The following is a 72,089-nucleotide window of genomic DNA, read 5'->3' as shown; positions in this document are numbered from 1 at the left end:
TGATATCGTTTGATCGTTAATCTGTCCACTCCAAAATGTGCGTGGTTGGGAGTTGGTGGGACCAAAATTGTAGGAGGAGTTTACACAAATACATACCCAAAATTATGGGGTCAAAAACAGAAAAATCAAAATGGCCGACTTCCTGTTGGGATTTCACCACGACGTTAAGAGGCTTTTTTGTAGATCTTGGCATGACACCTTACCAAAAAAAAATTCATGCATGTATGTTGAACCGTCGTGAGGGGCTGGCCCCCCAAAATTTTCAAATTCAAGCGGGCGCCGTTTAGCCATTTTGGGGAATTTTTTTTCGGGACCACAAAAATGTCGAAATTTTCACCAGGCCTGGTGCATGTGCAGCGGTTGGGGACTTTTGCACCGCGTTAAGGCAAGCACATTTGGGTTTGAAAAGTCAGACGAAACAATCCTTAGGGTTACAAGAGGGCCTTCGCCGACATTGTCGGTGCTCGGGCCCTAATAATAAGAATAATCCCTCGGGTTACAAGAGGGCCTTCGCCGACATTGTCGGTGCTCGGGCCCTAATAATAATAATCACTCGGGTTACAAGAGGGCCTCGCCAACATTGTCGGTGCTCGGGCCCTAATTAAAGCCGCAAGCGGCGATGTGCGGGCCCTCGTTCAAGCACCGCCTGATGTGCGCGAGTCCCAGATGTGCACTACCGCCTGATTTAGGGCACCGCCTGATGTGCTGCAGGTGTTGCTGTGCTGCCTAGGCTGAAACTGTGAGCTTACCTGTGCAGTTATCAGCATAGTGTACATTGCAGTACCACCTGTCACCAGTAGGTGCTGCTGTGTCTTTAATTATGTTCTGAAGGATTGTTCATCACAGATCATTATAGAAAGAGTTGGGATCACAAGCATGTTAAAAACATGTTCTGAGAGTAAATACCCATTGTGTCCATTAGGTGGCGCTATTCAAATGACAAACATGTGTATATAGATGAGTTCAGGCTGGGTCCATGATGAAACATGTCAAATTTGGAAGAGATCGGAGATTGTATGTAAATGTCAGTACAACGCATTTCCTGTGGGTGGCGCTATGGCTGTAGTAGACAAACGAGTCCATAGGTATGTTGAGGGATGGACCCTGATCATGTGTATGTAAGTTCAAACAGATTGAGCACTGTATGAAGGAGCTATAAGTACTTCCTGTTTCATGGCGAGACATCAGAGTTTGAGGCGTGGCCACGCCCACATCCATTGACTTAGGAGGTACCCTTTGACAAATGTTCATCTGCAGTGTGACAACGACATTGGGTGCGACGCAGGAGTTGATTGGACAAAAACTGTAGGACATGTGATTTTGTGCTGCCAGTAGGGGGCGCTATATGATATTGGTGAATATTTGCCTATAGAGGCGTTCAGGCTGGGGCACTTATCATGCATGACCGGCCTGGGCCTGATCCATTATTGCATATGAGAGATAGAACTGTTTAGAGATTTTCAAAATGTCCTCCAGATGTAGCGAGGTGCCACGCCCACACCGATTGACTTAGAGAAATTCTGTCTGATGACTTTTGATCGTCAATGTGTCTACTTCAAAATGTGCGTGGTTGGGAGTTGAACGGAGCAAAATTGTAGGAGGAGCATACATAAATACATACTTTAGTGGTTGAAAAAATGTACTCCAAGTTTAGCGAGGTGCCACGCCCACAAAAATTGACTTAGAGAAATTCTGTCTGATAACTTTTGATCGTCAATCTGTCCACTCCAAAATGTACGTGGTTGGGAGTTGATCGGAGCAAAATTGTAGGAGGAGCATACATAAATACATACACAAAATAATGGGGTCAAAAACAGAAAAATCAAAATGGCCGACTTCCTGTTGGGATTTCACCACGACGTTAAGAGGATTTTTTGTAGATCTTGGCATGACACCTTACCAAAAAAAATTTCATGCATGTATGTTGAACCGTATTATGGGGCTAGCCTTTTCAAATTTCCAACTTCAAGGGGGCGCCGTTGAGCCATTTTGGGGAAATTTTTTTCGGGACCACAAAAATGTCGAAATTTTCGCCAGGCCTGGTGCATGTGCAACGGTTGGGGACTTTTGCACCGCGTTAAGGCAAGCACATTGGGGATTGAAACGGCGTAACAAAGAAAGAAAGAAACAAACAAATAATAATAATAATTAAAGCCGCAAGCGGCGATGTGCGGGCCCTCGTTCAAGCACCGCCTGATGTGCGCGACTCCCTGATGTGCACTACCGCCTGATGTAAGCCACCGCCTGATGTGCTGCAGGTGTTGCTGTGCTGCCGAGGCTGAAACTGTGAGCTTACCTGTGCAGTTATCAGCATAGTGTACATTGCAGTACCACCTGTCACCAGTAGGTGCTGCTGTGGCTTGAATTAGTTTCTAAAGGATTGTTCATCACAGATCATTATAGAAAGAGTTGTGATCACAAGCATGTTAAAAACATGTTCTGAGAGTAAATACTGCTTGTGTCCATTAGGTGGCGCTATTCATATGACAAACATGTGTATGTATATGAGTTCAGGCTGGGCCCATGATGAAACATGTCAAATTTGGAAGAGATCGGAGATTGTATGTAAATGTCAGTACCATGTATTTCCTGTGGGTGGCGCTATGGCTATAGTAGATGAATGAGTCCATAGATGTGTTGAGGGATGGACCCTGATCATGTGTATGTAAGTTCAAACAAATTGAACACTGTATGAAGGAGCTGTAAGTACTTCCTGTTTAATGGCGAGACATCAGAGTTTGAGGCGTGGCCACGCCCACACCGATTGACTTAGAGAAATTCTCTCTGATAGCTTTTGATCGTCAATGTGTCTGCTTCAAAATGTGCGTGGTTGGGAGTTGATCGGAGCAAAATTGTAGGAGCTATTTACATAAATACATAGTTTAGCGGTTGAAAAAATGTACTCCAAGTTTAGCGTGGTGCCACGCCCACAAAAATTGACTTAGAGAAATTCTGTCCGATAACTTTTGATCGTTAATCTGTCCACTCCAAAATGTGCGTGGTTGGGAGTTGGTGGGAGCAAAATTGTAGGAGGAGTTCGAACAAATACATACCCAAAATAAAGGGGTCAAAAACAGAAAAATCAAAATGGCCGACTTCCTGTTGGGATTTCACCACGACGTTAAGAGGATTTTTTGTAGGTCTTGGCATGACACCTTACCAAAACAAATTTGATGCATGTATGTTGAACCGTATTATGGGGCTAGCCTTTTCAAATTTCCAACTTCAAGGGGGCGCCGTTGAGCCATTTTGGGGAATTTTTTTTCGGGACCCCAAAAATGTCGAAATTTTCGCCAGACTTGGTGCATGTGCAACGGTTGGGGACTTTTGCACCGCGTTAAGGCAAGCACATTGGGGTTTGAAAAGTCGGGAGAAAGAAGAAATAATAATAATTAAAGCCGCAAGCGGCGATGTGCGGGCCCTCGTTCAAGCACAGCCTGATGTGCGCGAGTCCCAGACGTGCACGACCGCCTGATGTAAGCCACCGCCTGATGTGCTGCAGGTGTTGCTGTGCTGCCTAGGCTGAAACTGTGAGCTTACCTGTGCAGTTATCAGCATAGTGTACATTGCAGTACCGCCTGTCACCAGTAGGTGCTGCTGTGTCTTGAATTATGTTCTGAAGGATTGTTCATCACAGATCATTATAGAAAGAGTTGGGATCACAAGCATGTTAAAAACATGTTCTGAGAGTAAATACTGCTTGTGTCCATTAGGTGGCGCTATTCATATGAGAAACATGTGTATGTATATGAGTTCAGGCTGGGCCCGTGATGAAACACGTCAAATTTGGAAGAGATCGGAGATTGTATGTAAATGTCAGTACCATGTATTTCCTGAGGGTGGCGCTATGGCTGTAGTAGATAAATAAGTCCATAGGTGTGTTGAGGGATGGACCCTGATCATGTGTATGTAACTGCAAACAAATTGAACACTGTATGAAGGAGCTATAAGTACTTCCTGTTTCATGGCGAGACATCAGAGTTTGAGGCGTGGCCACGCCCACACCGATTGACTTAGAGAAATTCTGTCTGATGACTTTTGATCGTCAATGTGTCTGCTTCAAAATGTGCGTGGTTGGGAGTTGATCGGAGCAAAATTGTAGGAGCTATTTACATAAATACATACTTTAGCGGTTGAAAAAATGTACTCCAAGTTTAGCGAAGTGCCACGCCCACAAAAATTGACGTAGAGAAATTCTGTCTGATATCGTTTGATTGTTAATCTGTCCACTCCAAAATGTGCGTGGTTGGGAGTTGGTGGGAGCAAAATTGTAGGAGGAGTTCGAACAAATACATACCCAAAATAAAGGGGTCAAAAACAGAAAAATCAAAATGGCCGACTTCCTGTTGGGATTTCACCACGACGTTAAGAGGCTTTTTTGTAGGTCTTGGCATGACACCTATCCAAAAAAAATTTCATGCATGTATGTTGAACCGTATTATGGGGCTAGCCTTTTCAAATTTCCAACTTCAAGGGGGCGCCGTTGAGCCATTTTGGGGAATTTTTTTTCGGGACCACAAAAATGTCGAATTTTTCACCAGGCCTGGTGCATGTGCAGCGGTTGGGGACATTTGCACCGCGTTAAGGCAAGCACATTGGGGATTGAAAAGTCGGGAGAAAGAAGAAATAATAATAATTAAAGCCGCAAGCGGCGATGTGCGGGCCCTCGTTCAAGCACCGCCTGATGTGCGCGAGTCCCAGATGTGCACCACCGCCTGATTTAAGCCACCGCCTGATGTGCTGCAGGTGTTGCTGTGCTGCCTAGGCTGAAACTGTGAGCTTACCTGTGCAGTTATCAGCATAGTGTACATTGCAGTACCGCATGTCACCATTAGGTGCTGCTGTATCTTTAATTATGTTCTGAAGGATTGTTCATCACAGATCATTATAGAAAGAGTTGCGATCACAAGCATGTTAAAAACATGTTCTGAGAGTAAATACTGCTTGTGTCCATTAGGTGGCGCTATTCATATGACAAACATGTGTATGTATATGAGTTCAGGCTGGGCCCATGATGAAACATGTCAAATTTGGAAGAGATCGGAGATTGTATGTAAATGTCAGTACCATGTATTTCCTGAGGGTGGCGCTATGGCTGTAGTAGATAAATGAGTCCATAGGTGTGTTGAGGGATGGACCCTGATCATGTGTATGTAAGATCAAACAAATTAAACACTGTATGAAGGAGCTATAAGTATTTCCTGTTTCATGGCGAGACATCAGAGTTTGAGGCGTGGCCACGCCCACATCCATTGACTTAGAGAAATTCTGTCTGATGATTTTTGATCGTCAATGTGTCTATTTCAAAATGTGCGTGGTTGGGAGTTGATCGGAGCAAAATTGTAGGAGGAGCTTACATAAATACATACTTTAGATGTTGAAAAAATTTACTCCAAGTTTAGCGAAGTGCCACGCCCACAAAAATTGACTTAGAGAAATTCTGTCTGATAACTTTTGATCGTTAATCTGTCCACTCCAAAATGTGCGTGGTTGGGAGTTGATGGGACCAAAACTGTAGGAGATGTTTACACAAATACATACCCAAAATAAAGGGGTCAAAAACAGAAAAATCAAAATGGCCGACTTCCTGTTGGGATTTCAACATGACGTCAAGAGGCTTTTTTGTAGATCTTGGCATGACACCTTACCAAAAAAAATTTCATGCATGTATGTTGAACCGTCGTGAGGGTCTGGCCCTCCGAAATTTTCAACTTCAAGGGGGCGCCATTGAGCCATTTTGGGGAATTTTTTTTCGGGACCCCAAAAATATCGAATTTTTCACCAGGCCTGGTGCATGTGCAACGGTTGGAGACTTTTGCACCGCGTTAAGGCAAGCACATTTGACATACAAAATACGGAAGAAAGAAGAATAATAATAATAATTCCTCGGGTTTCAAGAGGGCCTTCGCCGACCTTGTCGGTGCTCGGGCCCTAATAATAATAATAATCCCTCGGGTTACAAGAGGGCCTTCGCCGACCTTGTCGGTGCTCGGGCCCTAATAATTAAAGCCGCAAGCGGCGATGTGCGGGCCCTCGTTCAAGCACCGCCTGATGTGCGCGAGTCCCAGATGTGCACTACCGCCTGATTTAGGGCACCGCCTGATGTGCTGCAGGTGTTGCTGTGCTGCTGAGGCTGAAACTGTGAGCATAGTGTGCAGTTATCAGCATAGTGTACATTGCAGTACCACCTGTCACCAGTAGGTGCTGCTGTGTCTTTAATTATGTTCTGAAGGATTGTTCATCACAGATCATTATAGAAAGAGTTGGGATCACAAGCATGTTAAAAACATGGTCTGAGAGTAAATACTGCCTGTGTCCATTAGGTGGCGCTATTCATATGACAAACATGTGTATGTATATGAGTTCAGGCTGGGCCCATGATGAAACATGTCAAATTTGGAAGAGATCGGAGATTGTATGTAAATGTCAGTACCATGTATTTCCTGAGGGTGGCGCTATGGCTGTAGTAGATAAATGAGTCCATAGGTGTGTTGAGGGATGGACCCTGATCATGTGTATGTAACTTCAAACAAATTGAACACTGTATGAAGGAGCTATAAGTATTTCCTGTTTCATGGCGAGACATCAGAGTTTGAGGCGTGGCCACGCCCACATCCATTGACTTAGAGAAATTCTGTCTGATAGCTTTTGATCGTCAATTTGTCTGCTTCAAAATGTGCGTGGTTGGGAGTTGATCGGAGCAAAATTGTAGGAGCTATTTACATAAATACATACTTTATCGGTTGAAAAAATGAACTCCAAGTTTAGTGAAGTGCCACGCCCACAAAAATTGACGTAGAGAAATTCTGTCTGATATCGTTTGATCGTTAATCTGTCCACTCCAAAATGTACGTGGTTGGGAGTTGGTGGGACCAAAACTGTAGGAGGAGTTCGAACAAATACATACCCAAAATAAAGGGGTCAAAAACAGAAAAATCAAAATGGCCGACTTCCTGTTGGGATTTCACCACGACGTTAAGAGGATTTTTTGTAGGTCTTGGCATGACACCTTCCCAAAAAAAATTTGATGCATGTATGTTGAACCGTATTATGGGGCTAGCCTTTTCAAATTTCCAACTTCAAGGGGGCGCCGTTGAGCCATTTTGGGGAATTTTTTTTCGGGACCACAAAAATGTCGAAATTTTCGCCAGGCCTGGTGCATGTGCAACGGTTGGGGACTTTTGCACCGCGTTATGGCAAGCACATTGGGGTTTGAAAAGTCAGACGAAACAAAGAATAATAATAATTAAAGCCGCAAGCGGCGATGTGCGGGCCCTCGTTCAAGCACCGCCTGATGTGCGCGAGTCCCAGACGTGCACGACCGCCTGATGTAAGCCACCGCCTGATGTGCTGCAGGTGTTGCTGTGCTGCCGAGGCTGAAACTGTGAGCTTACCTGTGCAGTTATCAGCATAGTGTACATTGCAGTACCGCCTGTCACCAGTAGGTGCTGCTGTGTCTTGAATTATGTTCTGAAGGATTGTTCATCACAGATCATTATAGAAAGAGTTGTGATCACAAGCATGTTAAAAACATGTTCTGAGAGTAAATACTGCTTGTGTCCATTAGGTGGCGCTATTCATATGACAAACATGTGTATGTATATGAGTTCAGGCTGGGCCCATGATGATACATGTCAAATTTGGAAGAGATCGGAGATTGTATGTAAATGTCAGTACCATGTATTTCCTGTGGGTGGCGCTATGGCTGTAGTAGATAAATGAGTCCATAGGTGTGTTGAGGGATGGACCCTGATCATGTGTATGTAAGTTCAAACAAATTGAACACTGTATGAAGGAGCTATCAGTACTTCCTGTTTCATGGCGAGACATCAGAGTTTGAGGCGTGGCCACGCCCACACCGATTGACTTAGAGAAATTCTGTCTGATGACTTTTGATCGTCAATGTGTCAGCTTCAAAATGTGCGTGGTTGGGAGTTGATCGGAGCAAAATTGTAGGAGCTATTTACATAAATACATACTTTAGCGGTTGAAAAAATGTACTCCAAGTTTAGTGAAGTGCCACGCCCACAAAAATTGACGTAGAGAAATTCTGTCTGATATCGTTTGATCGTTAATCTGTCCACTCCAAAATGTGCGTGGTTGGGAGTTGATCGGAGCAAAATTGTAGGAGGAGTTCGAACAAATACATACCCAAAATAAAGGGGTCAAAAACAGAAAAATCAAAATGGCCGACTTCCTGTTGGGATTTCACCACGACGTTAAGAGGATTTTTTGTAGGTCTTGGCATGACACCTTACCAAAACAAATTTGATGCATGTATGTTGAACCGTATTATGGGGCTAGCCTTTTCAAATTTCCAACTTCAAGGGGGCGCCGTTGAGCCATTTTGGGGAATTTTTTTTCGGGACCCCAAAAATGTCGAAATTTTCGCCAGACTTTGTGCATGTGCAACGGTTGGGGACTTTTGCACCGCGTTAAGGCAAGCACATTGGGGTTTGAAAAGTCGGGAGAAAGAAAAAATAATAATAATTAAAGCCGCAAGCGGCGATGTGCGGGCCCTCGTTCAAGCACCGCCTGATGTGCGCGACTCCCTGATGTGCACGACCGCCTGATGTAAGCCACCGCCTGATGTGCTGCAGGTGTTGCTGTGCTGCCTAGGCTGAAACTGTGAGCTTACCTGTGCAGTTATCAGCATAGTGTACATTGCAGTACCGCCTGTCACCAGTAGGTGATGCTGTGTCTTGAATTATGTTCTGAAGGATTGTTCATCACAGATCATTATAGAAAGAGTTGGGATCACAAGCATGTTAAAAACATGTTCTGAGAGTAAATACTGCTTGTGTCCATTAGGTGGCGCTATTCATATGACAAACATGTGTATGTATATGAGTTCAGGCTGGGCCCATGATGAATAATGTGAAATTTGGAAGAGATCGGAGATTGTATGTAAATGTCAGTACCATGTATTTCCTGTGGGTGGCGCTATGGCTGTAGTAGATAAATGAGTCCCTAGGTGTGTTGAGGGATGGACCCTGATCATGTGTATGTAAGATCAAACAAATTGAACACTGTATGAAGGAGCTATAAGTATTTCCTGTTTCATGGCGAGACATCAGAGTTTGAGGCGTGGCCACGCCCACACCGATTGACTTAGAGAAATTCTGTCTGATGATTTTTGATCGTCAATGTGTCTGCTTCAAAATGTGCGTGGTTGGGAGTTGATCGGAGCAAAATTGTAGGAGCTATTTACATAAATACATACTTTAGCGGTTGAAAAAATGTACTCCAAGTTTAGTGAAGTGCCACGCCCACAAAAATTGACGTAGAGAAATTCTGTCTGATATCGTTTGATCGTCAATCTGTCCACTCCAAAATGTGCGTGGTTGGGAGTTAGTGGGAGCAAAATTGTAGGAGGAGTTCGAACAAATACATACCCAAAATAAAGGGGTCAAAAACAGAAAAATCAAAATGGCCGACTTCCTGTTGGGATTTCACCACGACGTTAAGAGGATTTTTTGTAGGTCTTAGCATGATACCTACCCAAAAAAAATTTGATGCATGTATGTTGAACCGTATTATGGGGCTAGCCTTTTCAAATTTCCAACTTCAAGGGGGCGCCGTTGAGCCATTTTGGGGATTTTTTTTTCGGGGCCACAAACATATCGAATTTTTCGCCAGACCTGGTGCATGTGCAACGGTTGGGGACTTTTGCACCGCGTTAAGGCAACCAAATTGGGGATTCAAAATACGGAAGAAAGAAAGAAATAATAATAATAATAATTAAAGCCGCAAGCGGCGATGTGCGGGCCCTCGTTCAAGCACCGCCTGATGTGCGCGAGTCCCAGATGTGCACTACTGCCTGATTTAAGGCACCGCCTGATGTGCTGCAGGTGTTGCTGTGCTGCCTAGGCTGAAACTGTGAGTTTACCTGTGCAGTTATCAGCATAGTGTACATTGCAGTACCACCTGTCACCAGTAGGTGCTGCTGTGTCTTTAATTATGTTCTGAAGGATTGTTCATCACAGATCATTATAGAAAGAGTTAGGATCACAAGCATGTTAAAAACATGTTCTGAGAGTAAATACTCATTGTGTCCAATAGGTGGCGCTATTCAAATGACAAACATGTGTATGTATATGAGTTCAGGCTGGGCCCATGATGAAACATGTCAAATTTGGAAGAGATCGGAGATTGTATGTAAATGTCAGTACCATGTATTTCCTGAGGGTGGCGCTATGGCTGTAGTAGATAAATGAGTCCATAGGTGTGTTGAGGGATGGACCCTGATCATGTGTATGTAAGTTCAAACAAATTGAACACTGTATGAAGGAGCTATAAGTATTTCCTGTTTCATGGCGAGACATCAGAGTTTGAGGCGTGGCCACGCCCACACCGATTGACTTAGAGAAATTCTGTCTGATGACTTTTGATCGTCAATGTGTCTGCTTCAAAATGTGCGTGGTTGGGAGTTGATCGGAGCAAAATTGTAGGAGCTATTTACATAAATACATACTTTAGCGGTTGAAAAAATGTACTCCAAGTTTAGCGAAGTGCCACGCCCACAAAAATTGACTTAGAGAAATTCTGTCTGATATCGTTTGATCGTTAATCTGTCCACTCCAAAATGTGCGTGGTTGGGAGTTGATGGGACCAAGACTGTAGGAGGAGTTCGAAGAAATACATACCCAAAATAATGGGGTAAAAAACAGAAAATTCAAAATGGCCGACTTCCTGTTGGGATTTCACCACGACGTTAAGAGGATTTTTTGTAGGTCTTGGCATGACACCTTCCCAAAAAAAATTTCATGCATGCATGTTGAACCGTCGTGAGGGGCTGGCCCTCCGAAATTTTCAAATTCAAGGGGGCGCCGTTTAGCCATTTTGGGGATTTTTTTTTCGGGACCACCAAAATGTCGAAATTTTCGCCAGGCCTGGTGCATGTGCAGCGGTTGGGGACTTTTGCACCGCGTTATGGCAAGCACATTGGGGTTTGAAACGGCGGAAGAAAGAAAGAATAATAATAATAATAATCACTCGGGTTTCAATAGGGCCTCGCCGACATTGTCGGTGCTCGGGCCCTAATAATCCCTCGGGTTACAAGAGGGCCTTCGCCGACAATTGTCGGTGCTCGGGCCCTAATAATCACTCGGGTTTCAATAGGGCCTCGCCGACATTGTCGGTGCTCGGGCCCTAATAATCCCTCGGGTTACAAGAGGGCCTTCGCCGACCTTGTCGGTGCTCGGGCCCTAATAATAATAATCACTCGGGTTACAATAGGGCCTCGCCGACATTGTCGGTGCTCGGGCCCTAATAATAATAATAATAATAATCACTCGGGTTACAATAGGGCCTCGCCGACATTGTCGGTGCTCGGGCCCTAATAATAAGAATAATCATTCGGGTTTCAATAGGGCCTTCGCCGACCTTGTCGGTGCTCGGGCCCTAATGATCTATGTACAAAAGTGCTGGGAATGAAGGAGATGTATACAAGTATGTTACAGTGGCAGGGATATTGTACAGTGTATTGCACGTTATTGCACAGAGTACAGGTTAGTGTTCAGTGATCAGAGGGAGGAGTTGTACAGTCTGATGTCCACAGGCTGGAATGGCTTCTTGTGGCGTTCTGTGGTGCATTTAGGGGGGATGAGACTTGCGCTGAATGTGCTCCTGTGTTTCAGCAGCACGTTGTAGAGAGGGTGGTGGATGTTGTCCATGATGCTGTGGAGCTTTGACAGAGTCCTCCTCTCTGTCACCACCTTCAGAGAGTCAAGCTCCACCCTGACAACATCACTGGCCTTACGGATGAGAAGAACAAAACAAAAAGAAAAAGGAAAATCATCTAGGACTCAGATTTAGCATCAGAGGTCATTGCAGAAGAGGACTCTCCTCATGTTACAGGCAGTGAGACATCTGACTGCAGACACAAAGACATAGATAAAAGATGTGATGGAATTCAGCAACAAACTGGACACTGGACACAGAAGACTCAGGAGACTCGGATGGCTTACGTTGAAATAGTTTATGTAGAACTTGGCCAAGGTGAACTAACATAACAGTACACAGGCAGGAGAGTGCAGTGCAATGCCAAGTCAGTTCTGCCAGACAAATCCTCAGGCACGGTATTTATTCCCTCCGAAGATGACGCTAAAGTTAGATAACTTCTGGAGACAGTAAGTCGGCCATGAAACATAGATAAAGACGGGAGCAGGGGGAGAGACCTTGACTACTACCCTGACACTATCTCGCCCGTAACAGATGACATAGGAATCAAGTTATTCTACTTGACATTGAGACTGAAAGAATACAATAGTTAAACATTCTTACATACGCATATATAAGATTATGAAAATTCCACGACAAAAGAGAATGAAAAAATGAAAATGAATGAATGAAGAATAAAAGTGTGGGGTGTAAAAATAGAAAAATATTGTCCTGATAAAAAGTTTTCTTTGAGTCAGCCAGAGATCTGATGAAAAAAAAAGGAAAAGGATGTTTCACTGGCCAAGAAACGTACTGAATGAAGACATATGGGTGATGATGATGATGATGATGATGGCAGGATGTTTTCATTCTTTTAAAATACGTTTTTTTTGTTATTCTTTTAAACACTTTTTACCTCTGTCTTCATGAGTAATTCAAAAGTATGAACTTCAAATCTAAATGGAGCGAAAGATGCTGAAAAGAAAAAAAGAAAGAGTCAAGTTATGTGAAGCTATGAAATTAAATCATGTTGATGTTTTTACAAGAAACACAGTGACATGTAATGAGGTAGACTGGAGAGAGAGATGGGGGGGGGGGGGGGGGGGGGGTCAGATCATACTGAGTCACAGCAGTGGAGGGGGGGCCCAGAGGAAAATGTTACTGCTTAAGGCTTTCTCTTCTAAGTCTCTGGAGACAAAACTGAGATTCTCACTTCAGCCTCATTCAAGTTTCAAATTGTTCTCATTAGTTTCTCATTAGTTTCTCCTAAAATTCACTAGGAGAAATAATTGAGACCATGACATGAGTCTTATTTGAGATTTAAATGAGAGATCTCACTAATGGCTCATTTTTTTCTCTTTTTTAAAATGCATTTTTGGCCTTTTTGCCTTTATTTGACAGGACACCTGAAGAGAGACAGGAAATGTGGGGAGTAGTGAGAGGACATGCAGGAAATGGTCAACCAGCCGGGAATCAAACCGGCGACCCCTGCGACGAGGACTGTAGCCTCTGTATGTGGGGTGCTTAGACCGCTAGGCCACCAGCGCCCAAAAGAATCCACCCCTTTAATTGTAATAATCTGGATAAATCTGGTCAGCCCTTTTGCAGCCCATATTTTAAATAAATGGTCTGTCATACCTGGGATGAAATCTCTATCTTTTGCAATTTCTCTCAAATCCACTAAATCTTTGTGAAGTGGTTTTGTTCCACACAGACTTGTAAAGGAAGGACCATATTGTGAAGTCAAAGAAGAGATCATTTCACATCTAAATATCTGATCTTGCAAGTGGTTCAAATGTTTTAATGAGAATTGTAAGTTTGTGGACAATAACATTGAAATCTTAATTTTGCAGGGCACTAGAAATGTTGATGAAAAGATGAGCTCAGGCTCTTTCTTTGCTCCATCTGAGCTCAACTTGAGACCCAAAAACTGAGTCTGACGAAAACAAATGGATGAGGTTAGATTGAGACAATTGAGAGAGCTCCCTGATTTCTCCACCTGAGCTCAAAAGGAGTCACAACACTTGAGAAATCATTTCAGATTCTGACCAGAACTCCTTTTGAACTGAAAGGGAGACTAAGCTGAGACTTTCTACAACTTTTTTTCTGGAGGCCAGAATGAGAAACAGGAGACATAAGCTATAGTCTCATTTTGCTTTCAAACAGATCTCATTGTTGTCTAGGAGACAGAAATGAAACACCTTTTAGATCTCCTCTCTAAATTTATTTTCCTATGGGGGGGGCTGTACTGTGTTCTCAGAAATGCTCCCCTGTCTCACACACTGTGACCGAGGTGATACAAGGGAGGCTGCTGCTGGTTCAAGCAGAGTTTGAGTGATGTGAGCTCTTTTTGATTAATATTAACAGCCCAGTGACAGGAGCAGACAGACCTTAAAACAGTGTCACTCAATATGCTTTTATGTTTTCAGGGGGGATTTTAACCCCACTGAAGATGACTCTGTAGATAGAAATCATACAGAACCTCAACCTGCTTCTAAATGTCTGTGGGAACAAATAAGACTCATGAGCTGGTGGATGTTTAGAGGACATTTCAGACAGGCAGTATATGTGGTCTCATACCTCAGATGGTTTTATTTCTTTAGCCAGACTGGATTGCTTTTATTGTTTTAAACAAGTGTTTCAGACTGCAGACTTCATTTATAAAGCACTTTTCATACAATAATATTTTAACACAAAGTGCTGCACATAAAATCATAATGGTAGTAATAAAATAGAATGAATTGAAAATACAAAAAAAGACCTCCCTGTCCCTCTGCTCTGATCCCAGCCCCAGCCCCAGCCCCAGCCCCAGCCCCAGCCCCAGCCCCAGCCCCAGCCCCAGCCGCAGCCCCAGCCCCAGCCCCACAATCCATATGCAAGGTCTCAGCAGATGGCTGTCTAACATGAGTCTGGTTCTACTCGAGGTTTCTGCCTGTTAAAGGAAGTTTGTCCTCTCCACTGTAACTAGCTAAATACTGCGAGGTGCAATGCTCATGGTGGATTAAGGTGGGGTCAGACTGAGTCTTATCCTGTTTTGGTGTTGGGTCTCTGTTTATAATTTGACATAGAGTGGTCCAGACCTGCTCTGTTTGTAAAAGAGTCTTGAGATAAAGTTTGTTGTGATTTGGCGCTATACAAATAAAGATTGATTGATTGATTGATATGAAATAAAGAAAGAAGTTGCTGAACGAACTGAGGAAATGCTGTCATAGCATCTTAATTAGGAAACACTGGAAGTAGAATAAGATGATAAAACTCAAAATAGGAAATTAAACTCACCAATTTACAATGAATTAATAAAATAATAAAAAACTAAAAGATTAAACCAGTAAAATGAACTGATGTTACACTAAAAGTACAGTCATGGCCAAAAGTTTTGAGAATGACACAAATATTACATTTTCACAAAGTCTGCTGCTTCAGGGTTTTTAGGTGTTTTTGTCAGATGTTTCTATGGTATAATGAAATACAATTAGAAGCATTTCATAAGTATCAAAAGCTTTTATTGAGAATTGCACAGAATTCATGCAATAAGTCAATATTTGCAGTGTTGACCCTTCTTTTTCAAGACCTCTGCAATTCTCTCTGGCATGCTGTCAATCAACTTCTGGACCAAATCCTGACTGATGGCAGTCCATTCTTGCAGAATCAATGCTTGGAGTTTGTCAGAATTTGTGGGTTTTTGATTGTCCACCCGCCTCTTGAGGATTGACCACAAGTTCTCAATGGGATTAAGATCTGGGGAGTTTCCTGGCCAAGGGCCCAAAATCTTAATGTTTTGTTCCCCGAGCCATTTTGTTCTGACTTTTGCTTTATGGCAAGGTGCTCCATCATGCTGGAAAAGGCATTCTTCATCACCAAACTGCCCTTGGATGGTTGGGAGAAGTTGCTCTCGGAGGACGTTCTGGTACCATTCTTTATTCATGGCTGTGTTTTTAGGCAAGATTGTGAGAGAGCCCACTCCCTTGACCGAAAAGCAACCCCACACATGAATGGTCTCAGGATGCTTCACTGTTGGCAAGAGACAGGACTGATGGTAGCGCTCACCTCGTCTTCTCCGCACAAGCCTTCCTCCAGATGCCCCAAACAATGGGAAAGGGGATTCATCAGAGAAAATGACTTTACCCCAGTCCTCAGCAGTCCAGTCCCTGTACCTTCTGCAGAATATCAGTCTGTCCCTGATGTTTTTACTGGAGAGAAGTGGCTTCTTTGCTGCCCTCCTTGACACCAGGCCTTCCTCCAAAAGTCTTCACCTCACTGTGCGTGCAGATGCACTCACACCTGCCTGCTGCCATTCCTGAGCAAGCTCTGCACTGGTGGTGGCCCGATCCCGCAGCTGTAACACCTTCAGGAGACGGTCCTGTCGCTTGCTGGACTTTCTTGGGCGCCCTGGAGCCTGTTTGGCAACAATTGAACCTCTCTCCTTGAAGTTCTTGATAATTCCATAGACGGTTGACTGAGGTGCAATCTTACTCGCTGCTATAAACTTCCCTGTTAGGCCCTTTTTGTGCAATGCAATGATGGCTGCACGTGTTTCCTTGCAGGTAACCATGGCTAACAGATGAGGAACAATGGTGTCATGCACCATCTTCCTTTTAAAGTGTCCAGTCACTCAATCATGACAGATTGATCGCCAGCCTTGTCCTCATCAACACCCACACCTGTGTTAATGTGTGTGACACCTGTGTGTCATTGAAATGATGTTAGCTGGTCCTTTTGTGGCAGGGCTGAAATGCAGTGGAAATGTGTTTTTGGTGATAAAGTTCATTTTCAAGGCAAAGAGGGACTTTGCAATTAATTGTAGTTGAGCTGATCACTCCTCATAACATTCTGGAGTATATGCAAATTGCCATTATAAAAACTGAAACAGCAGACTTTGTGAAAATTAATAGTTGTGTCATTCTCAAAACTTTTGACCATGACTGTACATGCAAAATTTGTGTCTTCAGACAATAACCGCATCCTCTTGCGTTTAACATACAGATTTATCACACAGTGTGATTATTTTTCATGAAAACAGCCAAAAAAGGGTGTTTCTAGAGCGAGATGTCAATCATCTGATCTGATACCTACCCCCTCAGAACAGTTTCAGGCATTAAAAATGACAACAGAGAAGGTGTCAGTGTTGTTGTGGATGGTCTTGTTTGCTTTTGAGGGTCATAAAGAAGCATCAGTGTCAGTTTCAGTCTGTTTCTCAGCCAGTTAAAAACTCCTCATAGTGCCTTTAATCTATTAAACCAAGCAGAAGAAGTTTCATACCCAACAAATATTTAAACAATTTCTTTTAAATGTTTGAACTTGAAAAAGGGGCAATTTGACCCGCAACATAACAGCAGGGTTCATAAAATAAAGAAATAATCCACAATAAATAAAAACAACAAATATCCAAATTAATAATAATAATAATAATAATAAATAATATATATGTATCTATGATAATTCAAAATAAAAAATAATATAACTTTTAAAATTGATTTAAATTTGAACAAGAGAATATGTAAATAAAGTGAGATAGATAAGAGGACTTTACAGTAATACATTCTGCAGGTGATAAAAGCATGAACTAGTGTCTCTGCATTGGCTTCAGAGAGAAACTCTCAAACTTTGGTAATGTTCTTTAGGTGATGATAAAATGCCTGTTTTGTTACCTCCTTACCGTCTTGGTTTCATTGTGCCTCCTGGTTTTGCAGATCATTCTTTAGTACTCTCTGGCCGCACACAGTTCACTCAGCTCAAGTCCTTTAAATCCACTCCTTCCTCCGTCACTACAGGGGTGCCCCAGGGCTCTGTCCTGGGGCCCCTCCTCTTCATCATCTACCTCCTTCCCCTCGGTAATATCTTCCGCAAATTCAACATTCACTTCCACTGTTACGCTGATGACACCCAGCTCTACCTCACCACTAACCCCTCGTCCACTCTCCCACCCACCTCCCTCACTGATTGCATCTCTGAAATAAAAACCTGGTTCACCTTAAATTTCCTTACATTAAACAGTAATAAAACCGAGGTTCTCCTCATTGGCACCAAATCCACTCTATCCAAATCCAACAGCTTCTCCCTCACCACTGATAACTCCTCCGTCTCCCCCTCCCCCCAGGTTAAGAGTCTGGGTGTCATCCTTGACAGCACATTATCCTTTCAATCACACATCAATAACATCACCCGGACTGCCTACTTCCATCTTCGTAACATCAATCGTCTCCGCCCCTCCCTCACCCCTCACACTGCCGCCATCCTTGTCCACAGCCTTGTCACTTCCCGTCTGGACTACTGCAACTCTCTCCTCTTCGGCCTCCCTCACAAATCCCTCCATAAACTCCAACTGGTCCAGAATTCAGCTGCCCGTATCATTGCCCGAACCCCCTCCATCCACCACATCACTCCTGTCCTCCAACAGCTCCACTGGCTCCCTGTTCAGTTCCACATTCAGTTCAAAGTCCTTCTGTTGACATTCAAGACCATCCACAACCTCGCCCCCCCATATCTGTCCGACCTCCTCCATGTTCCCACTCCCTCCCGCTCCCTCAGATCCTCTTCCTCCATACACCTGTCTGTCCCCTCCGCCCGTCTCACCACTATGGGGAGCCGAGCATTCAGCCGCTCTGCTCCCCGTCTCTGGAACTCATGACCACCTCAACTCAGAAACACAGATTCTTTCCCCCATTTCAAATCACAACTCAAAACATATCTGTTCAAAACCGCTTACTCCGTCTGACTCCTATTGCTCTGTCATTTTGTTATTGTTTCTATTTTTTTCTTAGCCCTTGTTAGTTTATATTGTTTTTATTTCTGACTCTGATTTTGTTTCCTTTAATGTGAATTCGTGTATATATATATTTCTATCTGTGCGGTGTCCTTGAGTGCTGAGAAAGGCGCCTTTAAATAAAATGTATTATTATTATTATTATTATTACTTTGTCAAATTTCTATCAACATTGAAGCACTTTTTGGCATTTGAACAATTACTTGCTCCTTGATCCATTTTTTGTAGAAGGTCTGAGGTTTTTATGGAACCATTTAAAAGCTTTATACCCTGATTGTAAGTCTTTACGACAGTGATGGGATTGTGTGAATCAGGAGTTTCTGTCAGCAATACACTCTGAATGTTATATGGGACATTACCAGATCTGGGAAGGCTCTAGAGACTGATACTGTAGAACTTCAGTCTGTATTGGATTCCACAGGAAAACAAGAACAAAGTGAAGTCCTCAAAGCTAAAAAGAAAGCTCTGACAGACCTGCTGGGCACTAGAGTGTGACCCAGATGGATGCCCCCTCTAAGTTCTTCTTTGGCATGGAGAAAAAGAATGGACATTGCAGGTGGATTGAACTCTGCCTGTCCCATTAAAGTTACTAACCATAGACCTTTCTGGAGTCCCTGAGCTCCATTGTCTCGTAGATTCCTCTGAGCTGCCGTAGACGTCCTCCTGCTGTGGACGATCTGGACTCCAGCTGATACGGACATGCTGGACTCCAGCGGCAACAGCTTCTACGACTCGCCTCATCACTATCACCTCTCTCTCTTACTATCCTCTATCTGTCTTTCCAGACCCAACTCAGTCGAGGCATGATGGCTGTCTAACATGAGTCTGGTTCTGCTCGAGGTTTCTGCCTGTTAAAGGAAGTTTTTCCTCACCACTGTAACTAGCTAAATACTGCGATGTGCAATGCTCATGGTGGATTAAGGTGGGGTCAGACTGAGTCTTACCCTGTCTTGAAGTTGGGTCTCTGTTCATAATTTGACATAGTGTGGTCTAGACCTCCTATGTTTGTAAAAGAGTCTTGAGATAACGTTTGTTGTGATTTGGCGCTATACAAATAAAGATTGATTGATGATTGATTGATTGATTGATTGATGGCCTTCGATCAGCTACAGGACAGGAGCTGAAGGAGGCAGGAGACGTGCTGTGGAGTGTGCTCAGAACTGTATTGTAGTGGGTACAAAGATGACAATGAAATGTTAGACTATGTTACTGTGACAGCTAACTTCATGTCTCTGAAGAGTCTAACTAGCTACTGGGGAAGCCTCTTCTTCAGGAGCTGTCTGCAGTCCTGCAGAGCAAGAGCTCCTGGTATCGATGGACTTCCTGTTGAGTTTTATTTTTGCTTTCAGGGATGAGTTTGCTGGAGACCTGCTAGCTGTTTTAAATGAAAGGCTGATAGAAAGTCACTACCTCTCAGCTGCAGGTGGGCAGTTTTTGCCTTGTTACCAAATGGGTGATCTTCAGGAGATTAAGACCTGGCATCCTGTTTGACTAACAGTTACATTATCTCCAAAGCTCTAGCCAACAGATTGAGGGATGTCATGGACAATAACTTTGGTCTCATTTCATTAGCTCAAGAAAAAGATTTTAACCAGGGTAAGCTCTGATATAGGTTTTGTACCAGGACATTCATTGAGAGTACTCAAAAGCAATAGAGGACTGAGCGCACCTTTCAAAATCAAGAGAGGAAAAAGGCAAAGCTGTGCTTTCTCAGGTGTGTTATAATCAATCAATCAATCAATCTTTATTTGTATAGCGCCAAATCACAACAAACGTTATCTCAAGACGCTTTTACAAACATAGGAGGTCTAGACCACACTATGTCAAATTATGAACAGAGACCCAACTTCAAGACAGGGTAAGACTCAGTCTGACCCCACCTTAATCCATCATGAGCATTGCACCTCACAGTATTTAGCTAGTTACAGTGGAGAGGAAAAACTTCCTTTTAACAGGCAGAAACCTCAGGCAGAACCAGACTCATGTTAGACCGACATCATGCCTCGACTGAGTTGGGTCTGGAAAGACAGATAGAGGGGAGTAAGAGAGAGAGGTGATAGTGATGAGACGAGTCGTAGAAGCTGTTGCCGCTGGAGTCCAGCACGTCCGTATCAGCTGGAGTCCAGATCGTCCGCAGCAGGAGGACGTCTACGGCAGCTCAGAGGAATCTACGAGACAATGGAGCTCAGGGACTCCAGAAAGGTCTATGGTTAGTAACTTTAATGGGACAGGCAGAGTTAAAGTAAGTGATGAAGTAAGATAATGCCAATTAGTTGCTCTAATCTCTGTAACAGGATTTGATGGTCAATCGTATCGAATGCAGCGCTAAGATCTAATAAAACAAGTACGGAAAGAAGACCACTGTCTGAGGCCATTAGTAGATCATTGGTTACTTTTAACAGTGCAGTCTCTGTGCTATGGTGGGCTCTAAACCCTGACTGAAAGTCCTCAAACAAACTGTTGCTCTTAAGAAAGTCCCAGAGCTGAACTGACACCACTTTCTCCAGGATTTTAGAGATAAAGGGGAGGTTAGATATCGGCCTATAGTTAGATAAGGAGCCTGAATCAAGAGTGGGCTTTTTAAGGAGAGGTTTAATTACAGCTACTTTAAATGATTGAGGTACATAGCCTGTCAGTAAAGACATATTAATCATACTTAGTAAAGAACTGCTAACTAGTGGAATTACTTCTTTTAGCAGCTTAGTTGGGATTGGGTCTAAAAGACAGGTCGATGGTTTAGCTGAAGAAACTGTTATAAGCCATCTCTACAGAGCCCATGGTATGTACAATATGCTCTTCCAGTGAAGGGTTGATTTACCTCACTGTCCTAGGCATTTTATCTCAGCCTAGGCAGATGATGTTAGTGTAATGATCAAAAATGAAACAGAAATTGTTTCACTGGCAATAAAAAATTCAGGTTTTTGGTGTGATATTATCTGCAAAGAGTGATGGTTTGGCAGTTGGTGTTTAATACAAACGTATGCCCATCCTGCCTGCTTGACTTGTGTGGAAAAGACATGGTTTTAAATATCTTGGAGTGTTTTTAAGGGATGGACTTACCGAGCAGAAAAAACTGGGGCTGGAGAATGTAAGATAAGATAAGATAAGACAAGATATTACTTTATTGATCCCCCGGGGGGAAATTCAGTTTTTACAGCAACCCAGACATAAGTACACTACAATCAAGAAAGAAGTTTCAATAAGAAAAAATAAAAATAAATAAAAATAAATAAAATAAAATAAAATAAGAATAGATAAATAAAGCTAGAATACAATGTGGATATATTCAATGTTACAAATGGAATTTAAATTAAATAGAAGTAATTACAGGCAGTACTAAAAAAAAAAAAATCAGTAGTGACAGGTTAACATGGTGTGATTATGTGTTATGGTCCTGATTTGTTGTGTGATTTGCCCTAACCCTCTCTCTCTCTGCCTGCAGGTTGCATGGGTAGGGGCGGGGCCGGTCTCCTCAGCAGTGAGGCTCATCAGGCACACCTGTCCCTGATCTGCTCATCAGCACTGGCTTCTTAAGCCACCACCAAACACTCCTCCAGTGCCAGATTACTCCTCTAGCCGCATGCTCCATGTCCCATTGTAGCCTTGCTCCTGAGGAGATTCAAGCCACGCTTTTCTGTTTACTTATCTCGAGTTGTTTCCAGAGGATTGATTCCTAGTTTTTGTTTGTGAGTTTTTGATAGAACCTTTTTCCCCTTTTGGGTGATTTTGTGTTACTCCTAGTTTTGTACTTTTTCTCAGTTGTTTTTACCCGCAAGGCGCTTTTTGTTGAACCTTGGTTTTCGCTTAATAAATACTTTTTCCCTGTACTCTGCATTTGGGTCCTAGTCCTTTGCTCAAGCCATAACAATTATGGTTGGTAATGACAAATTAAGCAATAAATTAAAATGATATGGGTATGCAGTATGACCATGAGTTGTAGTTAGAATAATAATGTAATATAACATAATATAATATGTCAAGATAATTCTAATACAGTGTATTATGCATTCTAATGCCAGCAGCAGTCAAGAGAGAGAGTTCGGGATGAGATGATGGAGTGTGACAGACAGCAGGGATGGTATGGATCTGTTCATGGGGGGGGGGGGGTCAGTGATCAACATGGTTCAGTCTTGCACCGTGTTGGAATGATGCGCTGACTGAACGAGCTCCCCATCAGCCACAGCTCATCATGGAGAGGGTGAGAGGGGTTGTCCAGGATGCCTCGCAGTTTGTCCATCAACCTCCTCCTCATGTGAAGGGAAGGCTGGAGAAATTAAGGTGGCTGTTGTCACAGATATCTTACAAAGGAAGAGTCCTGACCATAAACAACATGATCTCCTGTGGTCTGTGACACAATATGGACTGCGTGGAGCCCCCTGCTGGTCTGCTCAAACAGTTGCGATCTATAATGGTTGACTTTTTCTTGGACACTCTCCATTGTGTTCCCCAGAGTGTGCTGTTTCTGCCAAAAGAAGGAGGAGGACAGGGATTGGTCCACTAGGACTGGACTCGAAACTCTTATTTTTAATGGACATGTACCATCTGAATCTGTCTAACCTGTCTGCCTTTTATCAGAGCCTTTTTAAAACCTGGAAAACAAACTAATGGAAGAAGCCCAAACTGTCTGCACTGCATGACAGCTGGAAGAGCCTCTGATCTACGGTGTCTAGGACAGATGCTTATTAGGCCTTACACAGACACTGATCTCTACCTCTAACACCACACTGAGACAGCTCATGAATGTAGCCGGACCTGAACTAGACAACAGAGGGGCAGTGACCTCAGCTCTCGGTCTCCGGTCGGCTCATCTTGTTGACAGAATCCACTGACTACGGTGTGTCAGACTGACACTGGAGGGGAAGAGATGCTGCAAGACTACTGCAGCAGGCAGGAAACTCCAGGGGACAGTGATTTGTTTCCTGAACTAGGACTCTCTATAGATCAGTTGGACTCCTTTTTGAATGTGACTGATGATAAATGTGTAAACTTTTATAATGTTAAAGGAAAACAGTTTTACCATTTGTGTGTAAATGTGTTAAATAAAAGCCAGAGTGGACACAGTGTGGAGACTGTGGTTAAAAGTGTCCGATAACATAACCATTGTGGTGGGTTACCCAGGACTTCCTCCAGATCCGGTCCATCTCCGATCCGCTGCGGTCCAGCACTGTGCTCTTTCATCCTTCAACACCCACTGGTGGAATTTTCAGAACGCGGCACAGAGCAGGACTGCCAGACATCTGGAGTCATGTGACCGAGGTTTTCCTGCAGTAATTACTGCATTAATGAATATCTGACTGCTCCTCTCTTTCATGTTGTCTTTCTGGTCCTCTGAAAACCTCTGACCTGTTGACTCCAGGCCTGGCTCCGCTCATTATGACAGTTTGTTGTTGCAGTTAAATGAAAAACTATCTGGTGATAACACTGAGTGTTTTATTCTGAAAATGAAGAATAGAAGTTGGAGCGTATCTGATCCGGAGGGCTCCGGCGTGTTGGATTGGATCCAGTGGAAGTTAACCATAGACTGTATATAAAATGGACAGCGTTGCTCTGCCTTTTCCTGTTGTACGGTTCTGAAGCCAAAAAAAACATCTCCAGGGCGCAGCCATTGTGCAGCCAGAGTCTCTGAAGCCACAAAATTTCTGTGGTTGCCAGGGTTATTTCTGTGTCTGCAAGGTGACGAGCTCCGCCCTACAGCGTAGCGTCACAAGATCCTATTGAGTTTCCCTCTACAGCAGCTGTCAATCAAAGCAAACCTGGAAGAAAAACCCCATTTTTTAACCTCTAATAACTAACCAAAAAGAAAGTTTTCAGAAAAGGCCTTGAACACAACACAGTGAAATACTAATTACATTTCATCACAGGATACAGATGAGAGAAACGTTCGTACCATGTGTATTTATTTTTTAAAGTTTGACTGCTCCCCCATTCAAATGAATGAGGGAGACGGAGTTTTTGACCTATTCTGCAGCCAGCCACCAGGGGGCAGATGCTTTGTGGAAGCTTCACTTCCAGCCGAGCAAGCTGCACCCCTGGAGTTAACATGTTGATTAGAATCAGATCCAGTGTTATTTGGCCATTAGAGATAAGGAGAACTACAGTGGATAATCTTGCATGGAGGTTTGGCTGTGGACCCTCACATGAATTCATCTGTGTGTAAGGAGTGTTTTTATTGTGGGTCAGAAGAAACTATTTTCCACTGTTTCACAGAGTATGTCAGACTGAGAGTTGAATTTGAAGTGTTAGAAACTGTTTTTATCATTTGAGTGGGTTACAGTAAACAAATGTGGTGAAATGGAAACTTTGAAACATTCTGACAAGACAGGCAAAACTTAAAATTTATGTAAGCAGGAAAAGCAACTGCAGAAAGGCAAGATAGGGGGGTGACCATAGACTGTATAAGTAATGGATGTAGTATCTGTGATGTCACCCATCTGTTCCTGAGCGCTGTTTCGAAGCCAATCGGCGGCCATATTGGTTATGCCGAACTCAACCAACCTTAGAGGTAAAGAGGCGGGGTTTGAGCCTCTTAGCCAACAGCTAGGGGAGTTTCGTGGCTGAATCATCCCAGAGCAGTCAGGTGTGTGTCTGGCTGATTGGTCCTGATTGAGACCAGGTGTGGGTAGTTAATATTTACATCTACTACTCTGTGCTGACTCATTGTCACACTCATTGGTGGTTTAGTTTGCCTTGCCCCATTTTTGTTTTGGTTGTTTCTTTCTTATTAATTTTGTCTGTTTCACCTTTCCTTTTTCCCCGCTTCAATATTTGTGGTTATTCTTTTGGGATAACTTTCAGAACCCCCCCTCTCCTCCAAGTCTGCAATTGTGTCCCACTCCCCTGCATCCTGACACCAAGGTGAAATTTTAAGTGTCGGTAGACTTTAAATTCAATAAAGCTATGGCTAATCTTAAAGAGTTTGTTGCATTTTGGTGCTATGGAGACATAATCTGGTTCATGGTGGAAGAGAAACTCATTTTCCATCTTTTCTTTTGCCTCTTATAAGTGTGTCCTGACATCCACTGTTAATGGTTTCAGTATTATGTTGCAGGTATGTGTGCTGTAAATAATTGTAAATAGCAATGAGTATTTGTTGAGCTGGCAAACACAATAATTGGTTACCGCAAATTCCTTGTAACACCACAATATTTTTTGAAGACTAATCAACGCTTGCATGTTCTGTGATTATGACCCTCAGCCTGCCCTGTGGTAAATAAGTAAGTGGTGCAGCAGTAATGTTGTAAAGGGCAAACAGAAACAAACCCTCTTAAGCAGAAATGGATGAAGAAATTGTCCTTTTCAATGGAAAGCTTAGGTTCAAAGATCCTTCAGATGGCTCTCTTCGTGAGACCATAGTTATTTGTATTTACTGTTGATGTGAACTGAGCTACCACTGGAGTCTGTTGAGTCTCAGATACCACTTAAAGGCAAGCACACAGCTGATTCCGAGAGCAGTCTTCCTCCTTGTCAAATTTGTCCAAGTGTCTCAGTTGTAAATTATCCAGTGTGACCTTATGTTCCCCCATGTGAGGTTAGACACATTAACATTGTGTTTGATTATTTGCTTGTAGTGTGAAGGATCAAGGGAACACACTTAACCAACCAACAAACCAATGTAGTTGTACCATGTTTGTGTTGCTGTGATGCACAAGGTCCATCATTTTGTATTGAGCTGCTTAAAACACATGATGTTCAGTCAACCTTAAAGGTGACATATCATGCAAAATTGAATTTTTAATGGTTCTCTACCTGAAATATGTTTCCCTGGCATGTCTACAAACCCCCCGAGAATTAAAAAAATCCATTCTGCCCCTGTTCTGATTTCTCCACCTTTCTGTAAATGTGTGACTTCAGTGTTTTTGTTACGTAACAACAATATCCGGTCTGTCACGGAGTCAGAGCTCGGAGCTTGTTCAGCTCATAGACTGTATAAAATAATACTGAATCCCTCCTCCGTTTTTCATTCCCTGCACACATGTGTGCTAACAAGGAGCTTAGGAGGGAGGCATGCTAGTTGTAGGCTGTCTTAATAAACACAAAGGTCGGTTTTACTCCCCACGTCTGCAGATTTGAAGATCTAGTGGATGATTTTTATTTTCCATGGAAAAGTGCTAGCGCTAGTTAGCATAGCTACATAGCTACATGTCGTAGCTGTAGCTGTAGCTGTAGCTGTAGCTGTAGCTGTAGCTGTAGCTGTAGCTGTAGCTGTAGCTGTAGCTGTGTACCAAGACACACGTCGACATACTGACAAATAAAACAACATGTAACACAGAATCTGTGACCAATCCTTCAGAAAGGTCCTGCTGCCTTTCTGGCAGAGGTCGGTTTTACTCCCCACGTCTGCAGATTTGAAGATCTAGTGGATGATTTTTAGTTTTCATGGAAAAGTGCTAGCGCTAGTTAGCATAGCCACATAGCTACATGTCGTAGCTGTAGCTGTGTACCAAGACACACGTCTACATACTGATAAATAAAACAACAAGAAACACTAAATCTGTGACCAATCCTTCAGAAAGGTCCTGCTACAGGCGCCTCTCCGTCAGGATCAGATTCTGGATCAGATTCAGAGGGTTGAAGTAACGCTATCTGTGAGCAGCCGTGTATATTCAGCCAACATGTAAACATCAACATGCTGGAGAGCCGAGGCCACACCCACTTCCTGAGGGGGCGTGGTCAGAGAGAAAACAGAGTGTTCTGAGGAGGACTGAAGAAGAGGGTTTTTCAGACATGCCAAAATCTGATTTCAAAGTGTTTTTTTGAGCATAAACTTTAAAGACATGTTTTGGGGACCTCTTAGACCAATATATATTGATGAAAAAAGCGTGATATGTCACACTCTGAATCTCTGTAGAAAAGTAAACAGAGATCGTAGCGGGGCCGGAAGGAGGCGACCGGACTATCAGAGAGACCACACTGCCCTCAAGAGCTAAGGAGGAGAATTCCTGCGCGACACGGACACATCAGCGCACAAGTATGTGGTGCTCATGTCTGCATTGACCACTGCTGCGTAGGGGAGACACAGAAGTATAAATCAGCCTTTAGACAGCCATCTGCCTCAGAACATTTACATTATGTTTCTCCTCATGAAGATGGGCAGATCCTCTGCTCTCGTTAGCTACTGTGAGTATCCAGTCAAAGAGATTGGCCACTTCAGCTAGCACAAATCATGTTATCATAAACTGGATTTGGTCAAAAAATGTGCTTGTACTGTGACTATGATACAACAATATGCTAGAGTAAAAACAAATAATGGATAAATACATTTAAGAGTGGTAAAAGTAATTAAAAATAGGTTTGCAGTGCTTAAACATGTGTTTAGTTTGGGGATAAATATTTGGAATAATAGTTTTCAATTTATTTGGCATTGTGGAAAGAAAGTATATAAATACAGGTGTCCCTGTGTTTTGTATAAAAGCATATGTGGGTGTGTGTGAGTGTGTGTTCGGTGTGAGTATGTGCGTATGGATCAAACGCAGGATAGTTCTTTGAATCCCATCTTGTGTGAATCTCCTGCTCTCTGGAGGAGTGCCAAATGAGATCAACTGCAGTGGAATTCTTTTGCTTCCTACGACACAAACACATCAATTACAGCCCACCCCGGCTCTCCCTCTGATCCCTCCTATCCGTCCCTCTTCCTCTTAACGCACAGCGCTCGCTCCCCTTCCCTGTCATTTTCCTCCGTCCTTCGTTTCCATAAGATGAACCACAGGGAATTAAGCAAACATATGCAAAACACTCAAACATATGCGTTCCACTCTCCGTTTCCCATTAAAGACAGCTTTAAATATGCAAATTAAACATGTACATACAATGGCTGGGGAAGGCATTCTAGCATGTGGAAACATAGCCCGTGGGAGTATCTGCATGCTTTGATCTTTACTTTAAACCTCTTACCATTTTGTGTGTATGTTTATGTGCACATACAGAATTATACCCTTAAAATGCTCTTTTTTTAAAGACTCAATAAACAGAATTCATTCAAGCATTATTATGTAATTAGAGATTGGTAGTCTCAAGCATATTATTTTGTGCATGGTCTGCATTGGATTTCAATAGAACTACGATCCCTGGTGGCTTCCACTTCTTGCAACAGAAATATTAACAAAGCAGGTGATTGACAGTTGAAAATGTTAGCATGCCCTTCATAACGTTCAGCCTGATATTACCATGGCGGCTGATTGAGAAACCACACTCTTATCCAATTACACAGGCGTATATTTCCACACATCGACTGCTAATAAATGCCCTGGATTCATGACTGCTTAATCTCAAGGGACGCGAGCACACACAGAGAATGAGATCTGGAATGCAGCAGAGCTGAGGAGCCTACTTTTCTCACTGGCCTCCCACACACTGTGAGAAGTGTGAGTGCAGTCAAGAGATGGAGAGCTAATGGGCTGAGGGAGCAAGGAGTTAGGAAAAAACAGCTATATATTCATCCAATTTAACAACCAAACACATAATGTCTACCCTGTACCTCCTACTGAATACTCAACCAGCTCACTGATAGAAAGGTGATCTGTGCCATGTGTGTAGATTTGGGAAGAGTAATCAACATGTTGTTACCAGTGTGAAGGAGAAGCCAAGAGGAACAAAGGTTGGTCTGATTCAACAAAATAACTACTGGGAATCAAACTGCTGAGAAGGTTCATGCTGGTTTTGATAGAAAGGTGTTATACCACACAGTGCATTGCACTTTTTCACATATAGGGCTGCCAATGCTTAGCCCTGTGCACCACTTAGAGTGCCTGAAATGGGCACATGAGCATCAGAATCGGACCACGGTGGAATGGAAGAAGGTGGCCTGTTGGTAACAGAATGGTAAGTTCAAGGTGTTCACTTGGTTTTCTAACTCCCCAGATCACATTCTGCAAATGTGGTGGAAAACCAAGTCTGGTCCATGGAGGCCCCACCTTAGTCTTTGTTAGCCATGGTTACCTGCAAGGAAACTCGTGCAGCCATCATTGCATTGCACAAAAAGGGCCTAACAGGGAAGTTTATAGCAGCGAGTAAGATTGCACCTCAGTCAACCATCTGTTGAATTATCAAGAACTTCAAGGAGAGAGGTTCAATTGTTGCCAAACAGGCTCCAGGGCGCCCAAGAAAGTCCAGCAAGGTGCAGGACCGTCTCCTGAAGGTGTTACAGCTGCGGGATCGGGCCACCACCAGTGCAGAGCTTGCTCAGGAATGGCAGCAGGCAGGTGTGAGTGCATCTGCACGCACAGTGAGGCGAAGACTTTTGGAGATAAGGCCTGGTGTCAAGGAGGGCAGCAAAGAAGCCACTTCTCTCCAGTAAAAACATCAGGGACAGACTGATATTCTGCAGAAGGTACAGGGACTGGACTGCTGAGGACTGGGGTAAAGTCATTTTCTCTGATGAATCCCCTTTCCGATTGTTTGGGGCATCTGGAGGAGGCTTGTTCGGAGAAGACGAGGTGAGCGCTACCATCAGTCCTGTCTCTTGCCAACAGTGAAGCATCCTGAGACCATTCATGTGTGGGGTTGCTTTTCGGTCAAGGGAGTAGGCTCTCTCACAATCTTGCCTAAAAACACAGCCATGAATAAAGAATGGTACCAGAACGTCCTCCAAGAGCAACTTCTCCCAACCATCCAAGGGCAGTTTGGTGATGAAGAATGCCTTTTCTAGCATGATGGAGCACCTTGCCATAAAGCAAAAGTCATAACAAAATGGCTCGGGGGACAAAACATTAAGATTTTGGGCCCTTGGCCAGGAAACTCCCCAGATCTTAATCCCATTGAGAACTTGTGGTCAATCCTCAAGAGGCGGGTGGACAATCAAAAACCCACAAATTCTGACAAACTCCAAGCATTGATTATGCAAGAATGGACTGCCATCAGTCAGGATTTGGTCCAGAAGTTGATTGACAGCATGCCAGGGAGAATTGCAGAGGTCTTGAAAAAGAAGGGTCAACACTGCAAATATTGACTTATTGCATGAATTCTGTGTAATTCTCAATAAAAGCTTTTGATACTTATGAAATGCTTCTAATTGTATTTCATTATACCATAGAAACATCTGACAAAAACACCTAAAAACCCTGAAGCAGCAGACTTTGTGAAAATGTAATATTTGTGTCATTCTCAAAACTTTTGGCCATGACTGTACACACTACCTCTGCCCACTCCCCAGTTTTATTGAAGGAAGAGAGGGCCGAGAAGAGAGGAAGAGAAAGCGGATGACAGTTTTTCCTTCACCTTTGTCTTGGCCTTACCATACCATTCCACACTACTAAGACACAGAAGAACTCAGAACCATTTCCTATTATACAAATTCACTAACCTATCAAGCATTTCTACCTTTAATATACAGTAGGAATCCCATTAACATACAGCGACCACATCAATCTGGGGAATAGACCAAACTGCAAATACCAGAGCTTCAACTTGCATGGGAATCATGGATTTCTTTCCTACCCCTGTACAGTTTGCCAAATCAGAACAGCCTGTTCTGCTGCCTTTTCCCTATCTGCTGCCTATTTTGAACCTCAAATAATTACTGCAGCCGCCATTGTGAATGATAGTGGGGGAATAGTACACCCTATTAGTGCCGTATAGCACACCCCACAGTACACCTTCCTTTTTCTAGTCTCTGCCAATCTTTTGTGATACCTACCACACTGACACACATTCTAACATCAAAGAAAATAGTATTCCATAGCAACAGATCATATCGAGGCATGAAAAGTGTTTTACATGCTGAATTTCAACACATGGAGCAGGATCATAAAAATAATCTCTGTGGACATATAGTGGAATAGAGCATGGCTCAAACTACTAGATGTGGAACTGCTTTAACAAGAGACCTGAAAAAATATTCAATTTAAAGTGTGTCCAGTTTTCTGGTTACTCTTTTTTTTTTTTTTTTTTAGGAGAAAATAAGCCAGTTCTCCAGATCCGGTGTTGGTCATGAAAGCAACCAGGTCACGATCAGTCCAACGGCAGAAATCCCACTCAGAAGGCCTTGATGTTGCTGGTATGCAGAGATATGAATGAGCCATTCCACCAGTCTGTTGGCTTTGTATCCAAAGATGGGGTAATGAGTTCTTAACTATTGTGTCCATGTTGTTAGCGGCAACCTCCGGTCTCAAAATATGAGTCCAATGTGGAAGTGATAAAAACTGCAGTTCATCCAGGATCCGCTTGAGGCTGGCTCTGGAAGTACCAGAAACCACATACACACCAATTCAAAGAAGACGATCTTTACAGCAGAAATAAACATGTTTACAGCCTGGTACAAAAAACAAGTGTAGTCTGATAGCTCATTTCTTGATCGGCTCACACTGTACGGGGGGTGACTTTTTTTCTAATGCAGTGATTTCAAAGATATTTAGATTACGTGTCTTCCAATGAGAGGCACAGCTGACTTGAGTGACAGGCGGGAACACTGTAGCTGTTGGCTAGGAGGCTCAAAGCCCGCCTCTTTACGTCACAATCACTGGACAGCAGTAATATGGCTGCCGAACAGCGCTTTGAAACATGCTTAAAACTTGTTACATCACACTGATAGCTGGATTTAATATGAGACCAAACGTTGTTTAATATACCTGATAGAAAATCACTCAATACTTTAACTGTTTATGGCCCTAATAATATATATAAACTGGCTTAAACCTAAAGACTCTTTCTCCTTCAGAATTAGGATTCCCCTCGCTACACCAAGTTTTTGGGGTGTCTTGTTTATCCCATACTTTTCTTAATAATCTCCACTAGGGGTGACCCCAAATAGTCGAATATTGGACGATTCGTTCTAACGAGCCTTAGTCGACTGCCAATCTCATAGTCGAATATTTGCATATGAAACGTGGATCATTCCATTCAAACCATGGGGGTGCTCAATGTCTAATTTTACATTATTTTCCTGTTTCCTGTAAAAATAGTGTCTCATATATCCTGTTTTTATATAAATATAGACTTATTTAATGTAATTCTGAGAACAGCTCTTGAAGTGTTAAATCTCCTTAAAGTGGTAATTAAATCTCCCCTGGTAATTAAAGGTGGACTCTCCCATTTAGCGGGACCTGTGGAGCAGACGTACCTCAGCTGGCCTTTAAATCTTTCTACGTTCATGGTAGCTCAAAATGTCAGGAAATAAAACTTCAGATGATCCTAAAAACTAGTGATGAAGATGAGGAGCAGCTTCATGAAGAGGACTGTGAGATCAAGGATTACCGGACCACACAAAAACTGTACGGGGCCAAAAGAACCAGGAGGGATACCCAAAGCTGTCTGAAGCCTCAAGAACAATCCACAGCATCCCATCCACCTCCACACCATCAGAGAGGATATTCTCAAAGACAGGATTTACAGTCAACAAAGACAGGAGCGCACTTCTGCCCGTACACACGATGGTTTTCCTCACGTACAGTTTGAAAAGACTCAAGCGGACAAAGACGAGATGAAAGACTGTTTTAAAAGGTTCTGTTAAGAGATTTAAAAACCCTTTAGCTGGTTCAGGTTTGATTTTGAACATTATACAAATGTTTAGTCTTAAGTTGGACAAACTACCCTCCACAGTGCTGCTCTCCTCTGTGTGAACACTGTTTAAATATCTCCTGATTCCTTATTCTATAGTGGAGCGTTGTTCCATGTTTAACAGATGGTGGTCTTATTTGAGTTTTCTCTCCTTCATCACCTCGTTGTTTTTGCAATATAGATTTAAAAAATCTAAGTTTTATACTTATAATATTCTGTTGTCCCTTTTATTTTAAGCTATGAGTCTCTTAATTGTAAAGGGTTATGTGTAATATTGTCATGCGGTCACCATCATGCAGACTTTGGGTCAATAAGGAAAAACAACAAACATTCCACTATTCGTCGACTATGTGCAAAATCTGATGAATCAGGTTCGACTAAGCAAATCCTTAGTCGAGCTCACCCCTAATCTCCACAAGAATCTAAGTTCTTCAGTTGTACAAACATGGTCCATTGGTCCTGGTGGTAAAGAAGCCTTTACTTGCCTTTCAACATCCTGATCTGCCATCCACCTTGTGGCCTAATACCCATGATAATCCCTTTTGCTCTTTGTTGTTGTATGACCCATAGGACATACTGAATCAGAGGCTTGACTGTGTGTGTGTGTGTGTGTGTGTGTGTGTGTGTGTGTGTGTGTGTGTGTGTGTGTGTGTGTGTTTGTGTGTGTGTGTGTAGGGTAGCCAAAGAATAACATTGAGCTGAAGGCAGGAAAATAGTAGCTGGTTGAAGTTGATTGCAGTGACAAAGAGAGAGATGTAGACATTGCCAGAAAGATATTTAGTACAGCTGAGGCTTTTTTTTTAAAAAACTAAGATGATTGGGAAAATTAATTGGGTTCGTGCCCACTCAGAAAACCAGCTTCTGCTGCTGTAATCGATTTGAAAAAGACCATGTTAGTAATGATAGCATGATATTATCCAAATCATTATGGATTATGTAAGTTACAGAATAGTGGTTTGAATATCATATTGATTGTTTGCCCACTAGAACATCATTTAGGCTAACTTTACCCAGGCAGTATGTGTAATTGTAATGCAGCAAAAAAAATTGTGCCTGTGGAAAAAGAAACAAAATTACATGTATTGTTGTTTGAAACACAAAAAACATGAACACAGTGGCACAAAAAGTCACACTGAAAAGACAAATGTCTTAGAAATGACGCTGTTCAGATTGGATTTAGTGTGGTATTTGGATGAACAAGTGAATGCTGTGTTATGTTTTTACATGCTACATTTCTACCTCAATGTGAGAATATGAGGTGAAGCAGCCAGCTATGGTCAAGTGGTTGATAGCAAAACAACATATTGGATTATTGGTCATTTGCTGTGACAGTGTTTCCACCAGTGTCTACCCCCAGGGCAGCCCAGCAGCCATCCAAAAGATCATTCCAGGCATATTTCCTATCACATTTTTACCCCAATTTCCCATTTGATAAATACCTCTGTATGAATAATTCTGGTTCATTCATTGACAGATTTTTCCATAGATGTTTAAGCATCATGTATGTAAATCATTCCAACTTAGCCTGGAAGAAAAGGACCAAACCTGTTATAGTAGTGCCTGTGTGTAGTACCTTGGTGTAGTCATAGACTCAGACCTTAATTTCAGCAGCCACATTAAGACAATTACAAAGTCAGCCTACTATCACTTTAAGAATATATCAAGGATTAAAGGACTTATGTCTCAGCAGGATGCAGAAAAACTCCTCCATGCATTTATCTTTAGCAGACTAGACTACTGTAACGGGGTCTTTACAGGACTCCCTAAAAAGTCCATCAGACGGCTGCAGCTCATACAGAATGCTGCTGCTCGAGTCCTAACAAGGACCAACATAGTAGACCACATCACTCCAGTTCTTAGATCTCTACACTGGCTTCCTGTCGGTCAGAGAATAGACTTTAAAATCCTGCTGATGGTTTATAAAGCACTGAATGGTTTAGGCCCAAAATACATTGCTGATCTGCTACTACTTTATGAACCACCTCGACCTCTGAGGTCATCAGGTACTGGTCTGCTTTCAGTCCCAAGAGTCAGAACGAAACATGGTGAAGCAGCGTTTAGTCATTATGCACCACATATCTGAACACACTCCCTGAAAGCTGTAGGTCTGCTCCAACTCTCACCTCTTTTAAATCAAAGACTAAGACTTTTTTTATTTGCCACTGCCTTCTTATCTTAGATTATTTTAACTCACTTTAAATTAAAATTTTAATGTAATTTTTAATATATTTCTAATTTTCCTTTTCTTTTCTGTTTTATGTGTTATTTTATGCCTGTCTGAATGTCTCCAATGCTTTTAATGTTTTAATGTAAAGCACATTGAGTTGCCCTCGTGTATGCAATGCGCTATACAAATAAAGCTGCCTTGCCTTGCCTGTGTAGCACACGGCTCCTAACACTACTGGGAGTAGAAGTAATGTAGTACTGTAGTTGTAGTTATAATTATACTGGACCAGAATCAGAGGATATCAGGCTCGAACAGGAGGTAGAAGAGACTGTTTGCAACATTCAATGACCACACGAGACAAGAGATTATAAACTGGTACTGTTACGGGTGTGAGGGTGAACCCAAAAGCAGCACACTGGAGCCCGGAGGAAACAGCAGGTAACAGTCTTTACTAACCCGGTCACACAATGTCTGTTGAGATGCTGGTTTCGCTGTGTGGAGGATCAGGCTGGAAACAGACGAGGAGCAGGCAAATCTCTTGGTCGGGGACAGAAGGCTGAGGTAGTTACCAGGGCAGAAACGAGGAAGGAAGGTCGGGGACAGGCAGGGTCGAAACCGGGAGATCAGTCCGAGGAAAAGTGCTGGAGAGTCTTGCATTTGCAGTGAGAACAATCTGGCACTGAGTGAGCTGAAACCGGGACTTAAATACTGGCAGCAGGTAATGAGAAACAGGTGATTTGTGTTGGCTTAATGAGGAGAGTGTGGTTCAGGTAAACGAAGGGGAGTGGAAATGTAGTGGGCTGAGAGGCTGAGCAGGTGTGACAGGTGATAACTGTGTGGAATCTTGATTAATACCCTCTATTATAATCATGCATTTTTCTTACAGATAATCCTGTGCTTCTTATTATGTTCATGTATTCCTTGCTCATGTATTCTTCTTTTTAACAATTGTATCAATATGTTTTTCATTATACTTGATTTATTGAAGTAGCCTGTAAATAGTAAGGCGTAAGGTCAGAGATCAGTGCAAATATCTGCACAAAGGTGAAATCGAGGACAGAACCCCCACTTCTGCAGTTCAAGGCAGGTTTAGCCCGGATGTGGTTTCACATCTTCAGCCCACTGCCTTGCAAAAGGCCAAAAGGCCCACCATAGTCTCAGGTTGCAGTTGAATGAGAGCTGAGGGGATTTTTTTGGTGACATGATGATGAACGGTTTGTACTATGATAAATGAGCGCCTTATGATTACATAAATATTCAATGGTAACGATGTACGCTTTCTTAAGATGTTTTTTTGATAACCGCAAGTGTTGTAAGTTGTAGACATATGCTTTTTGTAAACCGCTAGACTGAGGTAATGTCTCTGTTGTTTCCAGAGTACAATGTTCACCTGACATGACCCTTTGCTCACCCTTGATTGCAACTCATCCACACCTGTCACCCCCCCCTTTCTCCCCCTCCCTTTGTCTTTTCTTTATGAACAACTGTATTAAGATGACACGTACACATGTTTCCCCCCTCCCTTTCTCCTCCCTTATGTTTGAAGAACTATAAAGTATTGAGCATCTCTGTCATTCGGCGGAGAACTTCAGATGCTCTTGAGTATGCTGTAACTTCTCTCTCATGCTGCATGAATAAACTTTGTGTGTAAACTTTGATACTGAGTTCGAAGCCTCATTTCTGGTCACTGCTCCGCTGGACGATCGCCTCACGGCTGGGTCACCCCACCACAACTGTGACAGGTACCTTGTATTTTTAGTAGAAAATTATCAAAATCAAATAAATAAACAAAAGTTCTCTATGCAGTTCAAATCATAAACAAAGTATTTCTTTTGTCACTCTTTTTCTTGGTTGTAAACCTCTGAGTTATTTTAACTGCTTTCTATCTGGGTGGGTGCACCCTTATAGTTCTGACTCTAACTCTCAATATTCTTATCCAACAGTATGGTAAGTAACAACATTCAACAGAATACCTTCTTAAATATTATCACTCCACAGATCGTTCCAACCTTTCAACAGTTCACTATTTCAGTAATAACAAAATCACCATAAACACAATAATACACCATGTGAATAATATCACTATTCAGTCCATTCACTAAAATCAGTGACAGTAACAACTCAGTCCTTCCAAAGGCACAGGGAATGTGTTCGAAGACGAAAGAAGGAGGTAAAGTGTCTTTTCCAAGTCAAGTCAAAAAGGTAAAGTCAAAGTCTGGGGTTTGGGCTGTGCAAATGGGCAGAGGCTGAGTGCAAGAGTGGTGCTGGTTATGATGTTTACCCTACCGCTGTGGCAGGAGAGGGGAAAGGCTCACAGTTTTTTTTGCTCCTCGACTCAGGGATCTTCAATCCAGGGATCTAGAGGTCTCTTCTGGGTTGGCTCGCCATCAATTTTTAAACCGTCTCAGAAAACCTGACCAGTTCGGGAATTTCTCTGTCACTCGGCAGGTTCGAGTGAGCAGGGTCTCTCACACAGAAATCTAAAAGCTTACTACAAAGTACAGGCTGTTACCGTTCTGATAGGGTAACACTTTACAATAAGGGTCCCTTAATTAGCGTTAGTAAATGCATTATTAAAAATTAATTAACAGTTAAATAATAGTTTAATAACCGTTATAATGTATTACCTAACATTAACTAACACATTAGCTAATGCATTAATAAGCAGTTAATTAATGTCCACTGCTCAGAGTTAATTAATACATTATAAAGCATTAATAAAAGTTACAAAACTTAATTAGTTAACCATTAGTGAATGCTTTCTGGACCCTTATTGTAAAGTGTAACACATGCATCACTTAGAAAACGTGATGCAAAGACAACAGCACTACACATTAAAAAAAGCGCTGCAAATAGACAGCAACACAACAGAAGTGTTTCCAGAGGACACTTAAAAGGGATGCACACGCTTATGCTTATGAGGCAGTTTAGTATTTATAATGTGTTACTTAAGTGATGCATGTGTTACACTTTACAATAAGGGTCCAGAAAGCATTCACTAATGGTTAACTAATTAAGTTTTGTAACTTTTATTAATGCTTAATAATGTATCAATTAGCTCTGAGCAGTGGACATTAATTAACTGCTTATTAATGCATTAACTAATGTGTTAGTTACTGTTAGGTAATACATTATAACGGTTATTAAACTATTATTAAACTGTTAATTAATGTTTAATAATGCATTAACTAATGCTAATTAAGGGACCCTTATTGTAAAGTGTTACCGATGTTTTCTTAATTTTCTTGTGTTTTGTCTTTTTGCATGAGTTTTCTTAAGTTGCAGTGCTGTGAGCTCTCAGGGCCACCGTACTTCTCTGTGCCAGTTGAGATGTTATCTGTGATTATCTGTTTTATTCTAAATAAAATGTGTTAAATTCTTTATATGTGTTGCTTCAACTACATTTCAACTCATTTTGCTTCAGCGTATGTGTTACCTAAGGGATACATGTGTTACACTTTAAAATAAGGGTCCAAAAAGCATTCACTAATGCTTAATTATGGTTAAGTAATGCTTATGAGGCAGTTTAGCATTTATAATGTGTTACTTAAGAGATGCATGTGTTACACTTTACAATAAGGGTCCAGAAAGCATTCACTAATGGTTAACTAATTAAGTTTTGTAACTTTTATTAATGCTTTATAATGTATTAATTAACTCTGAGCAGTGGACATTAATTAACTGCTTATTAATGCATTAGCTAATGTGTTAGTTAATGTTAGGTAATACATTATAACGATTATTAAACTATTATTAAACTGTTAATTAATGCTTAATAATGCATTAACTAACGCTAATTAAGGGACCCTTATTGTAAAGTGTTACCCATTATGGTGCTTTTACACTTTTTATCAGTGCTAACTTTTTACCATTCAGCAGCAGCTCCTCTCTCTCTGCAGTGTCACCCAGCATGTGTGTCTAGCTCGAATGCAGCGGTGCAGACCTGCGCTCTGATTGGCTGAGATTGTTAACTCTTTGTGACCCGGGTTACACCTGCTTGATGTTGTCTGTCTAACCCAGGGGTGTCCAAACTTTTTTCAAAGAGGGCCACATATGATGTTGTCAGAATACCTCAGGGCCAGTGGCTCCTACTGAGACTTAGGAATCCTAAAAGTTATATATGAAATATTTATTTAATAACAATCATTTTAAATTTTGTCTCAATAAATCAGTAACTAGGTAGTCCTCAGTTCTCCACAAGCCATGTACACATGAGCAAATGTTATCTTCTTCTGGAGGAAAATGTTTTTCATTAGGGTCGGGCAATGTGGGAAAAGTATTGTATCATTATTTTCCTATGGCAGGATCAAGATCTGGATTTCATCACACTTCTTTTTTATGTTGTTTTTTAAGACCTTTCTGACAAGCAGGTAACATTTTAAGAACTAAATAATTACTTTCCTGAGTTCTGAACATTTTGATGCACCAAATTTTGCCTTTTCTGCACAATTTCATATTTTGATCTTGTCTTGTGTCCTCTTTTGTGTCTTCTGAAGTTTTAGTGTTCATCAAGAACATTTTCACATCATGATAAAAACCTTAATTTGAAAACCTGTTAGCTTTAAGAGTTCTTGTGTTTCTTCTTTATTGCCGCCTTGCAGAATTCCCAGGGCTTTGGCTTTAGACAGGTAGTCCATATGAAGCTTTTGGAGACGTTTCTGGATTGACTTTAGTTTTTTTTGTAGAAAGAAACTGTGATTAATTTCTTTGCTATAAATAACACAATTTAAGATGGAAACTTGGGGCCATAAATAAATGGACCTGGGGCCGCAATTGGCCCCCGGGCCGTACTTTGGACACCCCTGGTCTAACCAGTTAAAGGTGCCTTCAGGTACACACTGGCCAAGTACAGTGCTGCCGGTGCTGATGCTATTTTAACTGCCATACAGAATAAATAAATCAAACCATTTAATTTCAATGTATTGTCCAATTCTGAACGTGTCTTTTTGATGCTATAACAATGTGTCAAACCCTTATATGTACTTACAGATCACAGTTTGTCATATGCTTGTCAACGAGCATTTGCATAAGATTACAGAATACAAAGTCAATACATTCAATCTGAATGCTTTATGCCTCACATCAAATATTGTAATTTTTTTCTTGTATTTTAGATTATTTTTTGTAGTTTTTGTGTCAAATTCTGAATATCAATACATTTTCTCAATGTAAAGCATTATTAACTCTATGCAATTGTTATGTGTTGTTTAGATCTACCAAAGTGGGGTTGAAATGTACTGTATGTATGTGTGTGTGTAGGTGTGTGTTCTTTTATGTATGGTCTGTCTTCACTGTAACCCACTAACTGTCCACCCAGTAGCAACAGGATGTCATAACTTCTACTTTAATTCGCACACTATGAGAAAAGGTTACATTTCATGTCATAAAAAACAGATCTCATTAAAATCCTGCTTCTCTTCCTCCTCTCTCTTTATTCTATAGAAATAATAGCATTTTCCTCTACATAATAACATTCCTTCTACACTGTACATAACCAATATATCACCAGCACCTTGTTTTATAAATAACTCCTTCATTAAAAGGCTCACACTGTCACCGTTCTCACTTAGCCTCTCCCTGCAGGGTGCTTATAAAGGTATCAACAGCACTGTTTATTTATCCACACTGTAATACAGTATTTATGGCTCAGAAAAGCTGTTATGAATATATATTGCTTAATCAAAACTGGGGTATTAATGTTGTATGGAGAGTAACCAATCACCAATAACCAACCCTGTGTCAGTGTGTCATATTTTTTCAGGGCTGTTTGCTGGAGGTAAACCAAGTGGCTTGATCTTGATTAACCAATATGATTTGTTCCTTTGCAATCTTAGATATAAATATGTTTTCAGAAATTCCAACTGGGTAAACAGGTAGGCAAAGTTATACTTGGTAAAAACTCTATCTTTATGATAAAAGGTATTAAAACATACTTTAACTGTGTTTTATCAGCAAGATAATGCACTTACATGCTCTTAAAGGTGACATATCACGCTTTTTTCATCAATATATATTGGTCTAAGAGGTCCCCAAAACATGTCTTTAAAGTTTATGCTCAAAAAAACCCTTTGAAATCAGATTTTGGTCTGCCTGAAAAACCCTCTTCTTCAGTCCTCCTCAGAACACTCTGTTTTCTCTCTGACCACGCCCCCTCAGGAAGTGGATGTGGCCTCGGCTGTCCAGCACGTTGATCTAATGTTTACATGTTGGCTGAATATACACGGCTGCTCAGAGATCACGTTACTTCAACCCTCTGAATCTGATCCAGAATCTGATCCTGAAGGAGAGGCGCCTGTAGCAGGACCTTTCTGAAGGATTGGTCACAGATTTAGTGTTTCTTGTTGTTTTATTTATCAGTATGTAGACGTGTGTCTTGGTACACAGCTACGAACATGTAGCTATGTGGCTATGCTAACTAGCGCTAGCACTTATCCATGATAAATAAAAATCATCCACTAGATCTTCAAATCTGCAGACGTGGGGAGTAAAACCGACCTCTGCCAGAAAGGCAGCAGGACCTTTCTGAAGGATTGGTCACAGATTTAGTGTTTCTTGTTGTTTCATTTGGCAGTATGTAGACGTGTGTCTTGGTACACAGCTACAGCTACGACATGTAGCTATGTAGCTATGCTAACTAGCGCTAGCACTTTTCCATGATAAATAAAAATCATCCACTAGATCTTCAAATCTGCAGACGTGGGGAGTAAAACCGACCTTTGTGTTTATTAAGACAGCCTACAACTAGCACGCCTCCCTCCTAAGCTCCTTGTTAGCACACGTGTGCAGGCAATGAAAAACGGAGGAGGGGTTGAGTTGTATTTTACGTAACAAAAACACTGAAGTCTGAAACGGCTGGTTTCACACACATTTACAGAAAGGTGGAGAAATCAGAACAGGGGCAGAATGGATTTTTTTCCTTCTCGGGGGGTTTGTAGACATGCCAGGGAAACATATTTCAGGTAGAGAACCATTAAAAAGTCAATTTTGCATGATATGTCACCTTTTAAATGTGTTGACTCAGATGCTCAACAGACACTTCTGGCCTTTACACATTTTCATACATTCAGACAAATCTAACAAATAGATGTAATGGAACTTTTCTGTTATTTCTATTATTTTACATGATTAATTCACGGATGATAATGTTAGCATCTTTGGAGGATTTATTATAACATAAGGACAATTTAGTGTGGATAAATGAAATGTATCCAAAAAAACCTGTTTAAGGCTGTTATTGTAAGCAGAAAGACTTCCTGACACAAAACTGTTACCCAGGCAGCCACTGCCTGAGTCTTGTCTGAAACCACAAGTCAATATTGACCAATTGTAACCCAACACATGATCTTTTCCTGGACTCGGCCAAGAGGTGAAAGTTATGTTATATATTTTTTCTAGATGCCCTCAAACAAAAAGGGAGCTGCAAAGCTCTGATTAAAAAAAAACTCAGTGCAGAACTAGTATGGGCAATTTTAAGTATGGGCAGTCATAGGGTGCATCTCAAAGCTCTAAACGTCCATCCTTGCGTCTCTTCCTCGCGTCTCTTCCTCGCGTCTTAGTCCCGCCCACCAGAGATGCGAGGAAATTAAACCAGAGGAGAGAGGAGAGAGGAGATTTGTATTTAGAGAAATGAGACATCCTCTCCTCCGGAGCGTCACGTGAAGCGACGTCGGTTTGTGATGACAGCTTTAACAGCTGTTTGTGTCTGCACACATGTTCACTGTAATAACTCTGATCATTATAAACAGTAACAGAGCTCTGTCTCTGTGTTTACATGTTTAACACACACCTGTTTAACACACATGTTCACTGTGATAACTCTGATCAATATAAACAGTGACAGAGCTCTGTCTCTGTGTTTACCTGTTTAACACACACCTGTTTAACACACACCTGTTTAACACACACCTGTTTAACACACATCTGTTTAACACACACCTGTTTAACACACACCTGTTTAACACACACCTGTTTAACACACATGTTCACTGTAATAACTCTGATCAATATAAACAGTGACAGAGCTCTGTCTCTGTGTTTACATGTTTAACACACACTTGCACATGAAGAGAATCAGCTCTCTGTTTATTCTGTCCTAAAGCATCACAGATCGATTCACCGGTAAAATGCCTCATTATTAAATTATTTATTACTTTAAGGGAAAATAGAAACCATGCAACTCTTTTCAAACCCTGTGCTCATTAATGATCAGCCTCGTATGAAACTTTATTAACCTGACAGGAAATATAACAAGTGTTTTTACTAACAGACAAACTTTACTGTCAGACTTCTCTTCATGAAGAAAACCAGAACAAACAGGGAAACTAACAGGAGGAATAACTGATCATTGATATATATTCTATCAATGATGTTAGACTCTATTAATCTATTTCATTAGACAGTGAATCTGACAAAAACAATCAGATATAACATAATCCACCCTCTGTTATATTGAATTGATGATTTTGCGATCAGTATTTTGTTTTAAAATTCACATCAAACACTTTTTAATCTCAGCTCATCACACACAGACTGTTTAGAAACCAACGTATGTTTATGATCTGTTTCAGGGCACCCTTAATGACTGTTTTAAGGTCCATCTTTTCTCTGTTATTAAACTCAGCTGATGTTAAGTTTTGGTTAAGTCCGAGCCGCTGCAGCGTCCAATCAGTGAGTGATACTCGATAAGGGGGCGTGTCTGTCAGAGAAAAGACTTCCGCAAAGTCTGCTCTCGTGTTTCCTCGATTATCCCTCCTCGGATCAGTCTCCTCGCTCCTCGCTCCTCTCTCCTCCAGCAGCGTTTAGAGCTTTGGGACGCAAGTTAAAATGGCGCGTCAGTAAGTACTTCCGGTTCGGCCGAGGAGCGAGGAGCGAGGAGACTGCAGTTTAGAGCTTTAGCAAGTAGTGATGGGAATTCCGGCTCTTTATAGAGAGCCGGTTCTTTTGGATCGGCTCACTACAGAGAGTCGGCTCTTTCGGCTCCCAAGTGGCTCCTCAGATTTGTTCTTGTTTGAATGACTGTATTACCTAAAATAATGTTAAATTATATGTCAAATGAATTACCCATGTAAAAAACACAAACATTATATCAAATGTTTATCATTTAAATGGCTTTCTTTTTATTCTCAACATGGAGCAGAGTTCTACAGAAATTAAATTATAAAGTACAAAAACAAGACTCATCTCAATTAGACAAAAAGGTCCAATCTCTGATTGTCTGTATATTACTAATAAACTTAAAACACCTTCATTAACAGCAGGTTCCCTTCACTGTCTTTATTCTTCCAACTGCACTGATGGATAAACAGTTGTAATGTCCATGACCTGGATGACTGAGATCCTTCATAGACAGTTTTAATGTGCCTTTTCAGGTTTTTTGTGGAGCCTGATTGATGACACTTTCATCTTACACAGTCTACACTCTGCCTTTGAACTATCTCTGCGAATTGAAATGCGTCCACAGTTTACTGTGTTTCCTGCAGTCACTCGTTTTCTCACCTTTCCAGTGCGTACTCTCTGTCGCGCACGTTCTCCCTCTCGTCTCCCTCCTGTTGGTGTGCTGTGTTGTGTGTGTCTGTAACCCCTCCCCTCCACGTTCTGCTCAATGTAGACACGTGATTGGTCAAGACGCCACCATGTCTTGTCCAATCATGTGAGGCTTAAACAGAAAAAGACGAGAAAAAAAAAAAAACGGCTCCCAGTCAGGAGCCGGCTCTAGTCGTTCACTTCAAAGGGCCGGCTCTACCGACACATCACTAATAGCAAGGGAACAAGAAGGATACAGAGGACTCCTATGTAAGGGATAATGAAGGGTTAGCAGGTGGTTATGGGAAATAGAACCCCGACAGGGTGAGACAAGACCCTAACTTGTCCTTCCTGAGTTAGTGGCCTTATTACCTGGCTATTAACTGAAGATACAGACACGTTGGCAAAAAACATTCATTCAAAAAAACATTTATTGATTTAAAATGACTCGTGTATATGTTTTTTTAGAAAATAGTCCCAGTGATTCCACAGCAGTTAACATTACATTGTGGTGGATTCTTCTCTGCCTGTTGCGGTGGATTGAACATGAAACTGTCCTCATTCAGCTCTCCTTCTCTGAGCTCTGCAGTTCACACACCTTTAAAAATCAAGGATGCAAATGTCAACATTTTTAACCCTGCTGCTATCATCACCATCGCTCATGGTTTAGTTTCATTTCATTTCAAAGTTGCTCTTACCTGCTCTGCTGCCGTTGTTAGGATTGCTGGACAGGATGCTATATCCTCGCTGTCGGGCAGAAACCTTGTTTCTCCATATTTCATCATTTTGATTATTTTTTCGTTAGTCAATGCTTTTGATCTCCTTTTATGCATTTCAGTGGGCCTTCTAATATGTAACAGATATAGGGCCTGATCTACAAAGATCCCAAATAACGAGCGCTAGTTTGCGTGTAATAATAATTTTGCACGTGTTATTTCTGGGCGTGTTGCGAGTGATCTACTAAGACTGCGTGCGCAAATGATAACGAGTGCAAAAGTGGTGCGGACCGCCCTTTAATGAGTATTTTGCGTGTGCTATCGGCTGTCACCATGGAGAGTTTGAGAGAACAGAGTGGTTTTAAGCAATAAATGAAGTTTGAAGTCATGGAGTTAGAGGTCTTTGTGGAGGAGGGAAATAAACACATCGGTGAACTCCAGAAAAGGTGAATGCTGTGAGAAAAAAACAGAAGATGTGCCAATGAAATAAACGCATCTACTCTGCTCCAAAATGCAATCAGTGTTTTGATGGAGTTTAGAGAGCAATTTGATGAGGCCTGTCCCTGCTTTTATTTTTTACTCTTCCCGTCAACGTTGCACCTTCTGAGCGCTCATTCTCCAAGTTAAAACTAACTAAAAACCCCTTGAGGAGCACGGTGGGACAGGAGAGACTGAGTGGACATGTCATGTTATCTATTGAGAATGACAGAGCAAAGAAAATGGACATACAGTGCATCGTGGACAAGTCCGCGGAGCTTAAGGCTCCTTCAAACAGTGGTGAGTAGGCCGAGTACTTCATATTGATTTTGTGTTTGTATGTGAACATGTGGGCCGCTGTGCCAATTTGACTAAACTTTATATCTGTTGATACAGTGACCTGCTGTGCTCTCATTATATGAAAAAGTTAAAGTGGGTGTCAGAATGATGCGGTCGTTATCCGTGGTGCTGAACTGCTTTGAATTTGTGTTGTTTTATATATTTATTTGTGTTGTTCTCTTGATTTGTTAGACTTCATGTCTGTTTGATTGACTTCAAAATGACATAAACTCTGTGTGGAAAAACTGGAGTAATGCTTGTAAGCCCCGCTGTGGGCATGTTGTAAAAATATGATGAGCGTTACAGTGACTGCAGCCATGTGTGCGTAACGCTGTGCCAGTCTGAACCTGCCTTTCAAACGTGCTAAATATAGACGCAAAAACACCACCCGCTATCTGCTTCAGGTTTGATAAATCACATTGCGTGTGCTGAATAATTACATTTGCATCTCCTCCTCCAAGTATTTTGCGCGTTCTGATGATCTGCATGTATTCTGCATATTCATGAAGGCAAACACGCTAAAAGGATAGCGAGTGCTATTTTGCTCATTTGACAGACCCAATCCTCGGTGCTCCCGGTTAGTAAATCTGCTTTGCGCGCGCTGTCAAGTTTGCACGTGTTTTTATACACGCAAACCTTTAGTAGATCGGGTCCTAAAAGTATAAAGAGCTTGTGGTTGAATCTCTTGCAGTGTTTAGTTGTGTGAAAAACATGTATTTATTTTTTTGACTTGCTGGAAAGTAGTGGTTTTGGAGATACAAGGTTTCTGCCTGATAGTTACGATATATAAACATCTGTGTTGCCTAGCCTGCTGCATTAGCATGCTAACCGAAACTAACGTTTTAGCCACATTGTTTTGGTGCGAACTGAAACTAACGGTAAATAAGCTCTCTCTGTTTTCTGCTTCTTCCTGTACTGTATATTATATATCTATTAAGTTTAAATAATTGCACTTCCTTAAAAAATACTAATTTCTGCCAGGTGGGTACATCTTGCAATTAAAAAAATATTGGCAAAGATTTTAAAGTCGAATCAGACTTCTTGGTAAATGATTTCTGAATTGAGTCTTCAAATAGAGCTCAGCCAGACAACTCCTATATGAAGTGGTTATTGCAGCAGCAGAACATGGCAAGAGTCTGGAATGATGGCTTCAACCTCATCATGCTGCACAGATTTGTTTTGAATGCAGAAAATTAGGGGGAGATGAAATACTATTTGAAACTCTTGCTAGAGACTGGTGGATGTCATGGAGGTGGTGGAGGAAAATGAATAAGTGAAGTACTAGTGGAGAGCAGAGACAAGTCACATGTAGTGTTAATAGGATTGCAGCTCCAGTTGACTGCCTGAACTAGCTTGCAAGCATCACTCCACCCTTTTAATGTGTCATGTAATTATTGTTGTTACTGACATGCCTTGGAGGTATCTTTTTAATTTAACTGCTGTTGCAGTAAAAGTATAAAGTTTGTTTCTGACCTACTCTGTGTGTAAGGCAACATGAGATTACTTTTGTTTCAACATGCTGCTGTAAGAGTGTAACTTGCTAGATTAATTGTGTTATAATTAATTTCATTTTAGAAGGTGATGCCTTTAAATCATTGTAAAATGTGTGCAGATGCAATTACTCAAAAAGCAAACATTTGATCGTTAGCTGAAATGTATTGCTGAACGTGTTTTGTACGAAGGGACCAACACAGTCAACAATAACTGATTTGAATGCTCACCCTGGCCTACAGTGAGATTTGATAAAGTGGTGCTGACAGGAATCCAATTCTAGATTCAAACAGTGAAAGCTATTTTTGGGAGATGCTGGATGATTCAGCTGAGCTTAACCACCAAGAATGCATTGCAGCAAGCAACCACATGCCTGTAGGCAATTTTGAAAATTGCCAAAACACATCCAAACAGTATAAAATATTAACCAGAACTGGGATAAGGTGAATACTCCCTCCTCTGTCATGGCTGAGAGAAACGCTGCGAAACCTGTAGAAAAGGTGACACATGAAGGTCTAATTCATTCAGCAGCCGCCAGAGTCACTTCCTCTGGATTTCTCACCTTCGACTACAATCAATTCCTTCCTTTTTATCTATCAGATCTAATCACAACTCTCATCTTCCATTCCATGATTGGCAATACTTGCCTTCATGGGTTCAGGACAGGTATCCAAACCCTTCACACCCAGACTTGCCAATGGATGTGCTTTGTCAAAGCAGCAAAAGCTGATCCTGCATCACCTGTTTCTAGGCAAGTGACAGAGATTTCTAACTTTTCAGTAAGTTTAACACTGAGGTGAGCATAACTAGGGCAGGGACTGGCTATTTTGGCACCTGGGTTGGATAATAATAATAATAATACATTTTATTTAGAAGCGCCTTTCAAAACACTCAAGGTCGCTTTACAGACAGATTAAAACACAATAAATAAAACAACAGGATAAAATAAATAAAAACAACAAGCAGAGTAACACCAAGTTAAAATGAAGCAGTGGAAATGAAGCAGGGAATGCAGTTTGAAACAGATGGGTTTTGAGTTTTGATTTGAAGAGGGGTAGTGAGTCAGAGTTTCGGATGTCTGGTGGGAGTGAGTTCCAGAGTTGGGGAGCAGAGCGACTGAAAGCTCTGCTCCCCATGGTGCTGAGACGGGCAGGGGGCACAGAGAGGTGGAGAGAGGAGGAAGACCTGAGGGAGCGAGAGGGTGTGACGATGTGGAGGAGATCAGATAAGTACGGGGGGGAGAGGTGGTGGATGGCCTTGAATGTGTAGAGGAGTTGTAGAGGAGGAATGTGTTCTGAGTTTGACCTGGAGCCAGTGGAGCTGCTGGAGGACAGGGGTGATGTGGTGAAAGGAGGGGGTTCTAGTGATGATGCGGGCTGCAGAGTTTTGGACCAGTTGAAGTTTATGGAGGGATTTGTGAGGGACACAGAAGAGGAGTGAGTTACAATAATCGGTACGGGAAGTGACGAGACTGTGGACCAGGGTGGCAGTGGTGTGAGGGGTGAGAGAGGGGCGGAGACGGTTGATGTTGCGGATAAGAACTTGGTTCTCATCTTACTCCCAATCCTCCTTTTGTTACAGCCCTAATGCCAAAAAGGAAGTTACTAATAACAAATTGCAACATAGGTCCAAGTCAGAGCTTAATACTCTCACATACATGGTATATGTAGACCTACCTTTCCTGAGTTTTCCTCCAAACCAAAATTTTAGGGTTTATATTACCTTACCACTTAAAATGATATTCGTGATTCACCTAGTCTAAGTGGTACAGGAGTGTCATGCACTGGACTTTCCTCTCTCCTCTCTGGGACCCTTTAGGAAGCACTGCAGAATACAAGATGTCAAAAACTCACACACATTCATGATAAAATAGCTGTAATTCTGGACCCAGAGAAGCATTTTCATGATTTGAATTGTATTATAAAACAGAACAATCGAATAGAGACCTTGTCTATTGATTTGATACTTAAAGCTGGGGTTGGTAGTCAGATTTAGATCCACTTTTTGTTATACTGGTTAAAATTATCTTTATGTCCTGATGGTAATCAATACATGATGTGTTCCTAAAAATAGTGAAAAAAAGCTGCTATCTACAGCCGGAGTAAACCTTGGAAAACACCAACCAATCACCGTTTTTTGGGTGCCAAAATTTTAAACCATTCAAATCCCGTCCTGCCGTCCTGCCGGCCTCCTGCGCGTACTCTGAGTCCCCGTCTCCTGCCTCTGCTTCCCCTGACTCTACTGACTGCCCCTCTCGCTCGTCCTCGGGCCTGTCCCCTCTGACCCGATGAGGTGCTTTGCTCAGGACTGTAGTCCGGATCAGAGTCTAAAAAGCTCTCACCAACAAGCAAAAGAATTAATGACATGTAGTAAGTCCTACAGAAATGTAGGTGTACTGTAGCGTCCGTCCGGACGATGTAGGGAAGACGAGCCGATTGGTGAACACGTTGATCTTTAATAACCGGTCACTGTCGGCCGTTACCACGCCGACCAACAAAACAACAATCAATGTTTGAATGAATGAAGAACTTCTCCTCTTGTCTCTCCTCTCTCCCGCTCACACACTCTACACCTCTCCTGATGCCTTCACTGACCGTCAACACTGTAGGAATTAAGAACATCTACACTGAACACGTTTAACAAACAGTAGAGCTGTTACAGTATTATATATGTGTTATAACTTTTCTCCTGATATCGTGTCACCAGTACAACTGGATAATGCTAGAATGACAGTTGTGAGTACTAACAGCAGCCATGTTTGTTTGTGTTTTTAACTTTCACTATGAGAATGTTTTGGTGAGGACTGGTTTTGAATCAGTCACCATCATATGGCCGCAAGTCAGCGGCGCTCGTGCATGTGAGCGGGGGGGGGGGCGTCATTTCGGAGGAGCTCGGAGGAGCACCGAGGGGAGGAGGGGAGGGGTTAGACGGAGTCATGAGGAAAAGCTACATTCAAATTCATGCTAGTTTTCCGAGATTACCAACCCCAGCTTTAATAGCAGTAACCCGGAGTAAACCTGGGAAAACACCAACCAATCACCGTTTTTGGGTCCCAAAATTTTAAACCAATCAAATCCCGTCCTGCCATTCTGCCCGCCTCCTCCGCGTACATTTCCCTGGCGTGCACTCCGAGTCCCCGTCCCCTACCTCTGCTGCTTCCCCTGACTCTTTTTACTTCCCCTCTCGCTCAACCTTGGGCCTGTCCCAAGCGGCAACCTTCGTTCTCAAACGATGAAGCCCATGCGGAAGTGTTATAAACTGCAATACATCAAGAATCCGCTTGAGGCTGGCTGCAGAAACAGAGGAAACCACATACACATGAATGGGAGAAAGAGGATCTTTGCAGCATTAATAAACATGTTTACAGCCTGGTTCAAAAAATGGCTTGGCTCTACAAAGCTAATCTCTCTATCAGCACACACTGTACGGGGGGTGAATTTTTTCTAACGTGATGGTTCAGAAGATATTAAGATTCTGAGTTTTTGTCCAAATAAGGACATGACTGACGTGACTCCCGGTCGGGAACACATAGCTGTTGGCTAGGAGGCTCACACTACGTAACACTCTGCCTGGTTGAGTTCCGCATTTCCAATATGGCTGCCGCCGTCGATTGGCTTCAAAACAGCTCTCAGGAACAGATGGGTGACATCACGGATACTACGTCCATATTTGATACAGTCTATCTGTGTTTATGCAGAGGCTATAAAAAGTCAGTCGATGACTTCCAACGCCTGTTTACCTGTGTCAACCTTGATTTATAAAGTAGACAGGCAGACACAACACATGCTGGTTTCAACAAACAATGATTCTATTGTAAAAAAATATTGAAGCAAATTATGCAACATATTTTAATACCGACACATAACATGAAATTCCTTAGGTGTGAAACTGATCTCCTGTAATGTTTTGATGAAAAGCAGCAGACGAGTCTTAGAGGTTCCTGTCTGACAAATCACGCTTTCATACCACACCGTCCTCTAAGCATCAAGGGGCCAATAAGAACAAGTTGGACTTGTAGACATTATAATGCACCCCTCACTCAATTAAACTAATAGTATGCATCTCACTTGTATTATGAGCAGCTGTGGGTGATGTATGTGTATGAGGTACAGGCCTTGCTTCATTCTGATGTGACAGGTGGTGTTCTAGCACAAGCTGTGAAAGTTTGACTTTTGGAAACTAGGTTGACTGTTTTAATGAGGAAACTCCACAGGAAGACATCAAAACTGTGGCAAATGTATGCAGCTGAGGATCCACGGTGCAATTTCTTTTCAGACTGTAAAGTTTATATTTCCATTTCAATCGTTGGTCGTAATAAACTTGTATGTAGGTCATTAGTAGACATCAGCTGTGATGTTACATGTCATGTCCCTGATGGCACTTTGTTATTGCAATGCCTCTGAGACTGTTGTGTTAGTATGCTATCACTATGAATGGCTGTAGAATTAGTGTCTGTTACAACTTGGCATGAGTAGGTTTTAATACAAAGGCACGACTCAGAGACTGGACAGGTTCATTCAGTTTTCTCTTTTCAAAACCAGTCAATGGTCAATTTTTATTTTTATCCTTTATTTTATTTACCCTTTATTTTAGCAGGCCGGACCCACTGAGACAGTGGTCTCTTTTTCAGGGGTGCCCTGCAGCAATACAAATTAAAACAGAAACAAACGAAAACAAACCAAACACAGGGAGATAGGATCCCAGTGTGTCAGTGTGTCAGTTCTCGTGGCAGTGTAAGCCTATATCAGCATAACTAAGAGCTGGTCCAAGCCTGATCCAGCTCTAACTATAAGCTTTATCATAAAGGAAAGTTTGAAGCTTTTTATTCCACATAAAGGGAGCAGTCTTTCCACATTCAGTCCTTAACCTTGATGTTTTTAAAGTGATACCATTTTGAGATCTGGTTATTGTTTGGAGACTAGAGACTAGTCAAGTAAGTTTGTTGCTTAAGGCTGATTTATACTTCTGTGTCTCCCCTACGCAGCAGGGGCTGACGTGGACATGAGCCCCACATACTTGTGCGTCGGTGTGTCCGTGTCGCGCAGCAATTCTCCGCTGAAACGCCTGAGGGCAGTGTGGTCTCTCTGATAGCCGGCCGCCTGCTTCCGGTCCTGCTACGATCTCTGTTTACTTTTCCACAGAGATTCAGAGCGTGTTCTGTTAATCTACAGCTGATACATGTTGCTGTTTATCATACAGACATGATTACATGAAGAATAGAGAGGAGGAGATGAAATACACGGCCGATGTGCGGCCGATGTCCGGGATCCCGAAAGTGTTGTAAATGCGGGAAAGACAAAGCCGCCGAGCGGACCAATCACAGAGCTTGCGGTCCGCGTCGGCTCTACGGGGAGTTACATTTTGGAGGAGGTTCACGTCAGCTACGTGCGTAGGCCACGGCGTAGGTACGGGAGCTACACGGACCCCCGGCGTAGGGTACGCCGTTGATTCAACGCAGAAGTATAAATCAGCCTTTAGCGCCGCTCGAGTGGTTGCTTGTTGCAACAGCTCTCTTGGTTGTTTTTTTGTTTTACTTTTTCATATCTGTTTAGTTCTCTTTGTATTTGGAGCCCGTCATGACTTTTAATGACTCATTTGTTGGCCATGGACACCAAACTGGCTACGTTTGCAGTGGTGTTTTTACTATTTTTGTTCCTGTGTGTGTCCGGAGATCCTGTGTAACCATGGTCGCATTGTTTACATACGAGATCAACTGTTAGCAGCCCATAGCATGTCGATGCTAAACGATGCTAGGCGCGATGTTCCCTGCGAGCTGAGGAGAAGGAGGCAAGGACGACATGCTGGTACTGAGGTGCAAGCTAAAAAAGACGACACTGACCTGTCCTTCCACCCACCGTTATGGGGAATGTAAGATCTATCTACGATAAGGTGGACGAGCTAACCCAGCACCAGAGGGAATACTGGCAGAGTAGCATCCTGCTAACAGAGCTAACACTGGACATGAACGCCACATTGGAAGGATTTCACCTGCTGTGGGCGGACAGGATACAGGAGAGCAGGACTGAACTAACTGGTGAAGAAGACCAGCTCAGTCCTGGACCCTGTGGAGGTGGTGGCTGACAGGAGAATTATGGCCAAGCTGTCGTCTCTGATGGTTGTTGAAATTCTTGTACTGTACACCTTCTTGTTTGCTGCTGTAACTCCATGAATTTCCCCGTTATGGGACGAATAAAGGAGTATCTTATCATATTTTATCTTATGGAGGAGTTTACCAATATGTGCCCTTTAAATTACCAAAACACTGTGCTGCTTTCTATGAAGACCCAACGATGACCAGCCCATGGTGTGATATAGATCACAATGGTGAGTTTGAAACCTGTAATAAAGCAAAGAGTGCAATACCTGGTTGTCCTTGCTGAAGGGCCAAAGTTAATTCCCACGAGTCCCAAAGTCAGTGAGACGTTGGGGAGATCAGGTAATGTGAAATGGACATGATAACAGGTGGGTTGCCTGGGCCTGCATTGACAAGAAAGTGATATATGAGAAAAAAGCAGACACAAAATGTCAGTACGATCAGGTTTATGATGTGATGGATGTGCCAGATTTGTAACTTAATTGCAGAATTGACAGGAAGGGGTTTTTGTCATCCAGTCTTTGACTCTGTTTTAGCATTATTTATAGTTGCTTTGGTCCTGTTCCAAGATTTAAGTACCTCTTTTTTTTTAATATGATGATATTTCACTTTGTGTTGATTGTAAAAGTAATTAATATAAGAGGATTCATTTAATGATTTGGGTTCATATGTTTATGAGAGCACATAAAAATGTTTAACCACTGCAGATGCCAAACATAAAACTGAGATGAAAGAAGCATGTCTGCACTTGAACAGTGAAAAGCTGTAAATAACTGAGAACAGCAGACAGCAACGGTTAGAGTGAAAATAAAACAACACTGTGTTTAAACATGTTAAGTTTCCTTGGTGTGGACTATAAGACTGTGAGGCAGAGTTTCTCAACTTATGCAACAAAAGGGCCGTAACGTGGGATGATCAATGGAGCACTTTATAGCTACAAATCCTACTAACATTTGCATTTTCATATTAAGAATTTTCAACCATGGTGGAATAAACATATTATTCATGCCTTTTTTCTCACTTGAAATATATCAACCATTAATATGATCTCAAAATAACAAGACTCAATTGGAATTTTGATCTACAGTCATGGCCAAAAGTTGTGAGAATGACACAAATATTACATTTTCACAAAGACTGCTGCTTCAGGGTTTTTAGGTGTTTTTGTCAGATGTTTCTATGGTATAATGAAATACAATTAGAAGCATTTCATAAGTATCAAAAGCTTTTATTGAGAATTACACAGAATTCATGCAATAAGTCAATATTTGCAGTGTTGATCCTTCTTTTTCAAGACCTCTGCAATTCTCCCTGGCATGCTGTCAATCAACTTCTGGACCAAATCCTGACTGATGGCAGTCCATTCTTGCATAATCAATGCTTGGAGTTTGTCAGAATTTGTGGGTTTTTGATTGTCCACCCGCCTCTTGAGGATTGACCACAAGTTCTCAATGGGATTAAGATCTGGGGAGTTTCCTGGCCAAGGGCCCAAAATCTTAATGTTTTGTTCCCCGAGCCATTTTGTTATGACTTTTGCTTTATGGCAAGGTGCTCCATCATGCTGGAAAAGGCATTCTTCATCACCAAACTGCCCTTGGATGGTTGGGAGAAGTTGCTCTGGGAGGACGTTCTGGTACCATTCTTTATTCATGGCTGTGTTTTTAGGCAAGATTGTGAGAGAGCCCACTCCCTTGACCGAAAAGCAACCCCACACATGAACGGTCTCAGGATGCTTCACTGTTGGCAAGAGACAGGACTGATGGTAGCGCTCACCTTGTCTTCTCCGAACAAGCCTTCCTCCAGATGCCCCAAACAATCAGAAAGGGGATTCATCAGAGAAAATGACTTTACCCCAGTCCTCAGCAGTCCAGTCCCTGTACCTTCTGCAGAATATCAGTCTGTCCCTGATGTTTTTACTGGAGAGAAGTGGCTTCTTTGCTGCCTTCCTTGACACCAGGCCTTCCTCCAAAAGTCTTCGCCTCACTGTGCGTGCAGATGCACTCACACCTGCCTGCTGCCATTCCTGAGAAAGCTCTGCACTGGTGGTGGCCCGATCCCGCAGCTGTAACACCTTCAGGAGACGGTCCTGGCGCTTGCTGGACTTTCTTGGGCGCCCTGGAGCCTGTTTGGCAACAATTGAACCTCTCTCCTTGAAGTTCTTGATAATTCCATAGACGGTTGACTGAGGTGCAATCTTACTCGCTGCTATAAACTTCCCTGTTAGGCCCTTTTTGTGCAATGCAATGATGGCTGCACGTGTTTCCTTGCAGGTAACCATGGCTAACAGATGAGGAACAATGGTGTCATGCACCATCTTCCTTTCAAAGTGTCCAGTCACTCAATCATGACAGATTGATCGCCAGCCTTGTCCTCATCAACACCCACACCTGTGTTAATGTGTGTGACACCTGTGTGTCATTGAAATGATGTTAGCTGGTCCTTTTGTGGCAGGGCTGAAATGCAGTGGAAATGTGTTTTTGGTGATAAAGTTCATTTTCAAGGCAAAGAGGGACTTTGCAATTAATTGTAGTTGAGCTGATCACTCCTCATAACATTCTGGAGTATATGCAAATTGCCATTATAAAAACTGAAACAGCAGACTTTGTGCAAATTAATAGTTGTCATTCTCAAAACTTTTGGCCATGACTGTACAGCCTATGACTGATAGAGGGAAGATTCGTCAAAATATAGAATGATTCAGGAAGATCTGGTTAGATATGCATCTTTCCATTTGTGTATATCAGGCCACTGCTCAGTTGTTGGGGTCAAGGATGTATGAGTCAATCTGACTTTTGCCTAGTATATTGAAATATAGTGAATATTGATATAAGTGCAACAAAAATGTCAGCAAACAATGTCTGGTTGACACAGTAAAGGCTGGAGAATTTATTTCAGCCCAGTCTTCCCTTCAACAGCATATTGATGTTGGGTCTTTGTTAATAATTCAACATAGAGTACGGTCTAGACCTGCTATGTTTGTTAAAGCATGTGTAGATAAAGTTGTTGTGATTTTATTATACAAATAAAGATTGATTGATGATGATGATGATAATGCAGATCACAGGTTGTGTCAACAAAACAGCTCGAGTCAAAAAACGTTCCAGACCAACTTCCACTTGGCTTGTCTGATTTCCTGATTGAACTTCTGAAAACTGAAGAAAGCGTTTACAACACCGGTGTTCAGAGGGGGCAGAGAACCCTGGATATTGAGTGATGCAGACTGCAGCTGTATGTGAGCAACTTGTATCCTCTGATTCAAATATGTCCTCAAGTACTGTTTTCACCAAGTACCTCTTGTGACAGTAGTGGTTCTCTTGACTCAAGGGCATGGGCTCATAGTTTACACTCCTGCACCACTAATGTAACTTGAGATCTCTCCTGCTCTCCAATTAGCACAAGTTTTTCCCTCTCTCCTTCAGTCTGTTGAATCCTCTGTGAACTCTGTGTTTGTTTTTTTAAAGTTTTTCCTTTGTGTCTACAGTAAACAGCATGATGTTTTTATTGTCAGAATCCTTCATTTCTTAGTTTGGTTTGGTTCTCTGGCTGCCTTCTCATCAAAGGGGCCGAGGATGACCATCATCCCCTGTAATTGGTGACTTAATGTGGGTAATACAATTATTATTGATAAGTACCAAGTACAACCTCTCTTCAAAAAAGAGCGGTAACACTTTACAATAAGGGTCCCTTAATTAGCGTTAGTTAATGCATTATTAAGCATTAATTAACAGTTTAATAATAGTTTAATAATCGTTATAATGTATTACCTAACATTAACTAACACATTAGTTAATGCATTAATAAGCAGTTAATTAATGTCCACTGCTTAGAGTTAATTAATACATTATTAAGCATTAATAACCATTAGTGAATGCTTTCTGGACCCTTATTGTAAAGTGTAACACATGCATCACTTGAGTAACACATTATAAATGCTAAACTGCCTCATAAGCATTACTTAACCATAATTAAGCATTAGTGAATGCTTTCTGGACCCTTATTGTAAAGTGTAACACATGTATCCCTTAGGTAACACATACGCTGAAGCAAAATGAGTTGAAATGTAGTTGAAGCAACACATATAAAGAATTCAACACATTTTATTTAGAATAAAACAGATAATCACAGATAACATCTCAACTGGCACAGAGAAGTACGGTGGCCCTGAGAGCTCACAGCACTGCAACTTAAGAAAACACATGCAAAAAGACAAAACACAAGCAAATTAAGAAAACATCTTCATCAATTTGACAACACATGCGCAGCATTTAGAAAACGCGATGCAAAGACCACAACACAATACATTAGAAAAACGCCCTGCAAATAGACAGCAACACAACAGAAGTGTTTCCAGAGGACACTTAAAAGTGATGCACACGCTTATGCTTATGCTGATGCTAATGAGGCAGTTTAGCATTTATAATGTGTTACTTAAGTGATGCATGTGTTACACTTTACAATAAGGGTCCAGAAAGCATTCACTAATGGTTAACTAATTAAGTTTTGTAACTTTTATTAATGCTTAATAATGTATTAATTAACTCTGAGCAGTGGACATTAATGAACTGCTTATTAATGCACTAACTAATGTGTTAGTTAATGTTAGGTAATACATTGCAACGATTATTAAACTATTATTAAACTGTTAATTAATGCTTAATAATGCATTAACTAACGCTAATTAAGGGACCCTTATTGTAAAGTGTTACCAAGAGCGCAAACTATTCATTTATCCAACAAAAGTGGACTGCAAGGGATGCCCCTTGTCTTGCTGATGAGTATGTGTTGTCACCATAGACAGACTAAAATATGGACGTAGTATCCGTGACGTCACCCATCTGTTTCCGAAGAGCTGTTTTGAAGCCAATCGTCGGCAGGAGCCATATTGCTGCTGTCGAGCAATGGTGGCATAAAAGGCGGGTGTATGAGTCATTTTACCTAAGCTGTTTTTTTTTGTTTTGTTACTTGCACAATCACCACAAGGGGCACTTCAGGTAAACGGGCAGGTAAATGCTACAAAAGGGGCACAGGTGAAGTAGGAAGCAGGGGAACGGGAAGAACACACGGTTTTTACTTGTTTAGTGACTGACCTGATTTTAGTCACTGGGTGTGGGAGTGAGGTGTTTTTGACACCTCACTTTGCTTCTAAAAGAACCCAATGTCCAATCCAATGTTATTGTTGCGTTATTTCTTGCCGTTTATTAATCCAAATGATAAACAGGTAAAGACTGTCATGGTTGTCTGTCATGTTCCCTATTGTGTCATTCTGGTCTTGTTTCCTGTTTTATGTTAATCCGTCTCTCCCTCTTTTTCAGTTCCCGTCCTGTTTCCCTCCTGTGTGATCACCTGGCCCCTCCCTAATGTGTTTCACCTGTGTCTGGTTACCTGCACTCCCTGCCACTATATATTCTCTTTGTGTCCTCTCACTCGGTGCCAGATCAACTTACGTTCGTAGTGTTCCAGCAATTAGTCTTAGTATCAACTCCTGTGTATTGACCAGTTCCGATTCTTCGTTTTGACCCCTCTGCCTGCCGTTTCTGTACCTCTGCCTGATCCTCTGACACCTGGTGACGACCTTTTTCCGAAATAAAGACCACGATTTTTGCATAAACGACTACTGGTGCCGCGCTTGGGTCCTTCCCCTGTCTGTGCCGTGACAAATACCACTTACTTTGAAGGTGATATGCGTGATGAGGATAACACAGTCCCTCCAGGATTTCGCGGGATTTTTTTGTGATTGTTGCGTCCCAAAAAGCCTGAATGTGCGACAGCTTTTTGAAAAAATTACGGTGAAAGTTGTGATTTTTTTTTGCTTTTTTCCCCCAATAACATCTCAGGGGCAATTACATATGCTAAATTACAGTTGTTTTTAGAAAACATTCTTGATGTGGCCACTGTGACTGTATTTTGACTCTCTTGATTCACAGAGAAATGCCATGAAAGGACTGTATTGCACATTTACGACGGTCCCTGAATGCACCTCGCAGCGACAGAGGCACAGACAGTCAGTTCACGGCACTCTGAAACGAATCTGCATCTTTGATGACTATGAGTTGATCCAAACTTACTGAATGTGTCTGATGTTTCACCAAACTGGAATAAATCAAGCTGTAGACGCAGAGCTTTTTACGGTAACCACGGCAACAACGTCAAACGTCAAATAGTAAACAGACGTCCCCCGGTTGTGTCTTTGTCACTAACGCACACCGGGGGTAAAAATCATCAATGAAGAAGAGACAGATGCATGGAGGTGAGGAGAGCTGGTTCATAAAGCACACCTGCTGCAGGTAGAGACCAAGCTAACACTGAGCCCCTCAATCTATAAATAACAACGTTGTCATGGTCACTTGTCCTGCCTGCTGTCTCCTCTATTCACCTGTTCTCTGTGCGTGTTTCGTTGTTGAAAAGTGCCGATCAAAGTGAGGACTTATGGTTATGTTCCAAGGAAGTGAAATTGATGAAGAAACCGATGACGTACAGGGGCTGAGGTTAAGGTAATTGGTCAAATTTGCAGGAAAGTTGCGGTGATTGTAAAAAATTGCAAGGCCGCGAAAAAATCGTGTTGATTGGTTGAATTTGCGTTGATAGTTGCGATCGCGAAATCGCAACTTCCTGGAGGGACTGATGACAGTGCGGTCTAAAATGAGCGGTAAAAACCGTGTGCTCTTCCTGTTCCCAAGATCACTGCTTCACCTGTGCCCCTTATGTAGCATTCACCTGCCCGTTTACCTGAAGTGCCCCTTGTGGTGATTGTGCAAGTAACAAAACAAAAAACAAAAACAACATAGGTAAAATGGCTCATACAGCTGGCTTTGAGCCTCCTAGCCAACAGCTACAGTGTTCCCGCCTGTCAATCATGTCAGCTGTGCCTCTCATTGGAAGTCTCTAAATCTCAATATCTTTGAATAACCACGTTATGAAAAAATACACTCTCCCTACAGTGTGTGCCGATCGAGAAATGAGCTATCCAGACTACACTCGTCTTTTGTACCAGGCTGTAAACATGTTTAAAAAAACAGTTGCCGCTCAACTCCATACCAATCTACTCTGCAATACTTTATATGAACAATTCCAGTCTGGTTTCCGTCCCCTCCATAGCACTGAAACAGCACTTATCAAAATCACCAATGACCTCCTCCTTGCTGCTGACTCCGGTTCACTATCCATTCTCCTCCTGCTTGATCTGAGTGCGGCCTTCCACACTATTTCACACACCATTCTGCTGAACCGACTCTCCTCCATAGGCATCACTAATACACCCCTCAACTGGTTTCATTCATACCTTTCAGGCTGCACTCAGTTCATTCAACTTAAATCGTTCACCTCCCATCCAGTCCCCGTCACCACAGGTGTGCCCCAGAGCTCTGTCCTGGGGCCCCTGCTGTTCATCATCTACCTCCTCCCCCTTGGTCACATCTTCTGTAAACATCATATTCACTTCCACTGCTACCCGGATGACACCCAGCTCTACCTCTCCACCAAACCTGACTCCTCACTTCCACCTTCTTCCCTCACTGATTGTCTCCTTGAAATACAATCTTGGTTCACCTCAAACTTCCTCAAATTAAACAGCAATAAAACTGAACTTCTTCTAATTGGCACAAAATCTACATTAAACAAACTCCATAACTTCTCTATTCCCATCAACATCTCGCCCCTCTTCCCCTCCCCTCAGGTTAAGAGTCTGGGTGTCATCCTCAACAGCACCCTCTCCTTCACCTCCCATATCAACCACGTCACCCGGTCTGTCTACTTCCGCATCCGCAATATTAACCGTCCTTCACTCACTCCCAACTCCACTGCCATTCTTGTTCACAGCCTCGTCACCTCCCGTTTGGACTATTGCAACTACCTTCTGTTTGGCCTCCCCCACAAAACCCTCCATAAACTACAACTGGTTCAAAACTCAGCCGCCTGTATCATCACACGCACCGCCTCCATCCACCCCATCACACCCATCCTGCAACAGCTCCACTGGCTCCCCATCACACACCGGACCAACTACAAAATACTTCTCCTCACCTTCAAATCCAAACACAACCTCGCCCCTCCATATCTCTCTGACCTCCTCCATACTGCCACACCCGTCCGTACCCTCAGATCCTCCTCCTCCATCCACCTCACTGTCCCCCCTGCTCGCCTTGTTACCATGGGGAGCAGAGCCTTCAGCCGCTCTGCTCCCCAGCTCTGGAACTCTCTCCCACCTGACCTCCGCAACACTGACTCACTCCCACATTTTAAATCCAAACTCAGAACTCATCTGTTTAAACTGGATTACTCCATCTGACCACAACTCCTCTGTCCATTCACTTCAAACTTTTTAAACTGTGTTTTATTTACTGTTTGTTATTTAAACTCTGTTTGTTTTTAAAGGGGACATATCACGCTTTTTTCATCAATATATATTGGTCTAAGAGGTCCCCAAAACATGTCTTTAAAGTTTATGCTCAAAAAAACACTTTGAAATCAGATTTTGGTCTGCCTGAAAAGTCCTCTTCTTCATTCCTTATCAGAACACTCTGTTTTCCCTCTGACCACGCCCCCTCAGGAAGTGGATGTGCCTCGGCTCTCCAGCACGTTGATCTAATGTTTACATGTTGGCTGAAAATACACGGCTGCTCACAGATTTCGTTACTTCAACCCTCTGAATCTGATCCAGAATCTGATCCTGACGGAGAGGCGCCTGCAGCAGGACCTTTCTGAACCATTGGTCACAGATTCTGTGTTTCTTGTTGTTTTATTTATCAGCATGTCGATGTGTGTCTTGGTACACAGCTACTAACATGTAGCTATGTAGCTATGCTAACTAGCGCTAGCACTTATCCATGATAAATAAAAATCATCCACTAGATCTTCAAATCTGCAGACGTGGGGAGTAAAACCGACCTCTGCCAGAAAGGCAGCAGGACCTTTTCTGAAGGATTGGTCACAGATTTAGTGTTTCTTGTTGTTTTATTTGTCAGTATGTCGACGTGTGTCTTGGTACACAGCTACAGCTACAGCTACAGCTACAGCTATGAACATATAGCTATGTGGCTATGCTAATTAGCGCTAGCACTTATCCATGATAAATAAAAATCATCCACTAGATCTTCAAATCTGCAGACGTGGGGAGTAAAACCGACCTTTGTGTTTATTAAGACAGCCTACAACTAGCATGCCTCCCTCCTAAGCTCCTTGTTAGCACACATGTGTGCAGGTAATGAAAAACAGAGGAGGGATTCAGTATTATTTTATACAGTCTATGGGCTGAACAAGCTCCGAGCTCTGACTCTGTGACAGACCGGATATTGTTGTTACGTAACAAAAACACGGAGGGGTTTGTAGACATGCCAGGGACACATATTTCAGGTAAAGAACCATTAAAAAGTCAATTTTGCATGATATGTCACCTTTAATGTTGTAAGGTGACCTTGAGTGCCAAGAAAGGCGCCTATACATAAAATGCATTCTACTTATTATTATTATTATTATTATTATTATTATTATTATTATTATTATTATTATTTATTTATTTCTGCTGTAAAGATTGGCTTCATTGAATTAGTGTGTATGTGGTTTCCGGTACTTCAAGAGCCAGCCTCAAGCGGATCCTCGATGAACTGCAGTTTTTAGCACTTCAGCATTGGACTCATATTTTTAGACCGGATGTTGACACTTGGTTGTCACACTGCAATTGCACTGAGTCCAGGTCTTGTGATAATGCTTGTTTGTATAACTCTTTTTATCAAACAAGAGTTACTTGGAATATTATATCCAGGTCTGTTATATATCAAATCTGTGAGCGCAGAGTGCCGCTAAATATAACAAGTCTACTAACCCAAAACAACTTTTGTTATATTTGATGAAATGCTAAAAGAAAAGGATGTTCCTTAAGAAATATATTTTTGGATTCAAACTAAAAAAAACATCGGTGACACTTTATATTAACTACACACTTTTAAGCATTAATTAAGCATTAATTAATACTTAACTCATCATCTGTAAAGCATTGTTCATACATTAATACTCATTTATATATCATGTACAAACACAGTTATAAATGTTTTATTACTCATGAATATGACTCTCTATAATGTGTTAACTAACTCTTTGTTCATACTTTATAAATGATGGATTCACCAAATACAAATGAGCTATTATGGTCATTATAAACCAGTTATAAACACATTTACAGGTTATGATTCTAACATTTAGTAAGGGTTAGTGAACACCTTATTACATAGCAAATTATGATTAATTAAGGAAGTCACAAAGGACTTATAAGCTGCTTGTTCATGGTTTTGTGAGCTGATCTAAAGTGAGGACTTTTTAAGCTTTACAAAGAATTCATTAATGAGATTTAAGACCAGCAGCTCCTTAAAACACAGAATCCAAGTTATTGTTCAGTTTTGCAGCTGCATTTTAACTTGTGTTTACAAATGGTTTTATACAGCCAGCGTTTAAATGTTACTGTCTTTTTATATATTTGATATGTCATATTTTATTTGAGTTTTTCCACTGTGAGCACTTTAAGTTTGAGAGATTTTCTTTTTCAGTTGCAGAGTATTTAAAGTTCATATGAAGAGTTATTTTGATAAACACGGTTTTATACAGAGGTTGTTTCCTTTTAATGAATACAAGTTTAAGTCCATGTGTTGTGTCTGTTTCCTTATTCTGTTGAATCAATATATGTGACTTCTGTGTTTTAAGGTGCTGCTGGTCTTAAATCTCATTAATGAATTCTTTGTAAAGCATAAAAAGTCCTCACTTTAGATCAGCTCACAAAACCATGAACAAGCAGCTTATAAGTCCTTTGTGACTACCTTGATTAATCATAATTTGCTATGTAATAAGGTGTTCACTAACCCTTACTAAATGTTAGAATCATAAACTGTAAATGTGTTTATAACTGGTTTATAATGACCATAATAGCTCATTTGTATTTGGTGAATCCATCATTTATAAAGTATGAACAAAGAGTTAGTTAACACATTATAGAGAGTCATATTCATGAATAACAAAACATTTATAACTGTGTTTGTACATGATATATAAATGAGTATTAATGTATGAACAATGCTTTACAGATGATGAGTTAAGTATTAACTAATGCTTAACTAATGCTTAAAAGTGTGTAGTTAATATAAAGTGTTACCAAAACATCCTATCAGTCATCCCATAAAATACACAGTTAAGTGTGAGTTTGGGTCTGTGAATCTGCCTCTGTCTTTACAATCATTGTGCTGCGGTGTGAAGCTCACAGCTAACCCTCCATAGGTCAGGACTTAAAGAAAGCACTGAGTGCAGGTGACATCTCTGCCATTTGCTTTGGGTCGGTCTGCAACAGACACAAATACAACTATGATATCCTAAGAAGATGCCAGATGAATAAGTTTTCTATCTGTATAAGAGCTGCAGGTGTGATGGCCGGCTGAGCAGAGAGACACAAAGCAGAGTCTGGTGGTAGTGCCTAAAACAAACTTTGAAGAGCTGCATGCATGGCTGCCCACTCTTAATTTTTAATCTTCACACCGGGCAGAAGAAGTCAGCAGCAGCAAACTCTTTTGAAGTGTCCACCCCTTCAATCCCAATTGACTCCAACCTCCACTTTGGTGTCACTTTCCTCAGAACTGTTTGTGTTGTCATGCTCTCAGCTCTCGAGGAGCTGGGAGGGCAGCAGCCACCAAAACAGCCTGAAGCAGAGGAAGAGTCGAAATTCAGTGGACAGAAATAGTTATCAAGTGCTATACAAGAGAAGCAAAAAAGTACCCTAAGTTGATATATTGAACACCTTTGACTGTTCTATAGTTTTGTCCACAGTTCTGTTTCACGTGCTGCGATGTAGGGTGACTGTAGGGTTTCATGCGAATGCTCTAAAGCTGGTCTCTAGTGGTTCACTTCAGATTTAGTGATGCAAGTAATTCTCTAAGTCTTAGCAGTGGACAGCACAGAAGAGTAACAATCCCCTCTTTATTTGAAAGGAACGTCTGCCCTTTTGAACTGAAGCAAAAGCACAAAAATCCTCTTAGAGTTTTTGTTCACTCTGGATAAAAAATCCAGCTCCGGGCTCAATTCCATCAGGTATCAAACATCAATAATTTTCAGGCATACAGATGGTGGGGAGGAAGCTGGCGACTTTGTAATGTACAATGTTTCATTCAACACTCAGCATGGCGCTCAGCAGGAGGCTCTGGCACAACAACAAAACAAAATGTAATTGTAATGATAAACAGATTAATGTCAGTGTCTTCTTTCAGCTCCGGTAACAGCCGGCCAAGAAACATCTCATTTAATGCACTTGAGTGGCTGAGAAGTAAGATGCTGTCTCCAAAACAAATTCAGCCTCCATTTGACTGCCACTGTAAAAGCATCATCCTGACTTCATGTGGCATTATGATCTCAGTTGCTCCAGTCAGGCCCTCTGGGGTCATTTTGCAAACGGTTGCATAGTGATGGGAGCCTTGTTGGCATTGATTGACAGTTTTTATTGACAGGTTGCGTGCCTTCTGCTTGCCCCAGCTGCTATTAAAGCTGGGGTTGGTAATCTCGGAAAACTAGCATGAATTTGAATGTAGCTTTTCCTCATGACTCCGTCTAACCCCTCCCCTCCTCCCTCGGAGCTCCTCCAAAACGACGCCCCCCCGCTCACATGCACGAGCGCCACTGACTTGCAGCCATATGATGGTGACTGATTCAAAACCGGTCCTCACCAAAACATTCTCATAGTGAAAGTTAAAAACACAAACAAACATGGCTGCTGTTAGCACTCACAACTGTCATGCTAGCATTATCCAGTTGTCATGGTGACACGATATCAGGAGAAAAGTTATAACACATATATAACACTGTAACAGCTCTACTGTTTGTTAAACGTGTTCAGATTAGATGTTCTTAATTCCTACAGTGTTGACAGTCAGTGAAGGCATCAGGAGAGGTGTAGAGAGTGTGAGCTGGAGAGAGGAGAGACAAGAGGAGAAGTTCTTCATTCATTCAAACATTGATTGTTGCTTTGTTGGTCGGCGTGGTAACGACCGACAGTGACCGGTTATTAAAGATCAACGTGTTCATGAATCGGCTCGTCTTCCCTACATCGTCCGGACGGACGCTACAATACATCTACATTTCTGTAGGACTTACTGAATGTCATTCATTCTTTTGCTTGTTGGTGAGAGCTTTTTAGACTCTGATCCGGACTACAGGTCTGAGCAAAGCACCTCATCAGGTCAGAGGGGACAGGCCCGAGGACGAGCGAGAGGGGCAGTCAGTAGAGTCAGAAGAAGCAGAGGCAGGAGACGGGGACGAGGAGTACACGCTGGGGAAATGTACGCGCAGGAGGCGGGCAGAACGGCCGGACGGGATTTGAATTGTTTAAAATTTTGGCTCCTAAAAACGCTGATTGGTTGGTGTTTTCCCAGGTTTACTCCGGCTGTAGATAGCAGTTTTTTTTCACTACTTTTTAAGAACACATTATGTATTGATTACCATCAGGACATAAAGATCATTTTAACCAGTATAACAAAAAGTGTATTTAAATCTGATTATTAACCCCAGCTTTAAGTTACCCTGTCAGAATTCTATTTCGCATAACAACTCACTCACTATGCATTGTCACTATACTTAGGCTGGTTGAATGCTAGACAATTTTAGGGCTGATTAAGGGGGGGATTTGACATCCCATCCAATGATCAGGGGGAAGTGGCATCATTCCAGTCTTGTTCTAACTGATTATTTGTCAAAAAAATCTGAGTATGTGGTGTCAATACGACTATTTTATAGCGTCAGACCAAGTCTTAGCTTCCATGACCGGGAGTCACAAATACTACATGTACAACTGTACCTTGAGCCAAGTCAAATATTGAAAAAGAGCTTGTGGAATTATTCACCCAAGTTTTTTATTTTTAGCAAAATAGAACACACACCAGGACAGCCAGCTTACAATGTCAATTGTCTTCCATGTTTGTTATTTTCTAAAGTCAAGTTGATCACGTAAGTTTCTGTGAGATCTGGTATCTAAGGATTCACAACTTCCAAAACATTACCACAAACTTTAAATGTGTGGTCCAGCAGTCTCATGGAACCATCTCGTGTGCGTGTTCAGAGTAGTGTTGTAGTCAAGAACACATTAACCGAGACCAAGACATGTCTGAGACCAGAGTGCACCGAGACCAAAACAAGACCAAGACCATGACCAACCACTAACCATGAGTGAAAAAAAAGTTTTTCTCTTATCATTCATATTCTCTGAAAAATGGGAAAAAAATCACAAATTCTGCCAGGGTATTTAAACTTATGAGCACAACTGTATATATCAATGAAAAATCATAATGAGAGTTAACAAAATAAAAGACTTGTGTTTATTTTATTTAAGTTTGCTTTAAATACAATCAACAGCAACAAACAAGCTTTGTTTTTGTCTTTGTTGTCTTTCTTTTGACGCTCTGTGAGAGACTTTTGACTCCTTAGGTTTTGTTTCGGTCGTCATTAGTTTAACTTTCTCTTTAGATCAGAGTTCAAACTGTGTTTTCTGTTTCCTGTGATCTCAGGAGAGGTAGGAGGTCGTAGCTGAGCAGGATTATTTTGTCAATCCTTTTTTTTCTCATTAGTTGTGCATTTTCTATTTTCTAATACTTGTAGTGTTTTGACCTGTTATAGGTGTTGACTGTGATAATCCTGTGGCAGGTGTTTAACTGTTCCCTTCTCTCAGTGTGCCTCCACAGTCTGTTATTGAATGTGTATTTATTGCTTAATTAAGCATCTCAGCAGACATCTCTGGTCACGGGCACACAGTCTCTCCTCCTGTCGTCTGTCTCCATCATTAACACCTGAGTGCAGGAGGCGTCACTCACTGTAGCACTGAGAAAGTCACAGCAGTAACAGGTGGAAAACATGAATGAATTGAGAAGGGGGGGTTCTCTCTTATCACAGTAATGACAGGGACACAGAGAGCATCAGTTGTGGTCTCGACCGGTCTTGATTTAAAATACAGAGTCCGCCCAGTCCGAGACAAGACCGAGTAAAAATGCTTTCAATTCCGAGACAAGACCTTAAATAAGCGGTCTCTAGTACTACAACACTAGTTCAGAGGACTTTTATTTGTGTGGTGTCTCAGGTTTTTAAAATTGGTTCAGATCTAATTGTGTAGTGCGTCGCTAGCTGTTAGCCTTAGCAAATAGCTGTATCGCTCTACTTCTTGCAACAACAGAATGAACAGATGAAGAATTAAACCAGATGAAATGGTGTTCCTGAGATACTGCAGGCACAAGATTGTTATAGGCAAATGATTTTTCAGGACATAACGGTGTCGTGAAAAGTTTTCCTTGGACCTTTTTGCTTTACCTTAAAGGTGACATATCACGCTTTTTTCATCAATATATATTGGTCTAAGAGGTCCCCAAAACATGTCTTTAAAGTTTATGCTCAAAAAAACTCTTTGAAATCAGATTTTGGTCTGCCTGAAAAACCCTCTTCTTCAGTCCTCCTCAGAACAGTCTGTTTTCTCTCTGACCACGCCCCCTCAGGAAGTGGATGTGCCTCGGCTCTCCAGCACGTTGACCTAATGTTTACATGTTGGCTGAATATACACGGCTGCTCAGAGATCACGTTACTTCAACCCTCTGAATCTGATCCAGAATCTGACCCTGATGGAGAGGCGCCTGTAGCAGGACCTTTCTGAATCATTGGTCACAGATTTAGTGTTTCTTGTTGTTTTATTTATCAGTATGTAGACGTGTGTCTTGGTACACAGCTACGAACATGTAGCTATGTGGCTATGCTAACTAGCGCTAGCACTTATCCACGATAAGTAAAATCATCCACTAGATCTTCAAATCTGTAGACGTGGGGAGTAAAACCGACCTCTGCCAGAAAGGCAGCAGGACCTTTCTGAAGGATTGGTCACAGATTTAGTGTTTCTTGTTGTTTTATTTGTCAGTATGTAGACGTGTGTATTGGTACACAACTACAGCTACGACATGTAGCTATGTAGCTATGCTAACTAGCGCTAGCACTTTTCTATGAAAATTAACTCCATTACATCTTCAAATCTGCAGACGTGGGGAGTAAAACCGACCTTTGTGTTTATTAAGACTGCCTACAACTAGCATGCCTCCCTCCTAAGCTCCTTGTTAGCACACGTGTGTGCAGGAAATGAAAAACAGAGGAGGGGTTGAGTTGTATTTTATACAGTCTATGGGCTGAACAAGCTCCGAGCTCTGACTACGTGACAGACCGGATATTGTTGTTACGTAACAAAAACACTGAAGTCTGAAACGGCTGGTTTCACACACATTTACAGAAAGGTGGAGAAATCAGAACAGGGGCAGAATGGATTTTTTTCATTCTCGGGGGGTTTGTAGACATGCCAGGGAAACATATTTCAGGTAGAGAACCATTAAAAAGTCCATTTTGCATGATATGTCACCTTTAAAACCATTTCTATGTCCTTCGTATGTTTTGTTCAAACCTAGCTTTTTTTAAGACTTGCACTGTGTAATGCAAGTCTCTTGACAAAATCATAAGTCATTTTATTGTCAGTTATTTTAACAGTTAGTTAGTTATCTTAATAGACAAGGCGATGTAACATTGTTTAGACATTACAAACTATGTAATGTCTAAATGTCTATAATGTCTATGATTTACACTCAGATGGGAAACTCTGAGTTTCTGGTTCCACAACAACTGATTTGAGTCGGTTCAACCAACTCTAATAAGTGTGTCCCCCTTATTTCAGCGCATGAGCCACGACTGTAAAAAGACAACATGAATGGAGCTCTGATACGTCCATTCACCATGGCGACAGGTTACAAAGAGCGGTCGAAATATCCCGCTCGAGCTGGAAATCATTTTGCAGTTTTCAGACAATTTTGAACATATTTTCAGAAATAACAGAAACACTGTTAGGAGAAAACTGCTGCTGGAGTCAATGCATAAGTTTCAAGTCTGATTATTTTACATTTAACCCTCCTGTTACTCTCACATTGACTAACATCTTTATCCTTGGGGCCAATTTGACCCCAGAAATTTAAACCTCCAGAAACTGATTGTTCCCCAGGTTTATGTGTCAGGTACTTTATGTTTCTTTGTTGACTGCCTAAATAACCTTTAAATAAAATATATTTTAAGCATAAACACAATTTAAACATTCAGAAGGACTTTATTTGTAAAACAGAACATCAAACTGCTGAGAGTTTGTCATGCTCTCGTCGGCCCTGCCTTGTTTCTATGCTATCAAAACATATGACACAGACACATCATTGAATGTCTTCAGAGACATGGTGGCTGGAAATATTATATCTCAATCTGAAGGTTTGCGGTTAGATCCCAGCTCCTGCAGTCACATGCGGAAGTGTCCTTGGTTATAGTGACCACAATATCATCCAAAACAACCAAAACAAATGTTTGTATAATGTTGATATTTCTTATGTTCCATACGGCTAAAACAACCTGGGGTCAAATTGACCCCAAGGAACACCGATTCGTAATTTGTTTTTACAGGAAATTGGAACATATCAACGTTTTAATATTATGTGTTCCCAATTGTCCCCATTAAATTAGAAAAAGTCATGAAATATGAAGCCAAAAAAGTGATGCAAGTCCTTAATTTAGAGACGTTCAATGAATGGGGTCCAATTGACCCCAAGGATAATAGGAGGGTTAATCACACTGATTATATTGCAGGTGAAAACTGGTGGAATGGTTTTATTACGCAACTATGTATCATTTTATCATCTGAATCACAACAAAGCAAATGAGCTACCTGCATGAAAGCACCCTGAGTGTTAGTTATGCTCACTGTTCTGCAGTAGACCATTGCAGCATCCTCAAAAGAGCATTTTATCTTTGTAAATAGTCTGTCCCTGACTCTGTAAACACAGTTGTTGCTGTTCCATGCACATCTCTCCCTTTTAGTTGTCCGCCTCTAACCTTTGGGTTGAAAGGCTACAGGGACTTACTCCACCAAAACAACACATTCCCAATGAAACTTGCTTCCCCTCCACATTTTTTTCTTGAACACACAGTAGGATTAAAAGCTCAGCAATGCTGTTTTGTCTCTTGTGGATGGCACACATGCATCACTGTCTGTGTTTCTTGTCAACACATCCAATTCTTAATTCTTACGGGCACGCAAGCAGGGATTTGTCTCCATGGCACAATTTCCTTTCTCTCAGCCTGAATGACAACAATTTGATGCTAATATTTCTGGTCATTACACACTTCCCTTTGGGAATGCCAAGCTGCACCCTTGAATGTTTGCCATTTACAGGGGCTTCTGCTCAGCCCCATCAATCCAAGCCGCTAATGGGTTGATCTGGGAGTGCTCCTGGGGATGTTCCAGTTCGTGTGATGGCAGAGTTTTTTATTTGGCTGTAATTTAGGGAAACCACAGTGCAC

Source organism: Notolabrus celidotus, chromosome 2, assembly GCF_009762535.1.
Source record: "Notolabrus celidotus isolate fNotCel1 chromosome 2, fNotCel1.pri, whole genome shotgun sequence".
In the NCBI taxonomy this organism is placed as follows: domain Eukaryota; kingdom Metazoa; phylum Chordata; class Actinopteri; order Labriformes; family Labridae; genus Notolabrus; species Notolabrus celidotus.
The sequence above is the reverse complement of the archived record's forward strand: the minus strand, read 5'-3'. Positions refer to the sequence as shown.